Raw genomic sequence first — 72,089 nt, forward strand, 5'->3', positions numbered from 1 at the left:
ATTTGCCAAGTTGCTGCCAAGAAACCTAAATGATTTAGAGAGTTTCTGTAATGAGGAGTGGGCCAAACCCCTTTCTGAGGTGTGTGCAACTACAAGAAATGTCCTACTGTTGCAATTTCCAACAAGGGTTTCTCCACCAAGTACAAAGTCATTCTGCTTAAAGATCAAACACTTGTGCTATATGTTGGTTCAAAACAACTAGGTCTAGCTAGCTAGCTGCATGTCAGCATGCTTCCTTTTCCTTCATATGACAGAAAAACCTTTGCAGTTTGAGAAATGTGCTTCAGAAATGTGTCCAGATACACTCTTATACACATTTTCTGAAGAGAGGCGTGCATGTGGCTTCGCAAATACCATTCAAAGCAACTGACATGTAATTAACTATTAATATATAAAGGGTAAAACAGAAATTTATAAACAAATAAAACAAGTTTTATCACTAGTTATATAATTAGTTGGTAATAGTTGGCATGTCTGTGCAGCTTTCCTTTTAACCTATGCTAGCTGCAATAGACTCGAATGCCTAGACGGGTGAATGGATAATAAACAAGCAGCAGTCCAGTAGATTGCAATTTAAAAACAGTTAATGCATTACTGTTGAGAGTACTATTTATGACACTGCATGCAATATAAAACATTAAGTAAACATTTATATGCAGAAAAGTACATTATATTTTATATTAGTATATAAATACACTGACCTGAACTTCTCGTTACCACACAACAGAAAATCTTTTAGACTCGCACATTGTTGGTCAGTTACATCAATGCAGAATTTAAAGCAGTTCACAAAGTAAAGACCAAAGCCTTTACTTTATTTTAATATCATTGTCACCTTTTACCACACATAAAAGTGAAGAACGATTTACTGCTAATTTGACTGAAAACACATTTACAGCCTGTGCTCTATTTCTGAGTAGTTTTCTTGTGTTAACTAACCTCAAAAGAGAGGTCACCCCCAAGGGTCATCACTCCCCTCCTCTCACTCCCTGCTGCTCTTCTAGTCTCTACTCTCTCTTCTCACCATTTAAGAGAGGCCATTGAGGTTAAACTGCGCCTTTTATTTTCCTGCTTCATCTCACACATTTCTCTCTCCCTCTTTCCCTTGCCGCCAAAACTAAACCTGGCTTTCTGCTCGCTTTTGCTTCCTCATGTCCCCCTCATGTCTTTTCAGGGGTCATCTGTGAACTTGTCCCTTTCACCCTTACTGATCCCCAAACTGATTGTTCTGCAGCCAGTCCCTTTGTCAGCAGGCTCCTCTAAAGATTTCATTTATTCCACTAACTAGAACACAGGAAAACAGGCCTTAGTCTGGGTTCGGCACTTCACTCGCACATTGTTACAAGTTAATGTGGTCACTTGAATGATCTGTGACCTCTTTTCACTTGCTTCGCTCTGGTGCTTCTGACCATGGGTGGTAGCTGCACAGAACACACACATAAAGATCATGAAAGGATCTGGAGTAGTTCAAAATAAGGAGCAATGCAATGCAGACAGAAGAGAGCAGACCGTTGGGGGGCAAACAAGAACTTTAATAAACCCTGAAACAAAACACTAATTGATATAAAAAAAATACTTTGAGCCAAAATCGAATTCTTTTTTGGTTACTTTTGGTATGTGAAATAGCAGTAGTAGTCAGTCTGCTATCAGTCTGCAATTGAAATGGGTCAAGTATACATTTACATGCAAACTGGGATCATATGGTGATTAACTATGATAAATAGTTGAGCACTGCAAATCCGTTGCAGTCCATATACACAGAAATTCACAATAACTACGTACAATTAGAGTCAAGACAGAACCTCATAGACCTGAAGGACATACTGAGAAGTTCCTTCATAAATAGTGAGGTATTTTCTGCAGAACAGTGATTTAACATGCTTGTTTTTATATATGAATATAACCAGAATCAAACCAGTTGGGAATCAGCTGAATTGAGTCCAAAGAGACACGTTGGTAAATGGTAAATGGTCTGCATTTGTATAGCGCTTTTTCTAGTCCCTAAGGACCCCAAAGCGCTTCACACTACATTCAGTCATTCACCCATTCACACACACATTCACACACTGTTGTTTGCAACATATTTGCAATCTGTCTGCAATTAAAAATAAGACTGTAATTATCTGCAAAAGTATTTGCCAATCTGTCTGAGAGTCTCTGCAGTCTGAGTCTTCAATTGACCGGCTCCATTCGGCGACCAGTTCTATCACCTTGGGTGAGACTTAGGGTGTTGCTCTGTCAGCCTCTTGGTGACCAGTTGGTTGCCTATCTGCATCCAATTGGTCACAGGAAGGGAAAAAAAATAACCATGCAGTGTTTTCCCTAGTCACAAGGAGGGTGCCATCCTAGTTTTATTTTAATATACTTAAGCCATTAAAGGGAGGGACAAAATGGCTCGTTTGAGACATTAAATAAACCTGGGGGATGCAACAAGGCGCGGTATAAGAGAAATTATTATTATTTAGATTGGTGCATAATGCAAAGGTACTCCAGTAGAGTCAAACTTAAAATTATGGGGAAAATGAAAATAAAATTTCCACTTAATTTGAGATTTTTTTTAAAAGTTTGCTTTATATACAAGTATGTTTGCTGCCTACAAGACATGACCAGCTCAAAAATAAAAGCATTTAAATCTTCAGCAATTATAGATGACTGATTGATTAATGTTACATTACAATCCATGACCCCAAACAAAGAAATTCATTTCCTTACGTGAGGTCTTGGATTGCTGGACTTTGCATATAAAAGGTTTCTACATTTGTAATTTATCAATCAGTTAATGCAAACAAATGCAAATAATCACTCATTGCTATCCACTGTATACATGACACGTATTTCTCATGATGAAAGCCTCACAACTTTTTCTTCTTGGGTTGTAGAGCTCTGCAAAAAGAATGTCAGGAATTTCATCTGGTGCAGTCAGGTGTAAAACCATCATGTTGGTACTTTTCTGAAATACATTAGGTTTCACACAGAATAACTCACAATTGATTCCTTTTCCACCTGCAGCATTTAACTATCCTGTGGGAATGAGGTTGAGCTGTATGCAATCCACTGACATGCTTGAGAACATTTTGGTAAGACACCTCGTCAATATTCACACACATGATGGCTTTTTTTTCCACACTAAGAGATTTGACTGACAGGGAAGCGCTTCATTCCAGGGTTCACATATAAATAAAACATCTACTTCAATCTTCACTCGTGCTTCCAACATCCAGAACATGCCATCCTGGCATACTTATATATATTATCTATTCTCAAGAAGCAACTTCTCCTCCCATTCCCAAATCTGACCTCACCCCCCTTTTCCTCTTCCTCCAAGTCTGCCCACACACCCCGTCCGTTGTCATTGAGATTCAGTTAGCGTGAAACAAGATTGTAGTGAAGTGGCGGGAATCTTGTGATTCAAAGCAGGGCTGGCTATGAGGGAGAGGGAGTGAAACTGACAGATGCAGAGGAATGGTAGAAAGACAGTCAGTTTACATTTCATTTTATTCTTTTTATATTACAACCACACACACGCAGTACGGTCATAGAGACTTATTAAATTGCTAAAATATCTATCTTAGATTGCAGAGGCAAAGCAGGAGATAAAGAGGGGGCACATTTTCTCTGGGTGCAGAAGTGGATCAGTGAACTCATCACACATAAGGACAGCTGACTGTGAGCTCACACTAACCTCAACACATTACCGTCTGTTTTGCAATGTTTCAGTAAGGTCATGCTTTATAACTAGCTGCACAAGCTGGTGAATGACCTCTTTTTAGTTTCAAAGATTCATGAGGGGTACTTCCCAAAGTGTGACCTGCACAGGCCCATCCACTCAGTGTCCTCCTCGGTCACGCTGGTTACCACGATTGCTGCAAAAGCACAAAACTACTATCAGCTGAATAATTAAACTCAGCTTACATTGCATTAAGTTATTAGTGGTGTGGTGTTTTATTTATTTTATTTATTTATTTATTTATTTATTACCAAACTGTAGGAATTAATGCAATTTATAGCTGTGGTATGTCATTACACATCAGCTAAAAGGGCCACGGGGATTTATCCAGTTGGTGCAGGACACCTGAGCTGAAGCTGGTACAGGGTCACCTGAACCAGCTAATCTTAAATGGTTATCTTCAGAAGATCGCTGGTACACTTCTACAGTGAACATTTTTTTGCGTATGCACCAAGTGACTGTTTCTTTTAAATGAGTTAATGCTGTCTTTGAATTTTAATACCCAGTTGTTGATACACCGATATTTGGCTTCTTAACAGGAATCAAGTGCAGTAAGAATTAAACATCCAACAGATACAAAAAGGTAAGAAAGTTTAGCAACACAATCTAGTGCTTGAAAATAAGGAGCAAAACAACATTACTACATTAACCCTTTGAAGTGCATGAAATAAATGTATACAAGGCTGAAATTCTGGCACTCAGTGCATCCTTCAAAAGGCCATTAACAAAATGGTCTCTCAATCTTTACAGCTTCAGGAAGAGAGAGGTGCTTTAGATCCAACGCCAACCATCACCGACAGAAAAGGGTTTGATCCAATGATTGATGAGGGCCTTAATGGAGCACTGTGCAGACAAAAAGCCAAAGAGGAAATGCCTTCCATCCCACAACCACTTATTAGTAACGAGTTTCGGACAAAGCGGCCCCCAAACATCGTAGTGGCGATGGTGCTCATGCACACAAGCCCTCTGAAACGTCTATGTAGGTGCATGTGTTTTGGTCCATGCACAAATGTGCGTGCAGCATTAGTGTTGCAAAGTGTGCACATTCATGTGAGAGTATATGCATTAATGTGTATGTGAAGCTATCAAACTGGCTTGCACTAACCCCCTAATGGGATCATATTCGATAAGAAACACCACTCAGTCAGGAAAAAATGCAAACACATCCTCTTGATGTTTCTATTCCAAGATGGCCTGCTTTCTTGGAAAGCTAAATGGAGCATTAGCAGATGGTCTCTGGATTCTGGTGAAGTTTTTTTTCCCACAGTGGGAAGCAGTTATTTATTCTCAGTGTAACTAGATCTCAGCAAGGTAGGAACAATTATTTTAAAGCAAAAATGATCTGTATCTCCATAAATAACATGATTTAAAAGTTGTCTGTGATTTCTCGCCTAAAATGAGCTGCTACTCTGCACACACTTTATCACACTGTTCCATTAAGTTCGTTGCAGGAATTTCACGAGTGTTGCATCTCAGTCTGCATCTTCTTTTAATCTTCTCATCATGTCTTGCAAAGCTAAGTATGTGTGACAGAAAAGACCAGGCTTTTTCCAAATTGCCTGAAAGTGAATCATGACGGCCATTCAAGTGCTGTAGAGTAGCCTTTGAAGTCAAGAAAAGAAAGAAGAGTTGAGGAGAAAGGGTGAAAAAAAAAACTGTCCGCCCTCACTTTCCCTCCTTTTTCCACTCTCTTTGTGCCTCTGTGAACTTGCTGTCCTTGGATGAGACACAAAGGCTCCGGAGGAGAAAGGCCTAAGAATCGCTGCGAACGCCACACACAAATCCTTTTCACTGAGCCAGCCGCTGAACCCAATGCCCACTCCCTGCTATGTGTGTGTATGTGCATATATATTCAACTCCCACCTTAGTTAATAAATGGTTATGTCTTCCCACATTAAATCAGAAAGTAATATGACCACCAAATGAAGCAAAATGTCATTCATATGGAAATTCTATCATCTGTAAATAAATGAGTCTTATTAGGGTTAATAACCTAAAGTTATGTTAAATGTGCGACAAAACATGCCCTTTCTTACAATTCTATAGAAGGGTCAGAAGGACTATATGGGTGTCCACATGGTGCTAAAAAAAACAAAGAAAAATATTAATTAATTTTTTAAAAATTTGAGGGAAGGTAATGTGTACTACTGGATATTACACAGTGCATGCATGTTTCTTTAAATGCAATTTAGAATGTTTAGCTATGTCACTAGCAAAGGCTATACACACGCTAATCCCAAATAAAATATTCAGATTGTTTTGTTTTTGGGGAAGGTTTGTCAGTGCGGAAAGGTTTCACAGTGGCTCTTTTTAAAATAAAGGGCTACAAAAAGAAACTTGAACATTACCAAATTTAAGCAACACTAAAACTAGCATTTAATGTCAGCAATAGAGCGTATATGAAAAAAGGAAATAGCTATCAGCTAATTGTAACTTGAATTCTTTAAGGGAGTGAATCCTCTTGTTAAAATAAATAAACAAATAATGCTACTTTTGAGTTGATTTATGACCTGAGTAAAGATCTGAAGAGTTATGCTTATGATCTGAATTTCTATTTTGAAGTCTTTTTTTTTTTTAAATATGCTTATTAGTGTGAAAATTATATTCCCATTGAAAGTAAAATGGACAAAAAAGCCGGTTATCATCTAGAGGATGGTTAGCTTGTTATCAACAGTCCACTACTATAGGAATGTGTAGTGTCCTCAAATTCTCAAATCCAACCCAGGTCTTGTTTAAAAAAGCAAGATGACAGTAAAATGCCAAATTGGAGGCAAAACTAATGGATATAGTCCCTGTGAATATTTTATATATTGTATAATATCAGCATGCTTATAAATTTTGCTTCAAAGATATATAAAATTGCAACTTTTTTAAATTGATGGAACATGAAAGGCCTCAAAATTAGGCCAGTACGGTAAAAACACTGCAACGCATTCATTTTAGGGTTTCCATCCTGTTCTACTTTCAAAGTATCCAATTACACCAGTAAGTATTCTAAAGCATAGCATCCTGTGGTGTTGCCTAGCTGGGTTTAAAAGTAGCTCGGTTCTAAAAGTATCACTGAAGGACAGTATTTCCTCGCTGAAATTAATCCTTAGGTGTCAGAAAAGGGCCCAAGCAAAGACTTCCTAGTTCATTTCCTTGCCTGTGACCCTCACTCATTCAGTCCCACCCACAGTGACCCGGCTTAGGAATTCCAGGGGAGGAGGTGGGACAAAGCTGCCAAGGCACATTCCATGGCTTCGACTTGACAGATCCATGAAACAAAAGCAAAGACAAGGGGAGATGAAGGCATGAGTGAAGACGAGGGAGAAGCGGAGAACGTGGGTCACATTGTTCTCTCATTTTAAATGCATCAAGGCTAGGAAAATCAAAGGTAAAATATGTGAAAAATTAAAGGATGGGAGAGCTTGGGCTGCAGTCTTTTGCATTTCAACTGTGCTAGTGTAGCATCTACTCTAAATCCAATGTAGTCCTTCAAGGCCAAGACCAACATAATGTAATCTGTCCTTCTTTTTGGGGTACACCAATCAGGCATAACATTATGACTACTGACAGGTGAAATGAATTACACTGATTATCTCTTTATTATGACATGTGTTGGTGAGTGTGATGTTTTGGGGAGAAAGTGGACATTTTGTCCTCAAAGTTGTTCCGTTAGAATCAGGGGAAAATGGACAGGTGTAAGGAATTCAGCAAGTTTAACAAGCGCCAAATTGCAGCATCTCCAAAAACTGCAGCTCTGGTGGGCTGTTCCCAGTCCAAGAAAGGAACAGTGGTGAACCAGCGACAGGGTCATAGGTGACCAGTTCCAGACTACCACTGATGCACGTTGGAAGCGAAGGCTGGCCCATGCGGTCTGATCCAACAGACAAGCTACTGTAGCTTAAATTGCCAAACAATTTAATGTTGATTCTGATAGAAAGTGTCAGAATACACAGTGTGGTGTTCATCACCAAAAGCACCAGCAATAGGTGAGTATTCGAGATGGACAATGAAGCCATGGAAGAAGGTGGCACGGTCTAATGAATCATGTTCTCTTTAACATCACACGGATGGTCAGGTGCATTTGTGTCACATACCAGGGGAACACTTACCAGGATGCTCTATGGGAAGAAGGCAATTTGACAGACCCAATGTGATACTTTGGGCAATGCTGTGCCAGAAAACCTTGGGTCCTTCTGTACATGTATGTGTTAGTTTGGCACATATCACCTACATAATTCAGAACCTGTGGCACCTTTCAGCAGGGTCCTGCCACAAAGCAAAAATGATTCAGAAATGGTTTGAGGAGCACAACAATGAGTATGAGGTGTTGAATTCAAATTCCCCAGATCTCAATCCAATTGAGCATCTTTGGGATGTGCTGGATAAACAAGTCTAATCCATGAAGGCCCCACCTCGCAGCTTACAGGATTAAAGGATCTGTTGCTAAAGATCTTGCTGCCAGATACCACAGCACACCTGCAGGGGTCTAATAGAGTCTATGCCTCAATGGCTCAGGACTGTTTTGCCAGCAAAAGGGGGACCAACACAATATTAGGCAGGAATACTGTATGAGTGTGGATAACCCATGAAAATTTTCTGAACGTTTTCAAGTTGCAACAACTTTAAACCGACTCTAGCACCCAGCTGGCGTGGAAGGACTAGGCACCACAACCAAACTTACTTGGTAAACTACCTCTTACAAGCTACACTATAACTAACCAGAAATATAGCAGTTTGTGTATATATGGATGTAGAACACATACCATTTTGTATAATACAGGTTTAATCCCTCCATATTGTACAATTCTAAGCAGTTAAAGACAAAACCAAGCACCAGGAAATGATAATTTTACAGGTAAGGAATTGTTTTAGATTATTTTGCTGCTCCAAATCAGTTGAATTTGATATGTCACAATAATCCTTCACTAAAGCTAACAGAAAACACTGTATGCTATGCTAAATCAAATCGGTCCATCTTACAAAACAGTCATCACTAACATACATGCATTTGGAAAGAGCATCAAATTTCAGTGAACAATTTGTATATTTTCATGAATTCAACTAAAACAGCTGTAGTAACTAAATGATAACAAGCATGTCTGTTGTTTGCTAACACGTTCATATGAATTTTTCCATTTACTGCCTGCAAATGCTAGTTTGGAGAAGTTTATTCTTTTGAGGAAAATATTCATTTAATAAAAATGTTTAATAGTGCAGTTCAGTTACTCTGATATTTGGAACTTCAACATCTCAAAAGGAGAAAATGAAGTCAAGTTTATTCACTTTGTTTGGTTATTTGAGTAGGCCTTCAAAGAAAAACTGTTAGGAAATAATTATCATTCCTTATGGATTCTAAACATGCTCCTGCTATACCTTTTAGCAATATTTGCTCACACTGAAAAAAAAAAGAAATCCACGTGCTAGCTCCTGAGCTGAAGCGCCTCTGGGACAACAGTTCTCTGTGGACACCACCATGTGCTTATTGTTGATGTTGAAACTGGGAGCCTCACTGTGCACGTGGGCTTGACCATGTGGTCCTCTTTGTCACAGTTTCTTCTCCTGTTTTCCCCTTACCCAACCATTTTTGTTGCTCTTCCCCTCATCCACAGAAAGGATGACCGCAGGAGGTTGACTTCAAGAAGCTTAGACAGACAAAGCATCTGACTGAAAAGATGGATATCTGAAAAGCCACCACAACAGCAGGGTGTTTTTCTCTCTGACAACTATTAACAGAAAAAAAGCACCTTGGTTTTCAGGTGGTTTTACAGTAGCTATTGGGCTAGCATTTCTTGTAAAATGGAGAAAATGACTTTATGTGGCTTTGTGATCCATGACTTTAAGACAATATTAAGAGTTGATTGATTGTTTATTAATAAATACAAACTTATACTACTGTATATGACACCAGAGAAAATGTGAAAATATAGTCATACTGCAAATGGTTACATATTTTATATGGTGAAACATAGATTTTTTTGATGTAAACATTTTACTCCCACGCTCCTCTAAATATCACCCAAGACTCTAGCAAGATAGAGCACATGGCCCTCGAGCAAGGGCCATGTGCTCTATTTATTATTTGCTTTAATAAAATTGTTAATGTCATATCATAATATTCCTCCACAACTTAGGTGTATTTTTCTTATTTTGTCAGGTCTTTGAAAAGGACTTTGAAATTTGTTACGCTTTCATTACCTGATTTCAAAGAACATGAAAGTCTTCTTTTTGTGTCGTTGGAAATGGATCTTGGCTGCAAACAAAGTGAAGCTGATATCCTTATATGGCAGTCAGGGTTGGCCAAGTATTATTTGACAGGTTTACCAAGTCCAGAATCACTAGAATTACTTGGAACAATTTTACTAATAAGCTTCAAAGAAAAAACTTAGGATAACAGTACAGAAATGTGGCATGATGGCAGGCAAAAGAGCTAAGTCAATGTGTAAACCTGCATTTTTACTAATGTCCACCATGGGATAACTAATCTGATTTCAACATATTTGATATATATATGATGTGATAGCAGTCCTAGAGATAGCAGCAGGAGATTGGCTTTCCCCTGTTCATGTCTTTTTGGGTGTATTTTTCAATGTTATTTTGCTAACAAAAGTACCAACATCAGCAAAGATTACTTATCACAGCTTGTCACAGCTTTCTGCTCATTGGTCAACATTACAACATCAGTTCAATTTTATTTATATAGTGCCAAATCACGAAAGCAGTGGCCTCAAAGTGCTTTCTATTTTTAAGGTAAAAACCCTACAGTAATATGGAAAAAACAAATAAACAAGCAGTCAAAGTACTTAGCGACAGTGAGAAGGAAGAACTCCTTTTAACAACAAGAAACTACCAGCAGAACCAGGCTCAGGAAGGGGCAGCCATCTGCTGTGACTAAGTCGTGTCATGACTGATTACCATTTCTGACTTTTATTTCTTTAAATTGGTCACAAAGGTTTTGGCACCACGTCTGCAATGCTGTGAAGCAGATCCTGCAAAATAATGTTGATGCTGTTGGTGGAATATTGGCATGTGCATGGTGCTGGATGTGACACACCACATGCCAAGTCATCTATGAACACATTGAAATTGTTTAGTAATTGTTAGATGATATAGTTCATGATTACATTTGCTATGGAAAATAACAACAAATAAAATGGATTTTTTTGGAAGGCCTCTAAAAGTGGATCGTTATCGCTAAGAGGACAATAAGTACAACCTGTTTGTAACTGAAAACGTGACACGATTGCCATTAAAAACATCATCCTTTGTATGAGAACATGTTAGATTTACACCTTACTCCCCTTCTTTTTCTCATTTGTTTGCTATTGTCTCACATGAAAGAGCAAATTTGGTGTCTGCCATGAAAATTTCCTAATTCAGTTTCTTCTTGAATAGTTTCTCTGAACTGACACAATTTGAATGCATTACCTGTTGCTCCCACCATTTCAAGTATCTGCCAGCACAAGTTGTATACATGTGTGCATCTGCTATATCATTTACAGGCCTAAATGTGCGCATGCCTAAACGCTAAATTCATGTACAATTGAGTATCCATTTCTGCAGTCAAGTGAGTCTGCTTGCATAATGGAGAGTGTTGTGAGAGAAATGGGTGTATATTTAGGTTGGCTTCGATGCAGTGGGACTCTACACTGCAGGGCCTGGCTGCCAGCCAAACTCCTCTGTTACCGTGGAAACGTGCTGCAGCCTGGCATCCAAGGGGAGCAACCCAGTTTAACCGTTTTTGGCCTTTTTCTGTCGCTGGGGCCAGCTCTCTGTGTTTGAACTGCAGTACTTTACAGCCCAAAATGCAGGCACAGAGGACACACACACAGACATATGCAGGTATGTATTCATACTCAGTGAGGTAAATAAAACTGTAATGCATTTAAAGGGATGACCCTTTTAAGTAAGATGTGGCATAAAAATAATCATCCATAATCAGAGCATGATCCTTCCTGATCTGTGCTATTATTAGCCACGTCATCAACACTGTGAGAATCTTAAAAAAACAGCCACAAGCTTCAGCGCCATCTTATCAGTTTTCTACCTTTTTTAAATCCTCTCCTGTAAGCCCCATGCTGACAGAACCAACCAGGCTTTGCAGGCTGCAGTGTGCATGGTCCTAAATGTAGGTGCACAACGTTATCATTGCATTGCATACTCAAATATCTCTCTAGTCTCAATATGTCTAATGCAATAACAAGCAGATAAAATGAGGAAAAAACTAACTTTAATTCAAATATGTTGGATTTATTTTTATCACCAATATGTGATGACAAATATATGCAAAAATGACCCATTTCAGGAACCAGAAACACATACTGAGGCTTTGTCATTTCAAATAGTCGTACATTTTTGGAGGGAAGCTGTGGTCAGACAGCACTGAATGAGTTCTTAGAAACCAGCCAAAAAAGGAAAGAAGGTGCCACAAGACCGAGACACAGCAGCAACCACACTAATCGATAAATTTAAGAGATAATAATGTTTTTTAGTCTTTTTCAATTGTTCTTCCGCAATACTTTAAAATAAAGCTATTTTGATTTGTGCTCCAGGATTCTCCCCATGTAGGCATACAGGGACACACACACACACACACACACACACACACACACACACACACACACACACACACACACACACACACACACACACACACACACACCACCATGGAGAGTTTTGACAGGCCCATATATAGAGATCACAGCCCAGTGTAGCATTGCTGCTTGCAAGAATAAATTAAAAGGCATTTCGGAGCTTGAGCAAAAGGTTTACAGGTGCAACAGAGAGGGGAGGCTTCTGCAGACAATTATTCATGCTTGAAAATGTTTAATGCGCAAATGAGATTATTGTAAACACCCAGGGAAGCACTGAAAGCCATGGGGTAGCAGTGGCATCTTTATTTATGTAAGAGCGCCATCTGCTGATATGAGAATTAGACTCACTGACTTCACTAACCAGCTATGTGTACGCATACAAGCAACTGAGCTCTGACTATTTCTTTGCTCTCAATATACACAACAGACTAGACAACAGACAATTCCAACAATAGCAACATGAGACAGGCCATAACCACCTGTACATATTTATATTTAGATAGTGCAAATAGGTTGGAATAAACAAGGTTAAGTCAATAAACAAAGTTTTATCCATTCTTTCTTGAGGCATGCAATTAAGAAAAATAGTCTTTCTTTTGTCCAGCAGGACAGTACTGTTTGATTCTTTAGCACAACATCTCTCTATAACTCATGCCTGAAGAAGATCCCATAGATCGACATGCTGCCTTTGGAACAATGCATAGATATATCCATTTTAAAATTGGAGCCAAATAGCCAAATCGAAACAGTTTTCCTCTATACATTCATATGCACACATTAATTTGATATTTTCCGATTGCAAATGCATAACACTTTTTAATACACATAGGCACTTTGACACTGTGCGAATGTTTGATTCGACAGAAAAAGAGCCTAAAATGGTCAATGAAAGGAACACAGCTAACAAAATATGCGGAACATGCATGTGTTTTCACACCATCAGTGCGAATGCTCAGAAAGGCCTTTATGTCTTACAGCTTACACTCACTATACCTAAAAAAGGCAGTACTGAGTTAGTTTCCTGAAAGGGGTGCAACCTTTCAGTGAAAACCTTCTGTCGTTACATGAAAAGTGAACCTGCTGCTAAAAACAACAGAGAAAAAAATAGGGAAGATGCATTAAAGAGGTGGTCCGTTTCCTGTAAGTCCTCACGGTTCCTCATTTTGTTGAAGCCAAACTTTGTCGTGTTTCACTTTCAAAACATTCCTCTTCTTGTTTTGGTGTCATTCAGTACACATATTAGCACACACAACACACACACATACATGACCGTCAGCAGAGTGTGCACTCACTCTGCTGCACACACTGCTGAAACACTAAGCCCTGGTGGATTTGGAGACCTGACATGCTGCAGAAGTGACAGTGCACTCTGTGTTTTGTTGTGTGCAGCTGTCACTCCTCAGGTTCACCTCTGTCTGTGCCTGTTAACAGAGGTGACACTGTGATGTTGCCCTCAGCATCCCACAGTCCTTACTCACCCCCACCCCAGTAAGCATAAAAACAGGAGCACTGAGGTTTGTTGGAGGGCTGTATGTGCTTTTACAAGTGCTGCACAAACACCTCATAAAATGGGTTTAAAGTGATGAATGCATTCATATGCATTTTTTGATTTTTTGATTAGTCTCACATTAAAGTGTGCAGTGTAAACCAGGAGCAGTGATAAGGGAATCAAATGGCAGGGAAGCAGGCCCTGTCACTTTAGTGTCTCTGCTCTACTGGCCTTTCTTCATATTATTAAACAAAGTCCCAGAGCAGCAATTTAGCAGCGTGAGTTCTGGCCCTGCAAACAGAGCATCTTTCACGGGTGGATGCTGGTGAGCACAGCCACATCAGCAACATCAGCACTAAGAAGCTGACCAGTGGAAACAGTGGAGGACAGACTCCTGAAGCTGGACTCATCTTCTTAAAAGCCAGAGACTACTAAATACTAAATAATACCTAAAGTAAAAACTAAAACTTGCTGTGGACAAAACATTTTAGTTAACTAAAATAATACGCCAGACCACCAACCTCTGACTCCCTCCCCCACCGATGTAGGAGCGGTGCTAAGCAGGATCAATGTCCACAAGGCTGCAGGTCCTGATGGCATCCCCGGGCGTGTTCTCAGAGCGTGTTCTGGGGAGCTTGCAGGAGTGCTCACAGACATATTCAATCTGTCCTTGGCCCACGCTGTGGTACCGGCCTGCTTCAAATCCACCTCCATCGTCCCGATACCCAAAAACTCCAACCCATCTTGCCTCAATGACTACCGCCCAGTAGCACTCACCCCCATCATCACTAAGTGCAGCTGGTCCTAGCATACTTCAAATCCTGTCTCCCCCCCACCCTGGACCCCCACCAATTCGCATACCGCCAGAACAGGAGCACAGAGGATGCAGTCTCCATCGCACTGCACTCTGTCCTCTCACACCTGGACAACAACAACACCTACGCCAGAATGCTGTTTATAGACTTCAGTTCAGCATTCAATACAATCCACCCCTCACAACTCATCAAGAAACTGACAGACCTGGGCATCAGTTCCCTCATCTGCAAATGGTTACTGGACTTCCTGACCAACCGCCCCCAACATGTCCGGCTGGATAACCACTGCTCATCTACCATCACAATGAACACCGGTGTACCACAAGGCTGTGTGATGAGCCCTTTCCTCTACTCCCTCTTCACCCACGACTGCAGACCTGCTGATGGTTCCAACACCATCATTAAGTTTGCAGATGACACCACGGTGATTGACCTCATCAGTGACAACGATGAGGCCGCCTACAGGGAGGAAGTGGATCGTCTGGCTGAGTGGTGCGACAGAAACAACCTGCTGCTTAACACCGAGAAGACCAAGGAGCTCATCGTGGACTACAGGAGGAATGCTGACCCACATCCACCCATCCACATTAAGGGGACGGCTGTGGAGCGTGTGAGCAGCTTCAAGTTCCTGGGAGTCCACATCTCCGAGGATCTCACCTGGACGACCAACTGCTCCAAGCTGGTCAAGAAGGCTCATCAGCGCCTCTTCTTCTTGAGGACTCTGAGGAAGAACCACCTGTCCTCAGACATCCTGGTGAACTTCTATCGTTGCACCATCGAGAGCATCCTGACCAACTGTATAACAGTCTGGTACGGGAACTGCTCTGCCTCGGACCGGAAGGCGTTGCAGAGGGTCGTGAAAACTGCCCAGCGCATCGCCGGAGCACCACTTCCTGCCATAAAAGACATCTACAGGAAGCGGTGTCTGAAAAGGGCTGGGAAAATCATCAAAGACCCCAGTCACCCATCACATGGACTCTTCACCCTCCTGCCCTCTGGGAGGCGCTACAGGAGCCTCCGGACTAAGACCACCAGGTACCGGAACAGCTTCTTCCCCACAGCTGTCAGACTCCTGAACTCTGCCTCCTGACATCTGACCCACGTTAACATATGGACTGAACATACACACACCCACAATGGACAACTGTACCCTCAAACACACAATAATAACATGGACTGAACCACCACTCACAACCACTAGCACTTTATATAGCCTCTGTAGAAACTATCTACACCCTCACTTATCTTAACTGCACTACTGTATAGCTCTGTGTAAATAATCATTCTGTACATTCGATAATCTTTAATTCTACAACTGTTTACAACTTCCATAGTTCACATTTCTGTATAGCTGTATATCTCAGATTTCTGTAAAGTTATTTATTTCATATTCTGTATAGTTTTTCATATTTATATCCTGTTCATAGCCTGTACATAGCTTGTACTCACTACAGCCTGTACATACTTATAGTTATAGCATATTCACAACATACTTCATACCATGTACATTATAACATACCATAATAGACCCATTTCTGTAATATACTTACATATCTATACTATTGCTAATATATATTGTAATATATCTATATCACTAAAGCACTTCTGGATGGATGCAAACTGCATTTCGTTGCCCTGTACCTGTGCATGTGCAATGACAATAAAGTTGAATTCTATTCTATTCTATTCTAATAAAATAATAACTACAGCAAATGATCAACAAAAACTGAACTGAAGCATGAAACATGTGAAACACCCACCCTGGGAACTAACTAAGAGTGATTAAATTGAAAAGTGGAAAAGTAATGGGAAGCACTGTATGCATGCAGCTTGCTGACCAAGCTACATAGCTAATAATTCACCATGTCACTTTTTCATTCACGTAAGTCATTTCTAGCTCTATTAAAAACACAGCAGCATTCAAAATGCTAATACTGAGGCTTCAGAGTGAAAAGTACTAAAGAAATGAATGACATCATAGTAGCTACATTCATACACAAATGTTGGGACTCTTTGTAACAACCCACAGCAGAACAATCTTAGTTTTATGAGATCGATCTGTAAATGAGTCTCCTGGCGTACACTAATGCCTTTAACTTATATCTTGCTCAATCTTTTTTATGCATATATTTCATACATTTTTCACAAAGACTTCAGTGTTATTTTTGTGAAATGTTCCACGTTTTTAGCGACAGTTGTCTATACGTTCTTTACTTTCTGCCATGTTGATTGTTTATAATAAAACAAACAGTATTTAAACCTTCTGGTGCAATATCGGTAAAACTATAGATACTGTGGTGCTTTTTAGCAAACCACATAATCAATTAGCTTGTCTGCAGTTCAGGGTTTAGACCGGTGAGTCCTGCGTGGGTCATATGATCACTTTAATTGCAGAGTAGGAGGTTTAAACTTCACCTTTGAAGTTTAACCCACATCCTCATAGGTCCTGTAGGGGGCACTGTTTCTGAATTTTAGCTGTATAAAATAAAACCGATTAAAAAAACCAAGTCAATGTGTTATGCTTTCTTTAAATTTGATTAGATTTATATTATTATTATTATTTTTACCACAGTTATTGTTTCTTGCCGTGATTTTGCTGAGTCATCACACAACAGACTAGATGTTGCTGTGGTGTAAACTTAAAAATAATGAAAATCTTTAAGGATATTGAACATATGTATGAAAAAAAAAACAATTCAATCAAAATGAGAGATTAGTGGCTCTGAACATAGCAGCACCTTTGAACAAAAGGTTTGATTATTTAATTAATCTTCCATTAGAGGTCATTAAATAATAATTTAAAATGGGGGCATCTACTTGGACATCATCCTCTATTACCCGAGTCAAGGAGGCAATATTTTTGGTAGTGTTTGGATATGAGCAAGTCAGTCTCTCTGTCTGTAAAAACATGTTTTTGAAACTTTTGTAGGGGTGTTAAAATCCAAAATTTAAACCCACCAAGTTCTTCAAGATCAACATAATGATTGAATCAACTTTATTAATGCCTGAACAAATTATCTACTGATAGACAAAAAGCCTCATAACTTAAGGCTTTTTAGGAATTAGGATTCTTACAAGTGTGTTGTGCATTGTTGACATATAGAAAGTATCTTATTAAGATCATGCCAGATGCCACATTTGACCTCTGACCTGTCCTTCAAGGTCAACACACTGATCTGAAGATCAAAGTGATAATAAAGCTATATAGAGCTATTTAAGACTGTGTTTCTTCCTGCCATTCTTTGTATTGACAACATATAGGGAATGATGTATGAGGATTATAAATATCACATCACTTTGAATTTTTTTCAAGGTCAAACTTTCATAAATTATGAAATGATACTGTGATAGATTCTAAATATCACATTATATTTTGCATCTAAATGTCACATGACACGTTTGAGCTCTGACTTTTACATGTCACATCTGCCCGTCTTTCAAGTTGACCCCAAAAATGTGTTATATGTTTAATTTTATCAAGCAAAAGCACGAGCTGCTAATTAATTAGAAACATACTTTAGTATAATATTATATATTAATCTCAAGTTATTCATATGTAGTCATGTACAATTCAGTACCTATTATCTACTCCTACATAATGTTTGTGTAATCAAAGTAAACCTCTGTCATTCTGCCCTAAAGTGAATACTGCGCAGAGAGTGAGCTGCATTGATTTGTGGCTCAGAGTGCTTCTTGAGGAAATGACTGAACTAATTTAATCTAATCTTGCAGAGCATTTTGTAAAAACCACAAAGACATCAGACACAAAGTTACATAAACAACTGTCCAGGACTTTTTATATTCAGTTACGACATTTTTTCAACTTTTTTCCTTTTTTTAATGTAATGTAATGAAACTTGACACACATGAAGCATTGTGTTAGAATGACACTTTCACATCAACTTGAGCTTGAAATAAGTGTAAATTGTCACCATGCTTTGGATTTACACAATCTGGCTTCTTAAACTGGAACAAAAATAATCAGGAGTGACATCGGCTCTCAGGTTCCATTCAGGCAAACTGTTTCACAAGGTGAGATGTTAATGTGCACAGACTGAGAGGAATCCTGACTGAGTGTCAAGTTAACTATCCAGTTTCTTGTCTCCGTGTTCAGCACATAAGACAGACCCAGAATAGCCCTGCTGACTGAAGTCTCTACAAACAGGTGAAAAGTTCATCTGCATGTTTCTGAAAGATCATCTTTTTCATACACTCATACAAGTGAGCCTGCAGGCATTTGAGAGTTCACTTTAGCAGATGTTAGTAATGTGCCTAAGGTCACTAGATGGCAGCATTTGACTCATTTCCACTTCAGGATTTCTATTTCTATTCGATTTGGGGAGAAAATGTAAAACTTGGACGAGCCATAGGTTGTTTTGTTATTTAAAAATCCAATTTATATTGACATATTTGACTGAAGGTAGCCTGTTTTTCTCCAGCATTTAACAAAGGAGATACAGCTCTGTGTCCTCTCAATGAAACCCAGTAAATTCCTTAGCCATCAACATGTCATCATGACATAGGTCAGTGCTCTTTACACTTCATTACCAGAGCACATAAGCCAGACGCCACTTTCTATAAATATTCACTGTAGCTACTCACACCTCTTTGGGGCTGGGAAAAAAAATGTACTCGCGCTATAGATGCTTGTAAAGTTCCACAGCAGATTCCCATCATAAAGTTCACCTTTTTACTTACATTGATCCTTAGAATATGTAGCGCTGAAGCCGCCTCACTACACCCCCAATAAGGGCGTCTACAAATCATACCTGATGAATTTTAAGGTATTTTCTTTAGCAGTTTGCTCTGTTACAGATGCTTGAACTGTATTTATGATAAAGGATACATGTATGATATAGTTAAGCTTTAAATGCAGATGTTCATACCTATTGTTCATAGGAAAACAGCAGTTTTTAAAATATATATTTTTAAATGATTATAGTTAAATAAGTTACAGTTGTGCTTAATGTGATGCTCCACTGAAAAAAACAAGCACTAAAATGAGAAAAAAACAGTGGAAAAATTACCTCAGTGCTGCTGTTGAAGACTGTTGCTTTAGTCAGTGTCAACAAAGCTCAGCTAGAGTAGAAAAGCACTGTATAAGTTATTTACTTCCCTGCTTGTTTGTTGTTTTGATCGCATAGTATTTATTAGCAGATAGAAATTACTCGTCATAAGAAATCATTGGACTGTTGATCTTTTATAACAAAATGTGAATCTGATTATTAAGACACACACTGTAAAAAAAATCGTAATATAAAAGTATTTTACTGTGTATTTTATAGTTTTGTACTGTTCTTCTACAATATCATTAAATTAACGTAAAATCACTGTAAATGTAATAAAACATAATTTTCTTGTTTTTTAAATGTATTTGTCTGTAAATATGCATATTTAAATTGTTAAAATACATTCACAAATGCATCATAATTTCACAAATATTTGTCCGTTATTTGAAAGATTGAACTGTTAAATTCAAATGTAATGCTATGGAAAAATATATAAAATGATTCGTAGAAACTTTTTGTACATCAAATAATAATAATAATTATTGTTATTTAGGGCGTGGCTCAAGAGTTGGCAGTTCGCCTTGTAATCAGAAGGTTGCCGGTTCGATCCCTGGCTCTGACACTCTCGGTCGTTGTGTCCTTGGGCAAGACACTTCACCTACTGGTGATGGCCAGAGGGGAATTATAAAGTGGAATTGTAAAGCGCTTTGAGGGTCTCATAAAGCGCTACATGAATGCAATCCATTATTACTTAAACCAATTGTTAACTGTATATTTAAGTATTATTATTCATATTGCCGCATTCATTGACCTTGTTTATAGGTAATTTCATTGTTTAATCACATTAAATTGTTCCTAATTTAATGTTTAAAAGCACGTGAAAAAGGCAAAATCCCATGTGAAATTTGGGCAACAAACTGTATTGTCATTACTGAAAATAACCGTATTTTCATGGGAAAGTTATTTTCTGGTATTTTCTGGTATTATTTTGGCGCCCCAGCTGCCGGATTATTACTGTTTTTTTAGTTGTTGTTTTTTTACGGTGCACTTAAAAACTCCAGAAATTGAGTTGAGACTCTGATCTATGAAATTTATGTTGCAAAGCCACCAGTTATGGGCTATTAGCCAAAATGTGGGTAGTTTCGATCAATTTTCAACCTATGAGGAAGTATTAACAAAGTTCAATTTCATGTGTAACAAAAGAGAGATGATTCATGTGAACACCTTGAAGTAAAATTTGAAAGCATATGCTTTGTGCTCGACATACGGAATTACTCATTCTAGTGTTAGATCAGAGTAAAATAAACTAACAAAAAAAAAAATCACAGAATAAACTAAAATAATCATGTTAGTAAGCCAACCTTGAACTAAGACAGTCATGTTTAACAACTTCAGATGGTTTTCTCTACATATTTTCAGTATCAGTTTCGGATTTGTTATCATGTTATCTTGTAAAAGAGTCATCCAGTAAGACCTTTGCTTAAATTGCCACCTCCCTCAGAGTATTTCCACACTCTTGCCAGCCAAGTTGACAGCATATCAGCTACCATCAGGCTATTCTTAGAGATCCACCACACCAGATAAGACAGAACTCTACTATAACAGTAGTTGTTGACAAAACACAACACACCGTATCCAGCAACTTGTAAGTCTTGAGGGGATTACAGCCTCTGTGCTGTTCCGGGATACATTTCCAACACTCTGCTCTCTGTAAAATATCCATGGAATCCCTGTGCCACCCTGTTACCCCATGATAGGAATAACTGGACGAGCATAGTGGTGGCTCAGCCTCATACCACGCAATTATCTCAATTAACACCAGTGCAGGACCTGCTGTAAGCCTTGAGAGAACAGCATTGCGAGGGTGCTGTATTGAATTCATGAGATGGAAAAAGGTTGAAGAGGAGAGGTAGGAAGGCGAGGGAAGCGAACGAGTTCACATTGTAACATGACTCTAGAGTGACGCCATTGGTTGTTGCTCCTCATTCCATTGTTTGATACTTGCCTTGGCAGGAACATGAGGTGTTATAAAATATGCATCCTGAACATAACTTCTATAAACCCAGCGGGAGACCTCCAAGTCTATCCATCATCATATCGTTCTCCCATCAACCACCTGTGCTGATATCACAGCTCAATTTGTCATCTGTCACTTGTCAGATTTTTGGAGAGATTTTGTTGTAGAAGTAGCAAAGTTAGAAAAGACTCAGATCACCACAGAGCAGCAGGAATAACAGTCAAAGTCAAACAGAAGCTTTTAAAATGCTGGCATTTAAGTCAAAGTGGGTAAGACTAAATTTTGTCTGTTAACTTTTGTGAAGGGTCTGAGAAACTGCCTTTATTAAAATAAAATTATTTTAATGTACAATGGTCTCTCATTTATCGTGGGAGTTACATTCCTAAAATAAAAAATTTAAAGATGTTTTAAGGCTGTAAAACCCCTCACTACACACTTTATACACCTTTCTCAGACAGCCATGAACATTTTCACTTTTCTCTCTTGTTTAAACAAGCTCAAAGATACGTAGCAAAATAAGTCAAGTATTATAAAATGAAACCAAAGATCAAACCCTGTTTTCAGGTCCAGGACATGGGAATAGAGCAGCTGTGAAAGAATTCATTAATGACTCAATGGTGCGGAAGTAGAGGAAGCAAGTAGAAGAAGCTGAGTAAAGTTTGACTTATCTGACTGTTTTGTTTTGCTTAATGCGCCTTATAATCCGAAAAATGCAGTAACTTCTACCTTCCATTAGCATCTCAACTTTTTGTTTGTTTCGTCGACATTGTTGTGTTTGTTGGGGAGAAAACAAACATACAGTACAGCACTTCAGAGTCACACTGCTAGCAATCGAAGATTTATGTAAATTTGACAAGCTAAATGCATTCTGAAAGCACAGAGGAGATTGATTGACAAAGGTCTACGTGTACATCCAATCAGGACATAGAATACAATGTGCTGTTAAAAAAAAAAAAAAGCCTGCAAAATTGCACACAAAAAAAAATCTGCGAAACAGCGAGGCTGCGAAAGGTGAACAGTGTTATAGCGAGGGACTACTGTATACAGTTTGGGTTTTTTTTTTGTTTTTTTTACAAATTTGTTATGAATTTTGGAATTTCGTTTTTTTCATTCGTTGAATGAAAATTCTATTTTTATTTCATTCATTTCTACATTGAATGAAAATTCTATTTTCATTCAACTTTTATTGATAGGAGAACATATCACAAGCTGCACCACAGAAACAAACATATCAGTACATAGTCTAAACTTTATCCTGCTCATCAAACAGGTTGATATTTCATGCAATGGATTATAATCTAAAATGTAAGTCTTTGTAAATGGTCATGGAACACAAAGTGCAGTGGCAAAAGAGATGCCATTACTTTGTAGACCATAAAGATGACTGTACTATATATTTAGGTTTTTAGAACCAATGCCTATTGGAAACCAATAGATATCAAGATATATCACTGAAACATACAGTATGTTGCACAAATGTCAACCATGGTGTCACACAAGACAGGGATCATTAAAGTCAGTATGAATGGTTCTGTTGATTTGGGAAAACTTGCTCAAAGCTTCAGAGGTGAACAACCAGTGCTCTTGGCAGCATTAGTTTAGTCAGCACCAATAGTTATTCACAGTACATGACTTGGTCCATTGTCTTTTATTTTGCAGGGGACGTGGACTTTCATCTTTGAAAACAACTTTCATCACATACAAACAGCCCATTTGTTATTCCGTCTCATCTGTTTCTGTATTTAGAACTGACTGGGAGATCCAGATTCAGATGTCACAGATCTAGTGACTAGTCACAGATGTCAGACTACTTTCTCATGTTCATGACCATCCAAAACACTCGAGTCTATGACCAAAAGACTTACCAACTCTCTATACATCATCAGGAGAAGATAGGTCCTAAAAGTGTTGCTGGCAGTCAAACACACATGAGGGAGAGTGTTCACATGTTTCAAAAGTTGGAGCAAGAGGGAATGACAGCATGAATATTATGCTAGTTATTAATCTTTTAATCTTATTTTTTTTAATGAGAATTACTTGTTACTTTATTTTAATGAATTGATCTAAAACTATACCTTAAATGCAACGTGGTACATTAAACAAATCTAAATGTATCAATTTTCATGAATAAAGCAGTAAATATTTTTTTGTACTTGACTAATTTCATAATATAATCAATGAAAACAATTACAATGGTTACAGTAAATATATACATCTGCTCCCCCCAATGTTCCCAATGAATTTTGTGCAAAAAAAAGCTTTTGACTTTAAATACAGCTGAGGTAAACGCTACAACTGCTTTTGAGTGAATGCTCTAACCATGAGGAGGCTTGTCAATCTGAAACCATATCTTAGGAGCCTGTCTTCACCCACTCTGTCAACACTAGCCCTGCTGTCTACCCCGTTCCTCCGCTCCATCCATTTACTAAGCTTTCTATATTAAGGCCCAGATGCCTCCTCCCCTTCCCATCAAATTGCTGTACATACAAATTTCATCAGTGGAATTCTGTAGTACATTACACACACACTACTTGGTATTCTCCTGTTACACTCTATTATGATTTCAGTTTTAATGCACATATGATCAACTGCAACTGCTTGGATTGGAGTAACTTTAAGGGGTTTTATGTGTTTCACACCCCTGAAGAGCTGCTGACAGCATATAAAATTACAGTGATGCCTGCTTTAAATAGTACCTCTCCAGTATATACTTTTCAAAATAAAGTTTTCTGTGTTTGTCAAGCTTTAAATATTACTGTATGTCTTCCAAGAATCCCATATTTGTAATATATCCATATCTTTATCAGTTCCTTAACTAATCAGTACTTCTCTCTAACATTTAAAATTTTAACAAACATGCAGATTAATCTGTACGAAATAAGTATGCACTGAATATTCCTTTATATTATTCTTGATTTGTGTTTTTTTTGTCATTTATATTAAAAAAAGAAGACAAATACTTTTTTTTCTTCTTTTTTTTTCTTTTTTCTTTTTGCTCTTTTTTGATGTTGACATTTTTTATCCATCATCCGTAAAAGGCTGGTGGGGAGTTGTCATCACCCTACCAGGTGGGCGGACACATAAGTTTGTGAACATGATAGCTTAAGAAAAGGGTGACAAAGATTATGAAGTTCATACCATAGGAGCAGCTACTAAAAATATTGCACAATTTCCATTTCAGTAAGCTCAAGGGTAAGGTCGGTCAAGTTTCCTAAAAATCTTGAATGTGATAACTGTCACTTAGGATGTTTTACTGATGCCATAGTTGCATCAACTAAAAATCTCTGACAGGGTAAAATCTTAGGGTTTAGAGGTCAAGTTCTATATAAGTCTTGTCAATTGATAACTATGTTCATGAGCAGGACTGGGATCAAAAAATTGACGCTGGCATTTTTGGTCCATTATTAATAATCCGATTCCCCTCTCGCCCCTGCCGGTGGTCTATCCTTCAAGCTCGGGTCCTCTACTAAAGGCTGTTTTTAGGACTGCACTCTTCTGGCCAGAGATATTGGATGTTGTTCCTGGGATCTGCTGGAGCAACTCCCCTAGCTTTGGGGGGGTCACTGCACCAAGTGCAGATTGCGGGATCGACTCCTGACCAGGGTGTCTGTATCTAGTAAGGGTCCCTAGGCTAGTAGTGATGGGATTTCCGGCTCTTTTTAGAGATCTGGCTCTTTCGGATCGGCTCACTAAAAAAAGCCGGCTCTTTCGGCTCCGAACTGGCTCTTCAGGTTGTTTTGTTGCTTTAATTAATTTATTATTAACAATAATATAAAATTACGCACAAAAAGAATTACTAACGTAAAAAAAACAGTGGTTTTATTTATATATGTTTATATATAAATATATGCAGTGGCCCCTAGAGACAAAACACGTACAAACTCCAAAACACATTTCTAGCATGAACTGAACTTCCAAAGCAGAGCTACTAGATCACTTAAATTACATTAAATTAAATTAAAAGCATGTGTGTATTGTTTGTGTATTTATACACAGGCACTCATATATATTCAAATAATAAAATTTTTTTTAAAAAAAAAGTTCATTTACCTGTTACTACCACACACCAAATCCGGTCGTTGGTACTTGCTGGCTTGTGTAGCCACAAGATAGCAAAAGCTCAACACTGCGCCCAGCATCCTGGAGCACTTCTGTTGTCTTGTCAGGGTCCTGGGTCTGAGCGACCCAGGATCCCTGAGCAGTTATGAATTATATTATTAGTATTATTATATGTATTTTGGTGTTGCTTCCCTTCTCTGTGCTTGTGTATACATGTGTGTGTGTGTGTGGCTGAGCACCTGTTTATAGGCGGCGTCAGGCCTGGAGGGTGTGGTCCTGCAAGGGGACTGGCCACACCCGAAGCCACACACCTGCTGCTGATCAGGCCTCGTCGGGGGAGCTACTTAAGAGAGTCTTGGAGCTCCCACCGACGCGGGATCATTGCATGAGACTCCACGTTAGTCACCCTGTCTAAGTTTAGTCAGAAAGTGTATGCCTGCCATTTCTGAGTGTCCTGACAGCTGCGCTATTGTTTCCCGCAGGAAGAGCATGGAAGGCTAGTCACTCCTGGGAAGCTCACCACTGTTCCAGGTTTTCCCTATTTGTGTATAATGACCCTGACTGTGGATCGGTGGAGTCCCAAAGCCTTAGAAATGGCTTGTAACCCTTTCCAGACTAACAGATGTCAGTGATTTTGTTTCTCAGGTGTTATTTTAGATCGTGGCATGATGTGTTGATTTTTGAGGTCTTCTAGCCTGTTTCACTTTGTCAGTCAGGTTCTATTTAACTGATTACTTGATTCACCAATTCTACCAGTAATCAGGCCAGAGTGTCAAACTGAACTGAGCTTTCCAAAAAATGTAGTTATTCACAGTTAATTCATCTGTGAATAACTCTTTAACAAGAGGGGCAATAATTTTTTCACACAGGACCAGGGAGGTTTGGATAACCTTTCTGCATTAATCTATGAAATCGTCATTTAAAAACTGCATTTTATATTTACTTTGGTTATGTTTGTCTAATCTTAAATTTTTTTGCTGATCTGAAACATGTGACTGTGATAAATATTCAAAACTTAAGGTAATATGAAAGGAGGCTTACACTTTTTCACATGTATGTGCTGCTTCTCACATACATGAAAAGAAGATTAAAATAATAATTTCATGTGTGTTCTATGTAACAAGGCATCACACCAAGTTCGTGATTCTGCAGACTTCAGAACTTGCAGTAAACTTTTTATTATGTTTATTGTTCTTTCTACATATTAGATTTTTAGAGTGGAAATTTTATGAGAAGTTACATTTGGTTTATCTATTTTTAAAAACATTGATTCCAATAAGTGTGTGTGTGCATGTGTGTGTGTGTGGACAGCATCTACAATAAGCATGATTTGGAGGTAACAAGTGTGTAAACCAAACAACAATAATAAAAACAAACAAACAAACAGGCTGTGGACAGACATGATTTCTATTGTTAAGAAACATGATTTCTCATTTTATATTTCCAAATAAACAACACTGTGTATATGGCTTCTAAGTCCCAACTGGTTCCTTCTCTGGACATATGACACTTGAGACTCTGTACGGTAATTGTCATCGGGATCACTTGAGGACCACTATGTCTCTGCTGTATCTATTTCAGCTTCAGCTACACAGCAGACTTAATCCTACACCATGATCCCTCAGCAAGGCCTCTAACAGCAATGCTGGCTGTGATGTTTACATATGACATGAGGGTCACTGCTTACAAATTAGTCCCTTTGGGTGTATCGTTGGCTCTCTTCTCAGTGGCCCTTGGCTAACTCCTAACCAAGCATCCGAGGCCTTAGTAGGTCTGTCAGTCTTATAAAAGCTGCACTAGCCGGTCTGTCAGTGCCTCAACGATGGCCTGACTCGGGTTAACATTTGTAGTAAGCACCTGCTCTAATTTTGACCATCAGTTTCAGAACTCCAGTGACTCTCAAAACGTCTTGTTGATGAAACAGCTTATCTCTCAGGCATTAGATGTACTCAGAGGAGCAAACCTAAAAATGTCACTCATTTTATGTCAGTGGTATTCATCTATCCAGTTTCCCATGGTAAGAACAAAATGTAATGTCAGCTCAACAGTAATATTGGCTAGTAAGTTTTAGTCAGCAATACACCCATAATTCATCCTGATTTCAAATGGCATGCTAATGCTGACTAGCCTGTTATTCACCAAGTGGCTTTCTGAGCCTGTATTTTTCTGCAATTACAAACTCTGTTTAAACAATCTTGGTATCAAAATAAAGCTAATATTTGTGAGATTTCATCAGAGGTGTAAATATTGGCAATATATGTCAGTTGAAATTTATTGAACAGCAGAAATGATTTAACTTTATTTACATGCCTAAAATGTTTGTTTTTTGAACAAACTTTTTTTTTTTTTTTTTTTTTTTTTTGGCCTGTCCCGTTTGGCTCTTTTGCCATCAGAATTGTTGTCTAAAGGCAAAGAAAGATGCCCAACGGATTTACTTTACCAAATTGATCATCCCAGCCTTGCCGTAATGGTCCATTTGATTCACCTTTTATTGTTCATTTTATTTTCACTTACTGAATACGGGACAGACTTGACTGGGGGAAAGAAGGGGAGAAAGAAAGAGGGAAAGAGAAACAGCTGAGAAGAGGGACGGGGGAGAAGGGCAAAAGACAAAAACCAACAGAACGGGCAGAGAAAAAAAAAATGCATATATCAATCACCTGGGTCACCTGCTGAGAAAGAAAAAAGAAAACAAGCAGAAGAGAAAAAGAGTAATAGAATAAACAACATCACAATGATATATGGGAATATGACAGTAAATACTAAATATTAAACATTATTGTGCAGCACATAAGATCAACAGAACACAGTGTGCTTTGAGGTAGGAGCCAAAAAGGGTGTAGTTTGTGGGTGTGATCAACCGTGTGTACACCTGTGAGCATGGACGCGCTTGTTTTTTGTTTTTTAAAAGGTTCCTTCATGTAATAATCTGCTAGAGGGTGTGGGGGGGCCACAGCCCCGTCCTCCAGGGCATGAAGCAGGTATGGAGGAGATCAAAACTCCAGACATCCAGAGGCCCCCAGAACACAAGAGACCAAGGAAAACCAACAGAGGGGCAGCCGCGCCACTGTCCCAGAAAGAGCTGAGGAGAGTCCCAGATGAGGGCTCACTCAGCAGCCGCGGAGCAGAAGCCAGGGGGAGTTGCAGTGACGCGCCCGTGAGCTCCGCCGGCAGCCAGCTGCGCCTGAGTGACCGAGCCCCAGGCCGAGAGGCCGGGGGCACCCCACCTCCGAAGTGGCCCGAGCGAGCCCCAGGCTCCAGGCCCCGATAAGCGGCCGCCAAGGAGTGAGCCGGTGTGTACCTGGATGCCCATCCCCGGACACAAAGAACCACCAACGCACCGATGTCTGAGGGGGTCCGCCACTGGCAGGGGAAGTGGTGGTGGGGGGAGATAGACCTCCAAACCTTGGAGGGCCTGAGATGTCCCCAGAGAGGTGGCGCCTGACACCCAACCTGACATATAGACACAGACATACAGGCACACACAGATACAAACATCCATTCCCACCCTCATGCTCTCATATGCACTTACTCCACACTCAACCAACGTGGAGACAGACATAAAGAGACGCTGTACTAGAGCTGGGCGATATAACGATAACGATATGTATCGCGATATAACTTTTACTCGATAGAGAAATTAAACTATCGCGATAGACCTCGCCGCTCTTGTCCTCTTAAAAAAAAAAAAAAAGAAAAAAAAAAGTCAGCCAATCCAAATTAAGTAGCGCAGAGCCGAACCAATCACAGCCGCAGCGTCACGTCACGTGACTTGTTACGTACAGCACAAGTGCCAAGGCGCACGTGCGTATTTGTTTGTGAAGCAGCTAGCAGCTAACCGCCGTGTCGACTGGGTGATGGAGAAAATGAGTGCACCAAGTAGAGAAAAATCAACCGAGAGAACGGAAGAGAACACAGATGACAGCTCGAATGCCGAAGAGATTGTCGAAAGGAAGGGCCGGAAAAGTTCCGTAGTGTGGAGATATTTCGGCTATTTGAAGTCCGACAAAAAACAGAGTAGCACGCACTGTAAGTTGTGCCGACAGCATGTTCCCACCAAGTCTGGAAATACAACTAACCTGTTTCATCACCTGAAGCAGTGCCACCCACAAGAGCACGCTCAATCTCTGACTGAAAGTGCTAATTTGTCATCGAAAACAACCGGGGGAATCCCTGCGAAGCAGCAACAGTCAATTGAGTCGGCTTTCTCCAGCGTCTTACCATATGACAAAAAAGCTAAGAGACATAGCGACATAACGAATGCCATAGCCTACTGTCTTGCTAAAGACATGCTACCAATAAACACGGTCGAAAATGAAGGATTCAAGCAGCTAATTAAGGTACTGGATCCTCGTTACCAACTCCCTGGACGTAAACATTTCTCTCAGATAGCGCTTCCAACGCTATATAGAGAGTGCCGTGAGGCTGTTGAGAAGGAGCTACAAACTGTATCGTTCTTCGCTACTACATCCGACATGTGGTCAAGTCGCACGTCAGAACCTTACCTTAGCCTTACTGCCCACTATATCGACCAAGACTGGAATCTGAAAAGCAAATGTCTTCAAGCTGCCTACCTTCCCGACGACCACACGGGTGAAGTAATTGCATTAGGACTGTCAGAAGCGCTTGCATCCTGGGGACTGAGTGAAGACAAACAAGTCTGCATCACAACCGATAGTGGGACAAATATAGTGAAGGCCACATCCCTGAATAACTGGACCCGGCTGCAGTGCTTCGGACATCGACTTCACTCAGCTATCGGTAAGTTGGGAAGCAGAATAAAATTAAAAATGCCTCTTTTAATTGTGTTTTTGAGCCCATGTAAACATATTAAAAGCTAGAGATCTAAATCACTTCAATGGTTATTGTTAAAAAATAAACATCAGAAAGAATATTCTTCATGTCAGCCTATTTATTTGAGGTAATAGTTGCTGTTGGCATGCATAATAGGCAAATATTCAGTCACTCTTCAGTGTAAATCAAGTTGACAAAATGTGCCAAATAAAATTTAGAATTTTGGGGTTCTATCAGGATCCCAATTGGCTAATACAGAACCTCAGCTCTTTAAGAACAAGTGATGAAAACGTCAAACAATGATGTTGATAACACCAGCCTCTGTCACCTTTTTAAATATAAGAAAAAAAAATTTGGTCAGTCTGTCAGCAAAATTTAAAAAAGTAAAAGTACAATCATAGCAAGTAAATGTGTTTTCAGGGCAGTGAAATTTATTTGTGACTGGAAAAAAAAAATCAAAAATCTTAAATTAAATTCTGAGGTTAATATGTGCTATTATTTACCTTTTTATCCACAGAAAAAGCCGGCAAAGACAAGAGGATGGAGCGAGCTGTGGCCGTGTGTAAGAGAGTGGTGGCCACCTTCAGTTTCTCTTGGAAGAAGAAAAGGGAATTGGCTGCTGCTCAGGAGGAGCTTCACCTACCCCAGCACAAGTTAGTGACAGAGTCGCCCACCAGGTGGGGCTCACGCCAAAAAATGGTTAGGAGGGTTCTGGAGCAACATAAAGCTATCTCTCAGGTCCTCAGTGCAGATAAGAAGACCAGGCACTTGGTTCCCTCCTGGCAAGATCTAGATGTTCTGGAGTCTGTGCATGTGGCCCTGAACCCACTACTGGAATTCACAGATTCACTTTCTGGAGAGTGTTACGTGAGTGTGTCCTACCTCAAGCCGATGCTTCACCTTTTCAGAACACAGATTCTGAAACCATCTGAGGTTGAAACACAACTTACAAAAGACCTTAAGATGACAGTCATGACATACCTTGATGAAAAGTACAATGACCAGATTACAAATGAACTGCTTGATGTTGCAACCCTGCTAGATCCGCGCTTCAAAGTACAATACATTAATGCAGAACACGTTGATGCCATCAAAATGAGAGCAGTGTATGAGATGTTGGGGCAAATTGAGCACCCATCCACTTCAGCTGGAACGGAGGAAACAGAAGATGGTGGAGCTGCTGCAGTACTACCAACCCAGAAGAAACAGAGAAAGTCACTGGGCAGTTTCTTTAAGAAATCCCACCCCACCAGCACAGGGCTCACTGAGAAAGAGACAGTTGAAAAGGAGCTTGAAAAGTACTTGCTGGCACCTGATGCAGACAGTGAAATGGACCCACTTGAGTGGTGGAAAATCAACAACAGAAGCTTCCCAAGAGTTAGCTGCCTGGCAAAGCGCTACCTGTGCATCCCCGCAACCAGCAGCCCCTCTGAGAGGGTATTTAGTACAGGGGGTAATATTGTGACTTGCCACAGGGCCGCTTTAAAGCCTGAAGCAGTGGATAGACTTGTCTTCCTGTCCCACAACCTGTAGGCTTTTTTCAGACTAAAGTTATATATATATATATATATATATATATATATATATATATATATATATATATATATATATATATATATATATATATATATATATGTGTGTGTGTGTGTGTGTGTGTTGCACCTTGGATGTGTACCTAGGATTTAAAGAATGTTCTGTTAGCATCTTTATTTTAAAACTGTTGGAAAAGCTCAGCTATACAACAAGGAGAGTGAGAATTTCCTTTTAGTTCTCAGTTCATTTGATATTGACATTGACAAAAGTTAGTCAATTTTGTCTGTTCTTCTGTAAAAAAAAAAACTAAGATTTATTTTTAGAATTAATATTTTGTTTCTAAGTGGAAGTGACAATTTAGTAGTCTGTTTTGTTTGTTCTATTTTCAAACTTAAACGCTTTAGCGGCTGCTTTTTGTTTAGTTTGCAATATTTGCCTTTATTTATTTGAAACTGAAGTCTCATTTTCCTTAAGTACATCTGCCCTGTTTAACTTATTATGGGAAATAAATATTTAAATCAAAACAAGCGGCTGATTATTTCACATTTTACTTGTGAGCAACGGCACATTTAAATCTTACAAATTTAGTTATTTGGCTTATATCGTGATATATATCGTTATCGCCTGAAATGAAAAAAACATATCGTGATATGGAAAAATCTCATATCGCCCAGCTCTACGCTGTACACACGATCACACTCCCCAAGCGTACTCTACAAACCGGGTCTAGGTACCCTTGCCCCTGGAGGGGGGAACTGCACCCAGACCCAGGTGGTGTTACCCTTTTCCCTGCGGTGGGGGGAGGCAGACCGCCCCGACTCCGCAGCAGCAGGAAGGCCCCACACTCCAGACCGCAGTCGGACGGCCAACTCCTCCTCCTAGCCCCCCCGCTCCAGCAGGCCGCAGAGAATGGGGGTGAGAGAAGACTCCAAACCTCCCTCCACCTGCTCATTGTAGTGTTGATGCATGTGTGTTCTAAGGTGCATTTAAAACCCAGGAGGGCATGGAGCTACCTGCCAGAGAGCAGCAGGTAAGCACATGGTCCCTCCTGCTAGCCCTCAATGTCTACGTGTATTTAAAATTGAGAGGTGGGCAACGACGCCAGGGGTGGGGTGTACACCCTGATGGTACTTTGGATTCCGTGTATCGTGCCCACCCCCAAGATCCTATATGTATGTGTAATGAGAGTGTGAGTAATGTGAATGTCTAAGTTGTGGGATAAAATTGAGGCAGAGGCAGCCAGAAGGGGACAGAGGGGGGGGGGGGGGGGGTAGCCTCCTCTGCACCCTGGTGACATACCCCTACTCCAAGGTCCTGCATGTGTGGGTGGTTGTGGTGGAGCGGGAAGAGGGAGGCAGCTGGAGATGGGGAGGGAAGGAAGGGAGGGGCAAGTGACCCCTCCCTGGGGTCAGCTCCCCCGCTGACCCCAGTAGGCACCCCCATACTCCGCGACCCGCCAGGGAAAGGGGGCCCAGGCCCATCCAGACCGGGGCCCAGTGCAGCAGCGCCTCCCGGCCCCACAGAGCCCGGGACAGTCCACCCAACCCCACCACAGAGAAAACTGCACCCACCCCACCATCCACTCTTCTTCCAGACTACATAAGACAATAAACACCCAGGCTGAGATCTTCCTCCACCTCTCCTGTATCTCCCCCTCCTGCAGAGGGAGCTCCTGAGGAGAGGAAAGCTCCTGCAAGATGTGACAATCTCCCCCACCAGTTGAAGAGCCCCCCAGGTGGCTCGATGCACCGGCGGCACCCTGCTCCAGGGCTGGGCCCCCATGCACCCACCCGCCCACAACCCCGGCAACACACCAACCAGGACCCAAGCCCCCGAGGCCCGGTCCGGGTCCCAGCCCAGAGACGGAGCGCCCCCAGAACCTCACGCTCATCCCGGACCCACCCAGGGGCAGCCAGGCTACCAGGTCAGTAACCCACGTCCGTCAGCACAGACCCTCCCCTAGCCCCGCTGCACGCAGCCGCGAGGAAACAGTCACCTGAGAGCCAACAGAGCCCCTAACCGGACATGACCGCTACCCAGGGTTGAGCCCCCCAAGGAAGATGCCTCCGGGGAACCCCCCGACGCCCTAAGCCTGTCCCTACCCCCACACCAATCACAACAGTGAAGGCGGGACCAAACTAAGACCCCCCCCCCACCCCCACTAGGTGATGGAGCTGATCAAAGGAGCCCAGAGCAATTGATCTGATGTGGTGGCAGAGGCTGTATCAAGACTAATGTAATCTAATAGATAATTTCTATATTGGTTAGAATTAAGATTATTTGTATTTTTCCAGTTCATGAGGACTGTTTTCTTGGCTATGCATAGGGCAGTGAAAACCATATGGGCGATATTCTTTTCTGAAGTGACATTATCTAAGCTGCCCAACAAACACACTAAGAGGGAAGTTGGAATGTTACATTTCAGACACTTTGATAAGTCTTCACATATCTCGCGCCAAAACTTCTGAACTGGTGGACAGAACCAAAGAGCGTGGATATAATTGTCCGGTGAATTGGTTTGGCAGTGTGAGCAGTTGTTGGTAGACGTAAAGCCCATCTTGAACATCCGATGACCTGTATAGTGCACTCAATTCAATACAAAATATTACATAAATTGAAGACTGGGATTTCTAATTAGATGAAAGGTTTTTAAGCAAATCTGAGACCAGAAGTTTAGGTCTAAGTTGATAAATCCGCTTCCCATTTTGCAATAGGAAGTGATATTGATTCATCTGTTTTAGAAAGCATTCTGTATATTTTGGATAGTAATTTGGGGGTTTTAAGAGTAAGAAATTGAACCACACTTGGTGGTGTTTGTAGTTCAACTTGACCCGGTTTAAATTTCTTTTTTACTATGGATTTAATTTGTTGATATTCTAAAAATCTTTTCTTGTTGATCCCATATTGTGTAACTAGTCCGTCAAATGAAATAAATTCTGTTCCTTCTAGTATATGTTCTAAATATTTGATTCCTTTACCACTCCAATCTGAAAAGTTTATCATATTATTGTTTTGTAATATGTCAGGGTTGTTCCAGATAGGTGTACGTTTGCATGGGATTAATGAAGACGCTGTCAATTTTAGAAACTCCCACCATGCTGTCAGAGAAGAGCTGATGTTGATGCTTTTAAAGCATTCATGTCGTTGGATGTTTGAGCTGATAAATGGTAGGTCTGAGATCTCTAGATTATTGCAGAGTGCTTGTTCTACATCTAGCCAAGGTTCATCTAAGAGGGTATGTTTTAGCCATCCTGAGATAAACTGAAGCCTGTTGGCTAAGAAGTAGTGCTGAAAGTTAGGCAGTTCTAGTCCTCCTTTATCCTTGGTCTTTTGTAGTGTTTTTAAGCTTATACGTGGGGGTTTATTTTTCCAAAGGAATTTGGACATACATGAATCTAGAGATCTGAACCAATCTTGTGGCAGTTTAGTTGGGATCATTGAGAATAAATAATTTATTTTTGGTAAGACCATCATTTTTATAGCGGCAACCCTTCCCATGAATGATATGGGTAGACATTTCCATCTAGCCAGATCATCTTCTACCTTCTTTAAAAGTGGGATATGGTTTAATTTAGTTAGATCTGCAAGCTTGGGAGAAACATTAATACCTAAATATTTTATATTTCCCGATTGCAGTGGTGTAGAAGAGGAATTATGGAAGGAGCAATTAATCGGTAGGACTGTAGATTTTGACCAGTTAATTGAGTAATCTGATATTCTTGCAAAAGAGTTTATCAATTCAATCACCCCAGAGATATTGGTTTGTGAATTTTGGAGAAAGAGTAACACATCATCCGCATAAAGGCTGATTTTATGTTCCACGTTCTTGCATTTTATGCCCTTAATTACTGAATTCTGTCTAATTGCTGCTGCTAGTGGTTCAATAAAAATTGCAAACAGTGAAGGGGAGAGTGGGCATCCCTGCCTGGTGCCCCTCAAGAGACAGAAGCTGGAGGATGTCTGGTCATTTGTTCTAACACAAGCTGTTGGGGAATTATATAATATTTTTAACCAGTTTATGAAAGAGGATCCAAAACCAAATTTGTGTAACGTTGCAAACAGAAATTTCCAGTTAACTCTGTCAAATGCTTTTTCTGCGTCTAAAGAGAATATTGTAGTTTCTAGGTTTTTACTGTATGAGTAGTCTATCAAATTAAGTAATCTACGTGTATTTGTTGATGAGTGCCTACCTTTTATGAAACCAGTTTGGTCAGGATGAATTAAGAGGGGGGTTATTTTCTCCAGTCTCTTTGAGAGAGCTTTGCAGATTATTTTAAGGTCTACATTTATAAGGGATATTGGACGATAGCTTGAGGGATATACAGGGTCTTTGCCTGGTTTTAGCAGGAGATTAATGTTTGCAGAATTCATATTTGATGGAAGTCTGCCCTTTTCTTTAATTTCCAACAACGTTCTGTAGAAAACTGGTGCTAGAATCGACCAGAATTCTTTGTAGAATTCTGCAGGAAAGCCGTCTGGACCTGGAGCCTTATTATTGGGCATACTTATCAGGGCTTCCTGGAGTTCACCTGGTGTCAGTGGTGAATGCTTGAGTGTCCAATAATTTTGGAAGAGTTATGTTGTCCAAAAACTGATCAATTTCTTTTTTAGATGGGTTTATTTGTGGTGAATACAACGTTTTATAAAAATCCCTGAAAATGTTGTTTATTTGTATCGGTTCATATATTGTGTTCCCAGATGAATCTTGAACAGCACATATAGTTGTTTTTTCTTTATTTATTTTTAGCTGGTTTGCTAGAAATTGACCGGATTTATTACCATGTTCATAATTTTGTAGGCGTAGTCTTTGTACTAAGAATTTTGTTTTTTTATCAATTATCTCATTTAATTCTAGTTTTGTTTTGCGTATTTTGTTCAATGTTTCCTGATCTTGGTGGGACGCGTAGGCTTCTTCTAGTGATTTGATGTTTTTTTCTAATTCCTGAATATTTTTGTTTTCTTTTTTCTTTTTATGTGATGAGAAATAAATTATTTTACCTCTCATCACAGCTTTCCCTGCTTCCCATAGAACAGAAGCTGATGTTTCGGGAGTGTCATTATAGTCCAAATATGAAGTCCACTCTTTTTAAAAATATTTAATAAAGCCTTCATCTTTAAGTAGTGATATATTAAATCTCCAGTTTTTTCTTGGCGTAGTATTATTCTTGTGCATTAGTGTTAAAGATACAGGACCATGATCGCTGACAGCTATAGGGTGAATCTCAGTGTCTGAAATGTCGTTCAGCAGTGAGCTGCTGACCAAAAAATAATCCAGACAAGAGTAGGAGTGATGGACATGTGAGAAAAAAGTATATTCCTTACTGGTGGGGTGAAGGGAGCGCCATGCATCACAAAGACCAAAGTCGCTCATATACTGTTTGATTATGTTTGTGGACTGCCAATTACGCTGAGTTCCCGCTGTATTGAGCCTATCCATGTCTTCATTTAGTCCAAGGTTGAGGTCGCCTCCAAGAACAAGTGTGCCATCTAAGTGTTCAGAGAGTGCACTGAAAAAACCGTGAAAGAATGAGGGATCATCAACATTTGGACCATATACACTTGCAATACATAGCTTTTTATCAAGTATAGATAGTTTAATGATTAAGAATCTGCCCTCTGGATCTATAACTGTATCGAGTACTGTGAAATTAATATTTTTATGTATTAAAATTGCTACTCCCCTTTGTCTAGAATTATAACAAGCTGAGAACACATTGGGAAACTCAGGTGTTTTAAGTTCATTCGAACCTCTAAGAGGTCTGTGGGTCTCTTGTAATAGGACAACATCTGCCTGTAGTTTTTTGAGTTGGTTAAATATTTTTAACCTCTTTTCTCTGGAGCCAGCTCCATTTATATTCCATGTAATGAACCTCAGTGTACCCATAGATGTTTGTGTATAACTAGGGATGTATGCTGTGTGCGTCGCTTAGACAGGTGGAGAGAATACGTCACTTGTTCATAAATAAAGAGAAGGAGAGAGAGAAAAAATGTGTGGCGAGATGCTCCCTGAGTCTGACTTTGTGTATGCATAATTACTAATATGAGTAGGCTTGGCTTAAGTGTGTGTATCCTAAACGACTGTGTGCGCTGTCTGACTGAAGTAAATGTGCTGCCTTTGAGCGCATGGTGCGTATGTGTCGAAATAAAGGATGTTTGTGGATGAGTGTCGAAGCAGGTGATCGAGGCAGTGAAAGGAATAAAGAAAGAAACCAAGGACAGGGGTGAGCAGCATAAAACCAAGAGGGGGAAAAGAGGAAAAAAAAACGAGAAGAAAAAAAACAAAACGTAAACATTCCAATTAAATCACTGACGGAGAGTGACGGTGTTAATTCTGCTATGAAATCACACTTTAAGATGCGATTTGATACTGGTAAGTTAAACAGATGTTAATGCAAGTTAGTGTGAGTGGATAGGGAAAGGGTGTAGCTGATTCTTATCTGGTGTGAGGTTAATACAGCCACGGAGTGATGTTGGGGTCGCGGTGGAGCTGTCCGTCCATGTACAGCCGGTCCACAGCGTTGACAGCGCGGGAGCCCTTCTGGATGAAGCCGCGTCGGATTGGGAAGAGGACCCTGCGTCGTTCCAAGATCTCTTTGGGGAACTGGTCGTTCACGCTGAAGTCCGTTCCTTTTAATTCCCTGCCACGGCTTTTCACATGTTGCTTTTGTTTGAAGTGGCCGAATTTGGCCACGATAGGATGTGGTCTCCCGGCCGTAGCCCGAATGGGGCCGAGGCGATGTACCCGATCGAAGACGATGTTCTTCACAGTGTCCTCCGGCAGCTTCAGGTGGGTTTTGATGAAGCTTTTTACCGTGGTCTCCGCGTCCTCTCCAGCGGCTTCTGGAATACCAGAAAATACCAGATTATCACGCATGCTACGAGCTTGTAGATCGATAACTGTTTCCTTTATTTTTTTATTTTCTCTATTGAGCTGGGTAACATTATCTGTGAGACATTTTACCGACTCCCTTAGCGTGGCATTTTCAGCAGCAAGCGTTTCCACCTGCTGCTGGCTGTACTCCAGGGATTCTCGCAAGCATTTAAATTCTCGGTGAAGAATCTCGGTGAAGAAACTGGACAATCGCTTGTCGATTGACTCCAGTATGTCGGCAATATCTTTGCCGGCTGGCGATGTTGAGCCGGGGGAATCTGCCGGGCGTTGTCTTTTCGACGACGGCGTCTCAGGTTTGGCCGGGGAAGCTGCACACTGGGTCTTCTTCATCACGAGATCCTGAAAGCACTGATCAATATAATCTTGGAGAGCCTCTAAACTCTCCTCGTTGTTCTCCAGGGTGTTGGAGATTATTTAGACAAATAGTGTTAGTTATAAGACAATTGATAAGTGTATTTGGTAATACTGAAGCTTAAATGAATTTGTTCAAATCTAAACTACCATTTGCTTTAATTTTCCGCCAAAATCTCCGGCATCTGACGTCAGTTACAACATGAGTCGCTTACCTTGTCCGTCACTTCCGTCACTTACCTCTCCCTAATACAAAAATCAACTATTCACATTTCAACTTTTAACTATTTAAATTTTCAGCTTTCTCCTTTTACAAATTTAAAGTAAGAAAATAAGAACAACCCCAGGTTTCTCTTCAGCACTGTAGCCAGGCTGACAAAAAGTCAGAGCTCTTTTGAGCCAACCATCCCTTTAACGTTAATTAGTAATGACTTCATGAACTTCTTCACAAATAAAATTTTTATCATTAGAGAAAAAATTACCAGTAATCATCCCACAGATGTAATATTATCTACAGCTACTCTTAGTACCATTGATGTTAAGTTAGACTCTTTTTCTCCAATTGATCTTTCTGAGTTAACTTCAATAATTACTTCCTCCAAACCTTCAACGTGTCTTTTAGACCCCATTCCTACAAAACTGCTCAAAGAAGTCCTGCCATTAATTAATTCTTCGATCTTAAATATGATCAACCTATCTCTAATAATCGGCTATGTACCACAGGCCTTCAAGCTGGCTGTAGTTAAACCTTTACTCAAAAAGCCATCTCTAGACCCAGCAGTCTTAGCTAATTATAGGCCAATCTCCAACCTTCCTTTTATATCAAAAATCCTTGAAAGAGTAGTTGTCAAACAGCTAACAGATCATCTGCAGAGGAATGGTTTATTTGAAGAGTTTCAGTCAGGTTTCAGAGCTCATCACAGCACAGAAACAGCTTTAGTGAAGGTTACAAATGATCTTCTTATGGCCTCTGACAGTGGACTCATCTCTGTGCTTGTCCTGCTAGACCTCAGTGCAGCGTTCGATACTGTTGACCATAATATCCTATTAGAGCGATTAGAACATGCTGTAGGTATTACAGGTACTGCACTGCAGTGGTTTGTATCATATCTATCTAATAGACTCCAATTTGTGCATGTAAATGGAGAGTCCTCTTCACACACTGAGGTTAATTATGGAGTTCCACAGGGTTCAGTGCTAGGACCAATTCTGTTTACATTATACATGCTTCCCTTAGGCAGCATCATTAGAAGACATAGCATACATTTTCACTGTTATGCCGATGACACCCAGCTCTATCTGTCCATGAAGCCAGATAACACACACCAATTAGTTAGACTGCAGGAATGTCTTAAAGACATAAAGACCTGGATGGCCGCTAACTTTCTGCTTCTTAATTCAGATAAAACTGAGGTTATTGTACTCGGCCCTGAAAATCTTAGAAATATGGTATCTAACCAGATTCTTACTCTGGATGGCATTACCTTGGCCTCCAGTAACACTGTGAGGAACCTTGGAGTCATTTTTGACCAGGACATGTCCTTCAATGCACATATTAAACAAATATGTAAGACTGCGTTCTTCCATTTGCGCAACATCTCTAAAATTAGAAATATCCTGTCTCAGAGTGACGCTGAAAAACTAGTTCATGCATTTATTACTTCCAGGCTGGACTACTGTAACTCATTATTATCAGGATGTCCAAAAAACTCGCTGAAAAGCCTTCAACTAATCCAAAATGCTGCAGCAAGAGTCCTGACAGGGACTAGAAAGAGAGAGCATATTTCTCCTGTTTTGGCTTCCCTTCATTGGCTTCCTGTTAAATCCAGAATTGAATTCAAAATCCTGCTCCTCACATACAAGGTCTTAAATAATCAGGCCCCATCTTATCTTAATGACCTTGTAGTACCATATCACCCTATTAGAGCACTTCGCTCTCGCTCTGCAGGCCTACTTGTTGTTCCTAGAGTATTTAAAAGTAGAATGGGAGGGAGAGCCTTCAGTTTTCAGGCCCCTCTTCTGTGGAACCAGCTTCCAGTTTGGATTCGGGAGACAGACACTATCTCTACTTTCAAGATTAGGCTTAAAACTTTCCTTTTTGCTAAAGCATATAGTTAGGGCTGGACCAGGTGATCCTGAATCCTCCCTTAGTTATGCTGCAATAGACTTAGGCTGCCGGGGGATTCCCATGATGCATTGAGTTTTTCCTTTCCAGTCACCTTTCTCACTCACTATGTATTAATAGACCTCTCTGCATTGAATCATATCTGTTATTAACCTCTGTCTCTCTTCCACAGCATGTCTTTTATCCTGTCTTCCTTCTCTCACCCCAACCGGTCGCAGCAGATGGCCGCCCCTCCCTGAGCCTGGTTCTGCCGGAGGTTTCTTCCTGTTAAAAGGGAGTTTTTCCTTCCCACTGTCGCCAAAGTGCTTGCTCATAGGGGGTCATATGATTGTTGGGTTTTTCTCTGTATCTATGAAGCGCCTTGAGGCGACTTTTGTTGTGATTTGGCGCTATATAAATAAAATTGAATTGAATTGAATTGAAAGTGAAAACAACACAAAACACTGCAAACCATAACACAATTTAATATAAATTATAATATGAAAACAAAAAGAACATGCATATTCTCTGTCATATGGGCCCGCATGAATAAACTTTCTGAATCCTTTATCATCTGCAACCAAAAATAGTTGTGGATGATTACTATTAGGGATGGGTATCGTTTAGGTTTTATCCGATACCGGTGCCAAACCGGTACTTTTGAAACGGTGCCGGTGCTTAAACGGTGCTCAAACCGGTGCTTAAAGAATGGAAAACACAAAATTGGTCCAACAACCTCTCATGTTCAGCTGTTTTTTTGTAAAAAGATAACAATGTTAGCCTTTTCTGCAGCTAGAGGGCATATATGGTATCACTCTTGGCTGGAAGCAGTGCTTAATCAATGGAAAAAACACCAACTTTGTCTAAAAACGTCTCATGTTTAACTGTTTTCCACTTTTTCTTTGGTCATTTTAGCCTTTTTGGCCAGGGTGAAGGGAGTATCTGTCATCAAACAAGAAGACAGCCGCATGTAACTACGACGGTGTTTGCTAGTTCACCTTACATGCATTAATGTAATAACGTGGTTAGCCTACTCAACGTAAATTACACACGAACAACATTAAGCTACTCACGCAGAGAAGAACGGCTGCTGCTGCCATCATCATCCATCATCATTTCTGCTACACTGGCAGGGCTAGGGGCCAGGACTCTCCTCTTTGGGTTTTTGGGGGATGTTGGTGACTCCAGGTCCAATAACAGGCAACCCACCCGCAGTAGATGTGCTCGTTGTGAGGTCTCGCAGCAAGCTATCAAATACGGCGCATTTTTTGGCTTTTAAAAAAAACACTATGCGTCGCCAGGTGTTTCATCGGATTCGAGGTGTTACCTCCTTTGACAGTATCACAGTATCAGCTTAAAGCACTTATTGCAGGCTGCTGTGTTTGCATATTTTGCTGTGAAGTACAGCCAGACTTTTGACCGCTTCGCCTTGGGCATTTTTAATCTGTAGCTCTGCTCTAAAAGAACGTACGTACCTGGACCCGCCTACTATCCTCGGAAACGTAAAATGATTGGCTAGAATTCAAAGTGTATGACATCTCAGGAAAAAAAGCACCGAAATAAAGCACCGAAATGTGCGCTCCTTTTCGGTCTGGTTACTACCGTTTATGTCAGAACCGGTGCCATCATGGCACCGGATACTGGTACCCATCCCTAATTACTATACCTTTCTAATGTGACGTTGATGTCCCTTTCTCTCTCTCTCCCTCTGGCTCTGTTCCTGTGCTACTGAGCGTAACTACCGCCTCTCCCCCCCTCTGCCCAGCGTAAAGCACAAAGCTCGCGTGCAGAGTGAAGCGGAAAAAAAAAAAACCCACGTGACGGCTCGAGGAGCCGGCTCGCGTCGTTCACGTCAAAGATCCGGCTCTAAGAGCCATTTCGTTCGCGAACGACCCATCACTATAGGCTAGACCCTCAATGTAAACCAAGCCTACTTTGGATATGGACGAGAGACAGATAACTGAAGCCATAACAGGTTGGTGCCAGTTATGGTGCATGTCTGATGCAGGGGCGTCAACACCTTTCTTATATCACCACTCTGAAGACCGATGAGCATTGTCAACAGGTTTACTTACATTCAAAAGGGTAAAACTAAAAACAAGACAAAAAATACAGTCATGACATACATATGTGCAGCATAATATGCATTTTTATACCACCTTGCTACTACATAGCATATGTCATGTAAACTTTTTAAACTACTACTGATGCTATCCCAGATGACCTCCAAAATCACAGGTAACTAGCTTAACAAAAGATATAGCTTTACAGCCAAATACTGCATTAGCGGGCAACATATTGTACAAAAAACAAAGTTGCAACTTATACTTTAAGTACATACCGGTGATACAACCATAAACAGAAGATGTGGACAGTATTTTTTCCAACAGGACACCATAAACTGTGTGCCGATATGTTTCCCTTCTTCTTGCTCACTTGCTTTGCTTGACTGAGCGGACTTCCTGTTCAATAAAGTTTCTTCCAAAATAAAGCCGTTTCTAAAGTGCATTACTTGGAGCAATCACAGATGGCGCTGTAAACACATAAAAAATAACAACTGACAGAGAATGATATTTTAGTGATACTGTCATGGTCCTGCGACCATGACTCAGTGACTTTGTGTTTGTGTTCTTTATTGTTATTATTCTCTTTATTATTCATGGGCTGTTTTGGGATGGTTTGTGTTTGGGATTTTAGATACTGGGTTCTGGGTTTGTGCTCCCTCTATTGGTCCCTGGTGTTTGTGTTCCCCTGTCTCGTCAGGTTAATCAGGTCCAGCTGTTTCCCCCACCTGTGTGCGATTTCCCAGTGTCTCTCTGTGTACTTATAGTGTGTGTTTTCCTCTGCTCCTCGTCGCGTCGTCTGTGTTCATACCCGGTGAATCCCCTGCGTGCTCTCCCTGCTGTTCTCCCTTCATGTTCAGGTTTGCCACTCCCTTTGTGTAGTTTCTCCCAGTTTAGTTCGTCCTTAGTTCTGTTTGCCATCTCCACTTTATGTTCAGTATTGTCAATAAATCACCTTCACATCTAAGGAAGCGCTGCGTTTGAGTCCTCCTTTCCACTCTTGAAGCAGGCTGTAGTCCCAGCCTGCTTCAAAATGGCCACCATCGTCCCTGTACCAGACTGAGAGACAGCTTTTTCCATCAGGCCATCAGACTGCTGAACACGTCATAGACACCTCAGCTTCACTACTGGAACTTCAACATTATGCACTCCACACTGTATATAAATGCCACTTGTTCTGCACATATTCAACTCTGTATATTTTATATATTTTATTATTATTATTATTTTTTTTTTTTTTACTATTTAATTTGTAAAAATGTGTATACACACACACACACAGGAAAATATTTAGTATACACATCCAGAAATGCATACACTATTATATATTGTACATATTTATTAGTTTCAGGTTGGCCATTCTTGTATTTTGCTCGTTTGTGTTGTTGTGTTTGCACATCTCTGTTGCTTGTGGGGCTCGCACACAAGAATTTCACTCGCATGTGCTGTGCCAGTGTGCCTGCACATGTGATGTGACAATAAAAGTGATTTGATTTGATCCCCATAAGGAGAATCATGTGCTAACGGCTGTCTAAATGACTCGGGTAAAGTTTGTAGCATGCGTGCTTGTTGTTTTTGTCTGCTTCCACTTATCTTTGCACTAGGGTGATGTCGGCGTAAATGTGCAGTCATATTGATTTTGTTCCCACTAGTGCTGTCAGCGTTCATCTGAAATGACGTTAACGCCACAACACTGCAAATCTCCGTTAACGAGCTACCGCAGATTGGCCAGTGCGTGGGGCTGGACGATGTCAACACGTTAACGAGCTAACTGCGCTAACACAGTAGTTCCCACCCATGTAATTGAGCATTGCGTGGCACATCCGACATACTGTTTTACTTTTGTCCATGACGCGCTTACCTTCACTGTCAGGGCTCTGTGTGCGGGCAGGCAGAGAGGAGGATCCAAATGCAGGACTCAGAAAACGGAATGCAACTCAAAAACCTCAGCTTTATTGCTGGCCAGAAAACAAAACATGAAGTGAGGACTGAACACTGAAACCAAAAACACACAGGCATAATCTGAGGGTACAACGCGACACTGAGCATGGGAAAACACAGGGCTTAAATACACAGGGTAGTAATGAGGAAATGGGCCACAGAAGGGAGACACAGCTGGGAGAGATCAGGGCTAACGAGACATGGGGAACAAAGCTGCACACACTAACATAAGACAAAGACTTTCACAATAAAACAGGAAACATGAATCACAACTCAGAGACATGGACTCAACACAGAGACAGAAAATGAAACATGGAACTGAACTATACATGAAACCACCATTCCTAAAACATGGATAATAGAAACATGAAACTCTAATAATGATAATAATAATAATAATAAACATCACAACAAGAGAATGAGAAACAATCCAAAACACCAAGATAACTGAAACACAAAGTACCAGAGAAATAAAGAATAATCCATGATGCAAAAGTGAACCAAAACATAATAAACTCAAAATACTGGGTCCAACGGACCCAGAACCGTGACAGTACTCAAAGGGCTGGCTCCCGACAGCCCCAAACAAAAAAAGCACAAAGCACCAGGCCAGGGCGGGCGGAGGGGGTCCAGGACGGAGGGACAGAGACCAAACAAAAAAACAAGGAGCTCTAGAGTCCACGACGAGTTCAGGGGGCCGACCGTGCACACAGCAACGGTGGCGACGGACGAACAGGTCCGGAGGCCGACCACTTGGAAGGCAGTGGCGGCCACTGAGCAGGTCCGGAGGGCGGCCGCGATGCCAGCGGCGGCGACCAACCCTTTCCGGAGGCCGTCCTCGAAGGCCATGATGCCACCTAATAGGCCCGGAAAAAGGCCGGCAGAGGCGAGGCGGAACGGGTCGAGCTGGCTCTGACGGCGGTGTGGCAACCGCAGGACCAGACGAAGATGAAGGCAGAGCCGAAGCCGGACCAGACGAAGGCGTGGATGAAGACACGGAGGCCGGACCAGGCGTGGATGAAGACACGGAGGCCGGACCAGGCGTGGATGGAGACACGGAGGCCAGACCAGGCGTGGATGGAGACACGGAGGCCGGACCAGGCGTGGATGGAGACACGGAGGCCGGACCAGGCGTGGATGAAGGGACGGCTGCGGAACCTGACGGCAGCGGGACGGCTGCGGAACCTGACAGCAGCGGGACGGCTGCGGAACCTGACAGCAGCGGGACGGCTGCGGATGATGATGTAAAAGTCGCGGGGGACGATTCAGCAGGTGATGGCTGAACCAATTTCCCCGGACCATCAGCAGGTGTGAGGATGTGCTGGCTGGGTCCCCCAGGACCCTCAGCTAACGAGGCGTGGTGCTGGGTGGGCTCCTCGGGCCCTCCAGCGGACGTGGCTTGAGGCTGGACGGGCTCCTCGGGCCCTCCAGCGGACGTGGCTTGAGGCTGGCTGGGTTCTCCCGAACCCCCAGCGGACGAAACATGAGGCCGGCTGGGTTCTCCCGAACCCCCAGCGGACGAAACATGAGGCTGGCTGGGTTCTCCCAAACCCCCAGCAGACGAAACATGAGGCTGGCTGGGTTCCTCGGGCCCTCCAGCTGGAGCGGATGCAGGGCCATAGGCAATAGGGACCCCTGACTGAGGGTGGAGATGAGTGGCTGATTTAGCGGATGACAACGCCAATGATTCCTTCACTAACTGAGCTACTGACTGGGTTATGGACTGTAACAAAGCGTGTAGAAAATCCGATTGCGGTAACGACTGAGCTATGGATGACTGAACTTGAGGTGAAAGTGATAGTGGAGTAGGTGACAGGGCTACAGGTAGCTGCTGATCAGCTAACTGAGCTGAAGGTGGCTGCTGATCAGGAGACACTGTAAACTGAGCTGAAGGTGGCTGCTGATCAGGGGACACTGTAAACTGAGCTGAAGGTGACTGCTGATCAGCTGACTGAACTGAAGGTGGCTGCTGATCAGCTGACTGAACTGAAGGTGGCTGCTGATCAGCTGACTGAACTGAAGGTGGCTGCTGATCAGAAAACTGAGCTGGGAACTGCCATAAAGGTTGTAGTGATGGTGGTTGTGATGGTGACTGAGCTAATCCTCCTGAGCCTTCTGAACACGACAAAAACTGCTGGAAGGGCTCACCTGAGCCTCCAGCTGGCACAGGAACGGGTTCCGGCACCAGCTGAACCCCAAACCCTTCCAACCGAGGAACTGAAACGGGTGGAGGGGAACGCTGGGCCTGAGCTACCCTAGGAGCAGAAACAGGAGGAGCGAGAAGCTCAGGAATGGTCTCAAAATGCCCAATATTGCCAACTGGGTCTGGGCATATAGTCTTAGCAGAGGGGGCAACCTCAGAAACATTCAACCGGAACACAGAACAGTCCCTGGGAAGAGCCACAGTCTTAATAGATTGTAGAGAGGTGCAACTAGAGTCCTTAAATGTCCTTGGGGAACAGACAGCCCCTTCCTTCAGAGAGCCTGAGTTACAGCCTGCAATTTCTGTCCCTACCAACTGCCTGCGCCCTTGCTGAAAAGTACATGGCTGAAAGGCTGGCTTAGAAACATTAACCACCCCCCTTTCAGCTGACTTGAAAACAGAACTTGAAGCCTCCGGAAATTTCACAGCAGTTCGAACATTTCTCCCCCCAGATTTAAGTGGAGTAGTCTTATTCATTTTAACACTAGGTTCAGATTGGGCAGAATGAAAACAGGTTCTTAAATCCTCAGAGCAGGGGTTCACAGGGTTAACAAACACAGACTCAACTACCTTTAAGTTAGTAGATTTAGATTCACTTGAATGGCAGGTAGTCTTCAGAATCTTAGGAGTGGATTTATTGTTTGTTATGTTCATGAGTTCAGGAGGAGCATGAGAAAGACAGTCTTTGTTGCTCACCACTGCTGACTGTCCAGAGGAAGCGGAGCGACGGCTGCGTGAGCGTCGCTCACTCTGGGAAGAGGGAGGTAAGCCAGACTGCGAATCCTCCTGCAGACCGGGCCGAAAGTCTTTCGGTGGGCCGGGCTGGGACGAAGAGGCGGGAAGTTTGTGTAGCTCCGAACGTGGAAGTCCCAAAAACAAAGCAAAGGATTGCAGTGGAGTAAGCCCAGTGTCTTCCACCACATAATCCTTCTTTCGTCGCTGCTTGCCCCTCCTGCAGGGCCTGAATTCTGAGAGCAGCGGTGGAGTGACAACAGAAAACGGAGGAGCCACTGCCGTCGAGGGAGAGCGCTTGGCACCTCGCATCCCTGACGGAACAGCTGATGGAACGGCGGTAGCCATCGCAGTTTGGAAGCTGCGGGGCCCACCCAGAGCCAAACGAGACCCATCGAATGGTGACTCGTGCTCCCAGGCACACCTAGCCCCCTGCCTCTCCCTCTCCTTGAGGAAGGTGGAGACTGCGGGTCGCCGATACCATACGGAGTCTGCTGGATCCATTACTGGTCGCGTCGTTCTGTCAGGGCTCTGTGTGCGGGCAGGCAGAGAGGAGGATCCAAATGCAGGACTCAGAAAACGGAATGCAACTCAAAAACCTCAGCTTTATTGCTGGCCAGAAAACAAAACATGAAGTGAGGACTGAACACTGAAACCAAAAACACACAGGCATAATCTGAGGGTACGACGCGACACTGAGCATGGGAAAACACAGGGCTTAAATACACAGGGTAGTAATGAGGAAATGGGCCACAGAAGGGAGACACAGCTGGGAGAGATCAGGGCTAACGAGACATGGGGAACAAAGCTGCACACACTAACTGAAAGAAATCTCCGTCCCGGGTTTCTCCATGGATCGGGTTTCCTCCAAGGCGTGAGCACCGATAAGCAGAGTTCTGTATAAAATTAATTATTCAAAGTAAGCTCAGGTATGCCGTTCAGCAGGTTAGTTACAGCGCCGGGAGTAGCTTGGGAGAACAAAATGACACAGAAACTGCTTCAGGTTGCTCTTCCAAAATCAACTCAAAGGTTTATTCAGTATACAACAGTTTATATAGAGGAAAAAAAAGGTTCATGTGTCAGCAGATTCTCAGTTCAAACCGGTACAGACCACATAAGGAAACGTCTTCCTGCCTTCTGAGCAAAGAAGTATCCTTTGTGTAGTTTATCAGTTCAGCTACAATTTATGATCATTCCAGCAAAATACACTCCTAGACATAGAATACAGAGTTCTTTCATTAGTGAATTCTGAAACAAACCACCTGGCCTTTAACAAGCTCTTTTCTAAAAGATAAGGAAGGGAGGATGGGAGTAAGGAAGTGATCTCTGTGGTGTTTTCGACCTTGAGGTACCATCCTGTGATTCTTACACATTAATTCTTGGGTCACAGAGAAAGAGAAAAACAACTAGTAAATGGGCCTTATTGAGTAACAGTTTTCCTGTATAATATCACTATAAAACAATATCCTGTAAATGCTACCATGGTATCAAAATATCACAACAGTTCCCTCCTTTTATCATGAAATGATAACATAGTATAAAGACAGAATGTAATAACATAATATAAAGACAAATCATAAATGTGAAACAAATCATAAATGTAACTGGTCCTTCGAGTAAGCTTAATATCAAAAATTCTGAGAGCGTATACATGGTATCACACAACAGACAATAATTATCGAAAACATGCGGCAACGGTTACAAAGGCTACAATTAGTTCCTTCCATTTTCCAAACGTGTCCTGTAGCCACTTATCTAGCCACTGACCGTGGCCTGTATTGGCAATTAGTTCTATCTTCAATGCTTCAAGTCTATTCATAGCTTGTGTGAATGAACCGTTAGGGGCGGTATTATTGGGAATGAAAGTACAGCATACATCAACGGTCACTAGACCACAGGTACCGGTCCAATTAACAGGTAAGGCTAGTCTAAGAGTATTGTTGCACAACCAATAACCGTTAGGGATTGCTCTAGTTAGACGCGTGACCATGTGTGATTTAACTAACTCCCCCCAGTCAGTATCATTTAATACACCTTCTGGGGGAACAATGATCGATTCTCCGCTCAAACTTGAACTGTGTGTGTGTTCCTCCAGATATGATAAAGCTTCAGCCACAGAGACAGCTAGCCATGTCTCATTACAGCGTGCACCTGGGGAGTCAGAGAAAAATGTATAGTTATCCTTTGTATAATCTATGTGAGTGTCTGGGCCAGTTAACTTTAGTCTGCGCAGACATATCATACTAGTATTAAAATGGAAAGGGATCTGTCCTAGGGGTAGTGAGGGCTTTAACCTAGTCTTAGGGCGTTTCATTGGGGCGCAGGTCCCTGCCGTGTCATTAGATAACTTCAATAATTCGCCTAATGGAGTCTCAGGGTTAGTTGGTGTGTGTGTGTGTCTAAGTAAGCAGTCGAGAGGGCTCAGAGTCAACTGTAAAGTGTCTTTAAGGAGAGCATTATCTCCGCCGATTTTCTCTAGTCCCTCAGTGAGGGGGAAACCGGATATGGGGTATCCTACTATTACCTGTTCTGGATTACCCTTTGAACAGACATAACAGTTACTGTTTCCTAAATCACGAGCGGCTGTTCTGGCATTTTCATACCAGGAGTTGACTCCTGCTCTAGAGGGCGCATAAAATGGTTTATTAGTGGCGTCTATGTTGCCATTTACTGATTTTAGGGAACGTAAGGAGCGTACTAGGTTGGTGTCTTGCCAAATGGAGCATGAGGTATTGTCAGCAAAATACGACCTGCAGAAATGTGAACATGGTTGCAGTCTACAATACAAAATAGCAAAGAAAAATCCTAAAGTTAATGCGATAGATATGATAAATAACCTAAATATATAAGAAAAACAGTTCTTCAGTCGTCTTCTGGCCTGGTCCCAGGTTCGAGAGACATAGAATAAGCGTCGTATGATGACAATGGGCATTTCATTTTCTCCATTATCAGGATGGAATGAGTCTAGCTTTATCAGGTTAGACATCATGTGGTACTTTTGGCTTTCTATTCCTGCTGGATGTTCGAGTACCTTGCTGTGGCTCTTTCAGACGTTGTGTGTTAATCAGTGATTGCGTGTGTGTAGGTGGATTGGATCCGGGCGCTGGCTCGCCGGAGATGTCATCTACCCGTTGTGTGTTTATTTGTTTTGGTTCCGGGCGTTGGCTCGCCGGAGACGTCGTCTGCTTGATCCGACGCCTGAGATGGTCTGGTTGGGCTGGTCTTAACCCTGCTGGCATGAATCCACTGAGGTTGTCCGTCTGTGAGGATGCTGGTTCTTCGTCACTGCCAGTACAGTCTGGGGGCTGGAAAACGCGCGGCCTCCCTGAGTGTCCTTGGTTTTAGCGACTTCACCAACACCGCATCTCCTTGTCTCCACTGGTGGAACTGTGGAGGGGAAAGGCTGAGAGAGACAAACTTTCTGATAGTTATTATTCAGTGTTTCTACCAGGTTGTGAACATAGTCGGACAATGCAATATACATCACCTTCTACTAGCGGTGCCCCTCTGGAAGCTGACCATGGTGTTGGAAATAGTCTTATTTCAAATGGAGATAATTTGGTTACTGCAGATGGAGTCATAATGTATGAAATGGAAAATCTGGTTGTGGTAAATGCTGATGTTTTGCTTTTGGTTTTCCTACATTAGTTCGTGCACATGTTAGACAGGTTGCTAATATGCTTTTTACTGCATGTGATGTTTTCTCAATTACAAATCTTGATTTTATTGCCCCTATTACCCCTCTTTGTCCGACATGACTCACACAGTGAAAATGTGTGAGTCACAAGGACTGGCATCAGGGAATATGGGAGGGCAATCAAACCCTCAAAATTTTGTATAGGCCATCTCTGTCATCTAAGGTACAGTCATTATCCTCCCAATAGGTGTAATCAGATGCAGAGGCCTGCTCTTGTATAAAGTTTAAATCAACATTTGTTTCTAAATAGTCTGGGAGTGTAACAAGTGGCAACTGTAGGGGCACAGATAATACTTCCTGTGGAGGTGGGAGCTGTGATGCAGCTGCAGCCTTGGCAGTCACGTCTACTAGAGCATTACCTGCTGCTTCGTCTGTGTCAGCTGTACTGTGTCCTTTCGTTTTAACGACTGCAACGGCCGATGGTAGCTGTATAGCCTGAAAAAGTCTTTGAACAAAATCAGAATTTAGCAATTGATTTTCCGTCAGCAGATCTAAATCCTCTTTGTCTCCACAATGTGCCAAAGTCATGTACGACGCCAAACGCATAGCGGCTGTCTGTGTAAATTGTCACACGCCTATCCACATGGAGCTCACAGGCGCGTATTAAAGCCATGAGCTCTGCTTTTTGTGCTGAGTGAAATGGTAATGAGTGAGCCTCTAGTATGATGTCAGGCAATGTTACCACTGAATAGCCACAAAGAAATGAGTTGTCATTCGGCCTTGAACAGGACCCGTCCACATAAACCGTGGCTGAGTCTGGGATAGGTGTTTGCTCTAAGTCTGGACGTGGTGCTGTGGATTCCTGTATACGTGTCATGCAGTCATGAACATCAAGCCTGTCTGAGCCATCCTGTCGGTCAGAAGAACACAGCATATGGATCAATAAATGTGCTGGCGAATTGGGTGTGCTGCTCGCTTTTATGGTGAGGTTTGCTGTGGAGGTCAGTGTAGCTTCATAACCTGAGCGACGTTGTGCAGTCATATGTTGTCTAGTTATGTTTGCTAGAATGGTCGTGACCTGGTGATTGGTGTGTAGAATAGTGTCATGTGAGAGTGTGAGCTTCTCGCAGTCCCTTATCATGATAGAGCAAGCTGCTACCGCCCTCAGGCAGGCCGGCATCCCCTGAACAATCCACAGGCAGCACCTTTGAGTGGCGGAGGTCAGCACTCCCTTTAATTGAAAGAGGCAGTCATTTCTGTGGACCACAGTATTCGAGGAGGCTTGTCTTTTTTACAACATTCACGCAGAATGTGGTCATGAAAAGAACAGTCTGGTATCCACTGTCTGCAATAGTTCACCATGCCTAAGAAGGACAACATTTCCTTCTGTGTAGTGGGCCGAAGGACGGAGGTCACAGCTTTGACCCTGTCTGCAGTCATGGAACGTTTTCCGTGAGACAGTGTGAATCCCAAATATTGAACAGAAGTCTGACAGTACTGCATTTTCTTTGCCGATGCTTTGTGGCCAGTCTGTTGGAGGTGCTGGAGAAGCATGTGTGTAGCAGTTTGACATAGTTCCTCACTCGGAGCACAGAGGAGGAGGTCATCCAGTACAGCCCTCCGGAGGAGTGAAGCTGTCCAGGGTAGCACGGACCACCATTGAGAAAGCCGCAGGGCTGTCTATCATGCCTTGGGGCAAACGAGTCCAAGTGTAATGCTTATTTCTATGTGTGAATGCAAATAACGGCTGTGTGTCTTCATGCACAGGTACTGAGAAAAAGGCGGAACACAGGTCCACCACGGTAAAATGTATAGCTGTGGATGGAATAGATGTCAATATGCTGGGAACGTCTGAGAGGTGGCAGAGGCATAATGACTGCATTAATTTGCCTTAAATCTTGTATGAAACGCCATACGCCAGGTTTGTTAGGCTTTGGCACAGGATTGACAGGAGTGTTATATGGAGATACTGTGGGCTTTATTACTCCTGTAGTCAATAAATCTCCTATGATGACATCTCGGACTGAGGCTTTTTCGGCAGAAATGGGACATTGCTTGACATATACTGGCTTGTTGTTTTTCAGCTGTGCGTGATAAGGTGTGCAGTCAATAAATCACTGGTGTGAGCAGTTATCATGTTGTTGAACAGTGTGAGAGAGACAAAAGTGTGGCTCCCAGGCATGGGATTACCTGGTAGTGGCGTCTGTACACGTTTTTTTTGGCACAGTGTGTGACATAGAGTACCGGACAAAAAGGATGTTGAGTTCATTCTCTGCTGAGGCGTCCAGCTGACACAGAGGCTGTTCCTTCTCCATCATGTCGGTGCATAGCAAAGAAAAAACATAAGCTGTTATCAGTGTCAGCAAACATTTCACCCTTTGTGTTAAATGAAATACACAAATTCATTTTTGCTCTGGGTGTCTGCGGCTGCTGGAAAACTGAGCTAAATTTGCACCTCTAGCTTGTCTACCTTGTGGGTTAAAATTCGGGTTGTAAGGCTGCCAAGATGTGGAGCCATTATTGCGTGCTTCTTGTGGTTGCCAGTTACCTTGACTGGAAGAGCTCCGCTGACGCCTAGTGGCAGGAACTTGTACTGCGTTCTGTGGTCGAGGCGCGTGTGCCCTGTTGGAAGCTGCAAATCGACACTCCCTAGACCAATGTCCTATCTTCCCACAGCAAAAAACACATATCTCTACTCTTATCTTTCCGTCCTCTGAAACTTCCTGGCTGTGCTGGAGCGGATGATCCTGCATACATTAGTTTCTCACTTTCCTCTGAGCCTTCAACATCAAAATTCAACATCATCTTAACACTTTTAGCTTTTGTGGTAGTAGGGAAAAGATCTGCACTAGCCTTCAGTTTTACTGACCTGTTTTCTGGCGATAATCGTTCGGGATAGGGTTCCGGAAATAAATTAGAATGCATTGAACTTACAGTTCTTAAGTTGTAAACAAAGTCAGTCACGTAAGTACTTCCGCATGTTCTGGATACGTAATCATGGAAGTCTTCACCGATTCGCGGACGTAGGTTACACGTCACCGGAAGTGGGAGTTGTACTGAGCCGTTATTTGTGATTTTATATTTTATTTTATTATTTTTTGGTTTTACAGGTAATTTCGATTTTTTTATCGGACCTGTCTGTGGTCTTTGAATTATTCTGACCCATGTTCAGTGATTTCCAGAGGGGTTTACACGCTTGAAGGATTTATGTTAGTATTTTGCTGCGGCACAGCTGAGGTTACTTTAAATCTTATCGCTAGCTAGCAATTTTTGTTTGGGTGAGCAATTTCTCACTTAACGAGCAACTTCTCGCAATACAACAGGCAATCTCCTGTGTCTTTCTGCTTTTAATTTACTTTATTCGGGGACTAAGGAAGTCGTCAGTGTATCTCTCTGGATCACTAAGTGAAACTTCGTCAGCATATCCCGTTTCATTATAGATCAATCACTGAGAGAGGTATAATACAGTCCCATATAAATATTAAAGACGTGTATTTACCTTCGTCAGCGGATCCCACTTCTGACACCAAATTGAAAGAAATCTCCGTCCCGGGTTTCTCCATGGATCGGGTTTCCTCCAAGGCGTGAGCACCGATAAGCAGAGTTCTGTATAAAATTAATTATTCAAAGTAAGCTCAGGTATGCCGTTCAGCAGGTTAGTTACAGCGCCGGGAGTAGCTTGGGAGAACAAAATGACACAGAAACTGCTTCAGGTTGCTCTTCCAAAATCAACTCAAAGGTTTATTCAGTATACAACAGTTTATATAGAGGAAAAAAAAGGTTCATGTGTCAGCAGATTCTCAGTTCAAACCGGTACAGACCAAATAAGGAAACGTCTTCCTGCCTTCTGAGCAAAGAAGTATCCTTTGTGTAGTTTATCAGTTCAGCTACAATTTATGATCATTCCAGCAAAATACACTCCTAGACATAGAATACAGAGTTCTTTCATTAGTGAATTCTGAAACAAACCACCTGGCCTTTAACAAGCTCTTTTCTAAAAGATAAGGAAGGGAGGATGGGAGTAAGGAAGTGATCTCTGTGGTGTTTTCGACCTTGAGGTACCATCCTGTGATTCTTACACATTAATTCTTGGGTCACAGAGAAAGAGAAAAACAACTAGTAAATGGGCCTTATTGAGTAACAGTTTTCCTGTATAATATCACTATAAAACATTATCCTGTAAATGCTACCATGGTATCAAAATATCACAACACTAACATAAGACAAAGACTTTCACAATAAAACAGGAAACATGAATCAAGACTCAGAGACATGGACTCAACACAGAGACAGAAAATGAAACACGGAACTGAATTATACATGAAACCACCATTCCTAAAACATGGATAATAGAAACATGAAACTCTAATAATGATAATAATAATAATAAACATCACAACAAGAGAATGAGAAACAATCCAAAACACCAAGATAACTGAAACACAAAGTACCAGAGAAACAAAGAATAATCCATGATGCAAAAGTGAACCAAAACATAATAAACTCAAAATACTGGGTCCAACGGACCCAGAACCGTGACATTCACGGTCATACTTCACATGAAGACCAAGATAGTTCCAAAGGCCAGATCTGAATGAGTGTGGGGGAGGTTCAATTTGCCATGTTGCAACGAGCTGAGCTTCTGTCTCACTAGCTTGCCCTGCTGTCAGTGAATCTGCGTTTGACTACTCCGCCTAGGCTGCACTGTCGAGCGCAGATCCACTGAGCGCTCAACACAGACAGAATCGTCAGAAGAAAAGTTGATAAAATTAATTATAAATTTTGTATTGTTCGATACATATGTGTACCGAACCAAAAGCACTGTATCGAACGGTTCAATATCGATACGAGTATCGTTCCACCCCTAGTGCTGAACCTGGCACCACTGATGTTTCTAGAGGTCTGATGCTGTGAATTTTTCAGCTGGAGCCTGAAGGGGTGCTACCTTTTGAGTCAGGAGAACAGCTGGAGTCAAGATAAAGGGGTCCCTCGGGTCTGATGAAACCGGGACAAGGGGTCTAGAGTTTATGATAGCAGCCACCTCTGCCATGAAGGTGACGAGAACCTCATGAGTGAGTTTAGTGGTCTTAAGCTGAAAAAACATAGAGTCCAATATTCTCCGTGCTAAACCTTTCATTCTCTCCCATGATCCGCCGAAATGGGAGGCATGAGGTGGGTTAAAAGTCCATTTACATCCATGTTCTTTTAAGAAGGTGTGCACAACTGTGTTGTCCAAGTTTGAAGGGATTTTCAGTTCTTTACATGCACTTACAAAATTGGTGCCTCGATCAGAGCGAACAGTTTTCACTGGTCCCCTCACGGCCAGGAATCGTCGGAATGCATTAATGAAGCTAGATGTATCAAGTGACTCTACCACTTCAATGTGAACTGCTCTAATACTCAAACAAGTGAATATGACAGCCCATCTTTTTTTCTGATTGACGCTTCCTCTTGTGCGTCGTGAAGACACAAACCATGGACCAAACACATCTAAGCCCACATTCGTGAACGGGGGATCTGTTGTGAGACGGTCTGGAGGGAGGTTTGACATTTTTTGTGTGCTCAAAGGGGCACGAAGTCTTGCAGGTAACGCAATGATGGATGATTGTGCTCACTTTTCTTTTACTGCCCACTATCCACCATCCTGCGGAGCGAACGGCTCCTTCTGTGAAAACTAATGCTGCGTCTGCTCGTGGTAGTGCATTATGAGAAGAGCTGCAACATGGTGGTGGCCAGGAACTATGAGAGGGTTTTTCTCACCTTGGCTAATGTTTGAGTCTCTGATGCGACCACCTACTCTAAGGAGTCCTTCTTTATCCAGACAGGGGTCTAAGGTTTTGAGAGGACTGGTTTTGGGTAGTTTTTCATGTTTTTGCACACACTTGATTTCTTCAGCGTACACGCCTTGCTGTACTGCTCGAATGATAAGGTTCTGAGCTTGGTTTAACTCATCCACAGTAAGTCCTGTTTCACAGTAATGCCAGCCATTACAGTGATTGGCTTTGCTTGGTGGGGATTTGAAGTTGTGGATGACATGTATTAGTCTAGAAAGAGCACGTGCGAGGGATGTCCAGGTGGAAAACTTTGTGAATCTGCCCAGTTCTTTAGTTGAGGCTGTTGTTTTGAGTGCAGTTACCTGAGGTCTTACATCTGAGTCCATGCTGGGCTCTAGAAGGTCATAGGAGTCATTTAGAGAACTCTGAATCTGATGCAAAAGGTCAGGGCCAGTGAGCCAGTTACTAAGCGGCAGCTGGTATGCAGGTACTAGTGATGGGATTTCCGGCTCTTTTTAGAGAACCGGCTCTTTCGGCTCCGAACTGGCTCTTCAGGTTGTTTTGTTGCGTTAATTAATTTATTATTACCAATAATATAAAATTATGCACAAAAGGAATTACTAATGTAAAAAAAAGTGGTTTTATTTATATATGTTTATTAGGGGTGCAACAATATTCGTATCGATATTGAACCGTTCGATACAGTGCTTTCGGTTCGGTACGCATATGTATCAAACAATACAAAATTTGTAATTTATTTTATCAACTTTCCTTCTGACGATGCTGTCTGTGTTGAGCGCTCAGTGAATCTGCGTTCGCAGAAGGAAGAGCGCAGGGCAAGCTAGCGAGACAGAAGTTAAGCTCTCCTTGCAACATGGACCTCCCCCACCCTCATTCAGATCTGGCGTTTGGAATTATTTTGGTTTTCATGTGACGTATGACCCTGAAGGTAAGCGAGTCATGGACTAAAGTAAAACAGTATGTTGGATGTGTCATGCAATGCTCAATTACATGGGTGGGAACTAGTGTGTTAGCGCAGTTAGCTCGTTAACGTGTTTGGCCGTCTAGCCCCATGCACGGGGCGATCGGCGGTAGCTCGTTAACGGAGATTTGCCGTGTTGTGGCTTTAAGGTCATTTCAACGAGATTAACCTGAAAGCACTAGTGGCAACACAGCGAATATGACTGCACATTTACGCCGACATCATCCTAGTGCAAAGACAAGTGGAAGCAGAAAAAAAACAAGCAAGCATGCTACTAACTTTAGCCGAGTCATTTAGACAGCTGTTAGCACATGATTCTCCTTATATGTTTAATATGCTGCTGAGAATATAGCCCAGAAGAAGCGGATAGTATAGCTTTTATTTTGGAAAGAGACATTTCTCTGTAATAAACTCTCTTTTCCAAAGATGAGTGATTCCTCAATCAGATACAGGGCTCGCAATATCGCTAGCCCGACGTTCCGGGGCTAGCGATTTTTTCAGTCGGGCTACCAAAATCTATCTCTGCCCTGCCCGTCGGGCTATTGTAGGAAGGAAAAATATATGTCAATGCTTTTGCATTCTTTCAGAAATGTAGCTGGGTAATTATGTCATTGGCATCGGTGAGCCACTGTCAATATGTGACATATTGAAATCGCGTTTGAATTTGCGCTTGTTTTTTTGCTTTCACTTTGCAATCGCGCGAACTGTGTATAGAGAGCGACAGCACTGATCTGTGAGTGATGATAATTTGTGCACCAATTCCTGTGACATCGTCTTATTAATTGTTAGCTTACTATGCAAACATGACAAGTGAAATCTCCCGCAGCAAGCTTAAACATGTGAGAGGTTGATCGCGCAGAGAATCGCTGAGCTTATGTGAGTGCGTGTGTAAAAGCAGCAGGATATATATTTGACTACGATGACCTGGATGACTGAGAACCTTCACAGACAGATATATATTTTAGTTCTGCTGAGCCAAATAAGACAGGTCAGGGTGAAGAAGTGACAGCCAAAGAAAAGCTTACCACAGTTATGACAAATCAGACTATAAGGCAAAAAGAAAGTGCAGCTTTATGGTTTCAAATCAAATCAAATCAAATCACTTTTATTGTCACATCACATGTGCAGGTACATTGGTACAGCACATGTGAGTGAAATTCTTGTGTGCGAGCTTCACAAGCAACAGAGTTGTGCAAAATACAATAATGTAAACAAGCAAAATACAAGAATGGCTACATCTGAAACTAATAAATATATGTACAATATATAATAGTATATGCATTTCTGGATGTGTATACTAAATATTTTTCTACGTGTGTGTGTGTGTGTGTGTGTGTGTACACATATTTTACAAATTAAATAGAGTAAACAATAAATAAAATATATAAAATAAAATATACAGAGTGAGACATGTGCAAAACAGTGGCGTTACTGTACAGTATGGAGTGCATAATGTTAAAGTTCCAGTAGTGAAGGTGAGGTGTCTATGACGTGTTCAGCAGTCTGATGGCCTGATGGAAAAAGCTGTCTCTCAGTCTGCTGGTACGGGACCGGATGCTGCAGAACCTCCTTCCTGATGGAAGCAGTTTGAACAGTTTATGGCTGGGGTGACTGGAGTCCTTGATGATCCTCCCCGCTTTCCTCAGGCACCGCTTCCTGTAGATGTCTTGGAGGGAGGGAAGCTCACCTCCAATTATCCGTTCAGAGCACCGCACTACTCGCTGGAGAGCTTTGCAGTTGTAGGCGGTGCTGTTGCCATACCAGGTGGTGATGCATCCAGTGAGGATGCTCTCAATGGCACAGTGATAGAAGGTCCTGAGGATGCGGGGGCTCATGCCGAATCTTTTCAGTCTCCTGAGAAAGAAGAGGCGTTGCTGCGCCGCCTTCACTGTTTTGTTTGTGTGTACTGACCACGTAAGATCCTCAGCCAGATGTACACCAAGGAACCGGAAGCTGCTCACTCTCTCCACAGCAGCGCCGTTGATGGTGATGGGGGTGTGTACTTCTCTGCACCTCCGGAAGTCCACTATCAACTCCTTTGTCTTTGCAACGTTGAGGGTGAGATGGTTGTCTTGACACCAGTGGGTCAGGGCGCTGACCTCCTCCCTGTAAGCTGTCTCATCACTGTTGGTGATAAGACCCACCACTGTAGTGTCGTCCGCAAACTTCACAATGATGTTGGAGTTGTTAGTGGCCGTGCAGTCGTAGGTGTAGAGTGAGTACAGGAGAGGGCTCAGTACACACCCCTGTGGAGCACCAGTGTTCAGTGTGACGGGGGATGAGGTGATGCTGCCCAGTCTGACCACTTGGCGTCTGTCAGACAGGAAGCTAAGGATCCAGCTGCAGAGGGAGCTGCTCAGTCCTAGATCCTGCAGTTTCCTGTCCAGCTTCGAGGGAACGATGGTATTGAATGCTGAGCTGTAATCTACAAACAGCATTCTCACATACGTGTCTCTCTTCTCCAGGTGTGACAGGGCAGTATGTAGTGTCAGGGCTATGGCATCATCAGTGGACCTGTTGTGGCGGTATGCGAACTGTAGAGGGTCCAGTGAGTCGGGTAGTGCAGAGCAGATGAAGTCCCTGACCAGCTTCTCGAAGCATTTGCTTACGATGGGGGTCAGGGCTACAGGTCGCCAGTCGTTCAATGAGGAGATGGTGGAGGATTTGGGTACAGGGACGATGGTGGCCATTTTGAAGCAGGCTGGGACTACAGACAGAGAGAGGGAAAGGTTGAAGATGTGCGTGAACACTCCAGCCAGCTGAGCCGCGCATGACTTGAGGACGCGGCCGGGAATCCCGTCCGGACCAGTAGCTTTGCGTGCGTTCACCTTCCTGAAGCACCTCCGCACATCCTCCTCAGACACAGTGTGCGCACTGACGTCATCCGCGGTGCGCACACTGTCCGGTCTCATGGTGTTCGCTGTGTCGAATCTAGCGTAGAATACGTTTAGATCCTCACACAGAGAGGCCGTGGTCTGCGGTGTGCTGGTTTTCCCTCTAAAGTCTGTGATCGTGTTTAGTCCCTGCCACATACTCCGAGGGTTGTCAAACTGTTGCTCCACCCTGTCCCTATACTCACGTTTGGCTGCTTTGATCGTCTTCCGGAGTTGGTAATGTGCGTGTTTGTAGTCCGATGTGTTCGCGGAGGCAAAGGCGGTGCTCCGTGCCGCGCGAACATCTCCGTTAATCCAGGGTTTTTGATTTGGGAAGGATTTAACTGTTCTGGATGGGACGACATCTTCCACGCATTTCCTGATAAATCCGCAGACTGAGTCTGTGTATTCATCAATGTCCCTAGCAGCCACGTGAAACATTTCCCAGTCCGCGTGATCAAAACAGTCCCGCAGCGCTGACTCCGATTGGTCCGTCCAACAGTGCACCGCCCTCCGGGTTGGAGCTTCCTGTTTCAGCTTCTGCCTGTAGGCGGGCAGGAGCAGGATGGAGCGGTGATCTGATTGGCCGAATGGGGCGCGGGGGAGGGCTTTGTACGCATCCCGGAAAGAGGTGTAGCAGTGGTCGAGTAGCCGATCTCCACGAGTGTTAAAATGGATGTGTTGGTGGAGTTTGGGTGAGACTTTCTTCAGGTTTCCCTTATTAAAGTCTCCGGCTGTGATAAACGCTGCCTCTGGGTGTGCGGTTTCCTCGCTGCTGATCGCGCTGTACAGTTCCCTGAGTGCTCGGTCAGTGTCGGCTTGTGGGGGAATGTAAACAGCCGTAATAATCACTGCTGTAAATTCCCTCGGTAGCCAGAATGGCCGGCACTTAATCATCAGGTACTCCAGGTCCGGTGAGCAGAAGGATTTGACCGGGTGCACGTTCGCATAATCACACCAGCTGTTGTTGATCATGAAACATACACCACCGCCTCTGCTTTTCCCAGTAAGATCCTGTGACCTGTCCGCGCGATGCACGGAGAACCCCGATAGTTGTATTGCGGAGTCCGGTACCTTGTCCGATAGCCAGGTTTCTGTGAGGCAGATCACGCAGCAGTCCCGCATCTCTCGCTGGAATGAGATCTGTGCCCGAAGCTCGCACAGCTTGTTCTCCAGAGACTGCACATTAGCCAGTAATAAACTGGGTAACGGTGGTCTGTTAGTGCGCCGTCTCAGTCGAACCAGAACGCCAGATCTTCTCCCTCTGCGTCGGCGTTTGCGGCCTCCAGGGCCAGAGAACAAAGGCGTCTCAGGTGAGATGAATGGGGGGTCTGCAAACGGAGCGTCCGTGTTGCAAAATTTGAACTCCGGAAAGTTATAAGAAAGACCGTCTTTTATGTCCAGTAAGGTTTGTCGGTCGTACACAAGGAGACATGTGCTACTCGCGAAAAAATGAAGGAAAAGTAAAATTAAACACAGAAAAAAGCTGTTGCTTGGGGGAGCTCGCGACAAGGCTGCCATACTCGGCGCCATCTTTGGCGTTTCATGGCCAAAAGAATTTCTGTGGCTGCAATATGACGAGCTAAATAACCAGGGCTGCACATAAGTGGTCCGCAGGTGCGCATTCGCTGTCAAAATAAAAAACACGCACAAGGGTTAGGGTTAAATTTAAAAACTGTACTTTTGAGTTAAAATATATATTTATAATTTTAATAAATGACAAATTAAAAAGGCATGAACATTTTTTTTGTATCGAAAAAATATCGAACCGTGACACCAAAGTATCGAACCGAACCGTGAATTTTGTGTATCGTTGCACCCCTAATGTTTATATAAATATATAAGGTGGCCCCTAGAGACAAAACACGTACAAACTCCAAAACACATTTCTAGCGTTAACTGAACTTCAAAACAGAGCTACCTACATCACTTAAATTACACAATTGAAAGCATATGTGTATTATTTGTGTATTTATACACAAGCACTCATATATATTCAAAAATTTTTTAAAAAAAGTTCATTTACCTGTTACTACCACACACCAAATCCGGTCGTTGGTACTTGCTGGCTAGGTAACAAACGCTTAACACTGCGCCTAGCATCCTGGAGCACTTCTGTTGCGTTTTGTACGTGTTTTGGAGTTTTTACGTGCTTCAGGGTTCATACGTGTTTTGAAGTTTGTACGTGCTGCTTTGTCTCTAGGGGCCACCGTAAATACAGTTTTATTTATTCACTCCACATAAAATGTAATAAATAAATCATATAATACTGTCATGCACCGCGGCGCGCGTACACAAAAGGATCAGGACCATGGGAGGCTGCAATAGAAAGGGGAGATGATTACTAGGGAGCCGGGAAGCGGGGAAAACACATCAGGACTGAGTTAGAGTAGGGGGCTTACGATAGAACGGGACCGTGGGAGCTCGGGAGGGAAGTGTGGCAGTCCGTGAGCAGGAAGTCTGAAGGGGATAGCGAATGGGCCAGATGATGCACCGAGTGATCCAGTTGAGCCGGAGGACAGGCAGGTGGCAGACGCCGAGTCGAAACCTGGACACAAGTAGGCGGATTAAACACAGTTCCAACCAGGAGTGAATGCACGCTTTCGTGGAAGTCTAGTTACCACTGTGAGGTGACTAACGGACTGGCGTGGAGCATCCGTCAGCGCCGGGTTAAGTAGATCTTCATGTAATCACCGCGATGGAGAGCAGGTGTGCCGGTGATGGCCCAGCCCGGGGGTGTGGCTACCCGAGCATCACGCATTCCACAGACACAGGACCACGGACCATGACAAATACAAAAACCAACTAGTCACATTTCAACTTTTAACTATTTAAATTTTCAGCTTTTTCCTTTTAAACAAATTTAAAATGAAGCAACACAAAACACTGCAAGCCACTACACAATTAAATATAAATTAAAATATGAAAACAAAAAGAACATGCATATTCTCTGTCATATAGATCTGCATGAATAAACCTGAATCCTTTATCATCCGCAACTGAAAATAGTTGTGGATTATTACTATACCTTTCTAATGTGATGTTGTTGTCCCTGGCTCTCTTTCTCTCTCTCTCCCTCCTGCTCTGTTCCTGTGCTAATGCAAGTGTAACTACCGCCTCTCCCCCCTCTGCCCAGCGCAAAGCACAAGGCTTGCATGCGGAGTGAAGCGGAAAAAAAGAGCGAGAGAGAGGGTGAGAGAAAGAAAAAAAAAAACCCCACGGCTCACAATAAGGAGCCGGCTCGCGTCGTTCACGTCAAAGCTCCGGCTCTAAGCGCCATTTTGTTCGCGACCGACACATCACTAGCAGGAACAGAACGAGTGGTGTGATCTGCAGGGTTCTGACTGCTAGCTACATAGTGCCACTGGCATGGCTGAGAAGATCTGCGGATCCTAGTCACACGATTACTGACATAGACATAAAATCTTCTAGACTCGTTGTAGATGTAACCTAGGACTACTTTACTGTCTGTGTAGAAGGTAGTGTGAGCTAGTTTATAGTCAAGTTCATCTGAGATAAGATCTGCGAGCTCAACCGCTAAAACGGCAGCACTAAGCTCTAATCTTGGAATAGTCTGATCTGGGCGTTGTGCTAGCTAGCCTTACCCATTACGAAGCCTACTTGACTGTGTCCTTCTGCATCTGCCACTTTTAAGTAGGCCACTGCAGCTATGGCTTTGGTAGATGCGTCTGAAAAAACACAACTCTTTTTTCACGGCTGTTGAAGGGGAAATGTCTGTGTATGCTCTGGGAATGGTCATGTTAGGCAGGTCTTTGAGTGAGTCTTTCCACTGTGTCCAGGACTCTTCCATTTCGGGAGGCAGTGGAGCATCCCAGTCCCCATTTTCAGCTGTAAGTTCACGTAGAATTGACTTTCCCTGTATGGTGACTGGTGCTACAAAGCCCAGCGGATCATAGAGGCTGTTTATTGTTGATAGAACACCTTGTCTAATAAAGGGCTTTGACTCAGACCTAGGCTACGCTGCATGGGCACTGAATCAGCTTCAAAGTCTAGGTTTTTTAGATTTTTGGCATGATCTTGAGTCGGGAATGCCTCTAGTACTTCCTTTCTGTTTGCTGCTACTTTATGCAGTCTTAAATTTGAGTTTGCAAGTGCATCTCGGGTTCTTTGGAGTAGAGATATGGCCTTTTTAAGGTAGAGATTTTAGTCCGTCATCAACGTAGAAGTCGCGCATGACAAACTGCTTCACATCTGCATCGCAGTCTGGTTCGACGCGTAGGCCAGACTGGTGCAGGCCATATATGGCCACTGCTGGCGATGGGCTGTTTCCAAAGACGTGGACCGTCATTCTATACTCCACAATTTCTTTGGAAATGTCATTGTCGCGGAATCACAAGAAGCGTAAGTAATTCCTGTCTTGCTCTCGCACGTTGAAACAGTAGAACATCTGTTCGATGTCTGCTGTGAAGGCAACGGCTTCTTTTCTGAAGCGTATTAGGACCCCAAGCAATGAGTTATTAAAATCTGGTCCTGTTAACAGAACATCATTCAGGGATACGCCTTCATACTTGGCGCTGCTGTCGAAGACGACCCTGATCTGCGTGGGTTTACGGGGATGGTAGACACCAAATAGTGGCAGATACCAACATTCCTCGTCCTCTTTTCAATCTTTTCAATCTCTGCATGTTTGAATGAATATTTTGTCCATGAAAGTGATGAAATGTTCCTTCATCTCTTTTTTCTTTTCAAAGGTGCGAAGAAGAGACATTAGGCAATTCAGGGCCTGTGGTTATCTGTATCTTTTGTTAGTCCTTCCTCCATTATTTTTAAGAAGGCATTGTCCTGGATGGAAGGTGAGATGTAGTTGTCGTTTCTGGTTTGTTTGAACACATTACATCCTAAATGATCAGGTTCACAAGCACTGTCTGCCAGCTGGGAGCTGAAGTTGAGTGGAACTTGTATCCCACAATGTTTCTCTTTTACGTTGAAAACATTAGGACATGGCTCGAACGCTGTGGGACGTCCCCTTTCAGTTGCATTTGTGAACAGAGTCCTTACTGCAGGAGTTTTGTGGACGTCACCTAAACACACGTTTCCTACTATGACCCATCCTAGGTCCAATTTTTGAGCATAGGGTGCGTTGTTAGGGCCACTTATCTGTTTGCGGACTTTGTGAACTCTAATGATATCCCGTCCAAGAAGCATTAGTATGGGGGCGTTAGAGTCCAAGGCAGGAATGAGGTGAGCCACTGACTTTAGATGGCTGTGGTGTCTAGCTGCACTGGGTGTGGGGATCTCGTCTCTGTCATTTGGGATATTTTTGCACTCAATTAGGCTAGGCAGTGGGATGTGGACTGAACCATCTAAAGCTGCCACTACATAACCTGTAGCTCTTCTACCCATTGTCTCTTTGGTACCTGCATATGTCTTAAGCGAGTAAGGGGAACTAGGGCCGCAGTCATTAAACAACTCGAAGAACTCAGGACGTACTAGTGATCTATTACTTACTTTGTTCATCATGGATGGCATAAAGCCTTACTACTTGATGTGGGTGGCCTGCTGGGTAGACATTAACGAGACAGATTTTAGAACATGAACTGCCTGCTTCATTCACACCACAAACCTGAGTGCATTTAGAAGTTATCTCCTCTGATTCAATGGTGTCAGGCTCCCTGCCACCATTGAATCTGCTGCCGGTTCGGTTTCTTTTAGCCAGGGAGCTGGTCCTGGGTGGACAGCCATGAAGTGCTTCTCATCGTTGCACTCAGAACACTGTACCTTGGCTTTACAGTTCTTTGCTATGTGTGAAGATGAGGTACAGCATCTGAAGCAAAAGTCGTTTTCTTTTAAGAACGTTTTCCTATCTAACAGTGTTTTCATGCGAAATGCTCTGGACACTGAGAGAGGATGGGCTTTCTTGTGAATTGGACAAAGCTTTTCACCATCTACAGTTTTGTTTGGGGACCTCTGTGTGTCTGAACTAGTGCGAGAGATGACATCAGTTTTGGGCACAGAAATCTGTTTTTGTCTGTTTGCCTTTTAGTGATAATAGAACACAGATATTAGCAGTGGCTCATTGGTCAAAGTAGCCATTCATTTTAGTTTAATCCTTGCATCTCTTCCTTCATTCTTATGTTCCTGCATCTATTTTCTTACCACGTTAATTTCAGCTTCCTCCATCTCTTTCTCACTTCTCCACAGTTGGTACTAGCAGCAGCATCCTGTGACTGTGACCTGGTTACTAGTTGTTGCAGGTACTACTGTTCATGGTGCAACAGCCCCGACAGCTAACATGTCGGTTAATTTGACACATTTTGCTGTATATATTTTTAGTTTCTTTCTATTGTTTTGTCTCAGCTTCTCAGCTCTATCTTTTCGCCACTTCTTCCACACCAAACGTTTCCTACACAGTGCACAAGTGCACAGTAAAGGTAGGGGAGGGGCTGGTAGCATTAGCAGATTTGATTGGACAATCCAGTGTCAATAATGAAAATTACTGAATGGGCTGCTGGTGCACAGCGGCCATTCAAGCTGGCCTGTCGGCCCAAAAGTGCATCAGCCCACTGGGAAAATTCCCAGTATGCCAGATTACCAATCGAGACCTGTTAATGAGGCATGTACAATTTTGGTAAAATTTCCTTTTTAACACTATACTTCAAAGAGTTAGACAGACAGTTAACCATCCAATTACACAATAAATAGAATGTATGAACAAAGCACTACCACTCCCACCCACTATAAAAGCCAAAGCACTGTGGATATGACTGGTGCTATCTTGGGCTGCTGATTTGCAGCCACCATTTGTGCAATGAGGACAAATTTGTTTCAATTTCCATTGACATCCATCCATGAAATAAAATGGATGGATGGATGAAGCCTATCCTAGGTGTTTAGGGCGAGAAGTAGGGCACACCAGTTTCCCATCTATTATAGACTGGAGACTGAATTGCCAGTTAACCTACCAATACATGTTGTTGAACTGTGGGATGAAGCTGGAGTGTCTGGAGAGAACTGAGGCAAGCATGGGGAGACCATGCAAGCTCCACACAGAAACATTGCACCACTGCTCTGTGCTGCTTGTTATATAATTTGTATGTTTTGAAAAACAGTATAAGTAGTATTTCTTGAATGATCATTCTGGCAGGTGTAATGTTCAGGACTTAAAAGCAGCAGCTGGAAATGTTAAAGCCGCATTTAAAAACGTGTTTGTGGATGTTCTTAATGTCTTGTGTAGTTGTGTGTCTCTGTGTGTGGGTGTATGTGCATGTTTGTGATCTAAAGAGAGCGATAAACAACTGTGTTACAACACGAACCATCTGTCACCAAGAGTTGGACTGCAGAGTCGCAGTTTCTCACGCCTAAAAGTCCTACGCCCAAAGTCATTGCTGTTTATTAGTGAATCTCTTCTTCCACAGCAGGTGCTTACCAAACATGTCTGTACTTTAATGTATGTTATATGCAGTGTGTGTGAAACCACCATGCATGCACAGAAAGGCTAAGCCACAAAAGAAAGTCTAAACTAGCCAAATGACGAAAACATCATGTACGCACGCAAAGTCGTGCATGCAGGAAGATTGTAGTCACAGCCACACATTACTGGCCAAGCCACAGTTGAGAACAGCTGTGAGATTTGGTCTGCGATAAGAGTGACACATTTGGGAGTGATGACACATTAATGTAATTTTACACAGGGATAAATTTCTAGATTGTAACACTGAGGCCTTGTACTAAATGTCACTGGTAGTCTGTTTGGCTATTGTTCAGAACAGCTATGTAGGATATGCAAAACACCTGACATTTATTTATATACCAGAGGACCAACTCTGACCTAAAAGTGACAATAGATTTAAGGAAGAAATTTATTTTTATTCAATTCAGTTCAACTTTATTTATATAGCGCCAGATCACAACAAAAGTCGCCTCAAGGCGCTTCATAGATACAGAGAAAAACCCAACAATCATATGACCCTCTGTGAGCAAGCACTTTGGCGACAGTGGGAAGGAAAAACTCCCTTTTAACAGGAAGAAACCTCCGGCAGAACCAGGCTCAGGGAGGGGCGGGGCCATCTGCTGCGACCGGTTGGGGTGAGAGAAGGAAGACAGGATAAAAGACATGCTGTGGAAGAGAGACAGAGATTAATAACAGATATGATTCAATGCAGAGAGGTCTATTAATACATAGTGAGTGAGAAAGGTGACTGGAAAGGAAAAACTCAATGCATCATGGGAATCCCCCGGCAGCCTACGTCTATTGCAGCATAACTAAGGGAGGATTCAGGGTCACCTGGTCCAGCCCTAACTATATGCTTTAGCAAAAAGGAAAGTTTTAAGCCTAATCTTGAAAGTAGAGATAGTGTCTGTCTCCTGAATCCAAACTGGAAGTTGGTTCCACAGAAAAGAGGCCTGAAAACTGAAGGCTCTCCCTCCCATTCTACTTTTAAATACTCTAGGAACAACAAGTAGGCCTGCAGAGCGAGAGCGAAGTGCTCTAATAGGGTGATATGGTACTACAAGGTCATTAAGATAAGATGGGGCCTGATTATTTAAGACCTTGTATGTGAGGAGCAGGATTTTGAATTCAATTCTGGATTTAACAGGAAGCCAATGAAGGGAAGCCAAAACAGGAGAAATATGCTCTCTCTTTCTAGTCCCTGTCAGTACTCTTGCTGCAGCATTTTGGATTAGCTGAAGGCTTTTCAGTGAGTTTTTTGGACATCCTGATAATAATGAATTACAGTCGTCCAGCTTGGAAGTAATAAATGCATGAACTAGTTTTTCAGTGTCACTCTGAGACATTTTAAAAAATGTCACTCATTTAAAAAACACAGTTTTTGCAGGGTTTTCAAAGTTACAATATAGATTAAATTACTGATTCATTAAAGCTTCTCTAAATTATATTTGCCTCAGAATATTTGGAAGCTCTTGAACCCACAGAGAGTTATCAGAAATATCCATTTCTGTAGCTACCTTCAGGTTTATGATGTTTATCCGGTCATATTATTACTGCATTGGTTCTGGCAAGGTAGAGAAGTGAAATGTCACTCATGATACTGATGAGCCCTTTATTGTGTGTCTTTCTGTCTATCTTCACTGCTCCACTATCCAATAAAGGAAATAATGCTCAAAAAGTAATGAAAAAAAAAAAACAAATGTTCTAATAACACTGATTTGGGTTTAACATCTTCAACTTCAACAAGTTTTCAACTTAGGTCCATATATGTTTAGACTCTGACAGTTTTTTGTTTTTTTACCTGTTAACTGATACATATTCCAGTTATAGTTATATAATGGAATGAAGCAAATAAAAGACCTGAAATTGATTTGAGGTGTGGTGTCTGCAATATGCAATTTGCAGTTTAGAAGATTTTGCTGTGAACAGACAAAATGCTGTCAAATTGCTGGTGAAATTAGCCATACTTAAGCTGTGAAAACCCATTGCTACAATAAATAAATTGCTACAATATTGGATGTCCATGAGAGACAAAAAAGCCTGCACACTGCTGGAAAAAACATTCTTTGAACAGAGACCCAGATCAACCTCTACCAGAATGATGGAAAGAAAAATGTATGGCGATGGTGTGGAACAGCTAATGATCCAAAGAATATCACATCATCTGTAAAATATGGCAGAGACAGTGTGATGGCTTCGACACGCATGACTTAGTAATGATGTGTTTATTGATGATGTGACACAAGGCAGAAGCAGCCGAATGAATCCTCAGGTGTTCAGAGACATACTGTCTGGCAATCAAAATACAGTCAGATGGGGTACCGCTTCATAATACAGATAGACAATGACCCAAAACATAAAGCCAAAGCAACCCAGGAATTTATTAAAGCAAAGCAGTGGAATATAAAGCATGCATTTCACTTGTTTAAGACTAAACTTCAGACAGAAAGTCCCACAAACAAACAGCAGAGCATTAAGAAGAAGGAAACCCAGCATCTGGTGATGTCCATGAGTTCAAGAATTAAGGCTGTCATTGCCAACAAAGAGATTTTAACTAAGTATTAGAAATGAATTTTTTTTCCAGTTAATTTCTCCAATTACTTCTGACCCCCTGAAATGAAGGGGTTGTGTTAAAATTCTTTAGTTCCTCACATTTTTATGCATTCTAATTGTTCAACCCACTGAATTAAAGCTGAAAGTCTGCACCTCAACTGCATCTGAGTTGTTTCATTTAAAATTCATTGTGGTAATGTACAGAACAAACATTTTTAAAAAAAGTTGTCTCTGTCCAAATATTTATGGAGCTAATTGTATTTATATCACAAAAACAGTCAACTCAACATACTTTATACTGTAAGGTAAAGATCATACAATGATAACCAACATCAGGAACCTTCACTGCCAATGATGTCTGGGAGCTCACAGGATTAAATAAGGGTACTTTCAGGCCTACAGTCTTTCGTCCCTTTAAATCAAACTCTGGTTTGTTTTCCCTATTGGTGTAGTTTGTTTGTGCAGATGTATACACAGTAATCACACTCGGAAGCAATTTGGTTCACTTGGAGTTTACTTGGATTTTTCCTATGTGTGAAATGAAACCTTTC

The 72,089-nt window shown here is 42.2% G+C and overlaps 1 protein-coding gene across 1 annotated transcript; it reads left to right on the forward strand.

The window, feature by feature from the left end:
- Positions 1-30,170: 30,170 nt before the first annotated feature.
- On the forward strand, positions 30,171-32,022 carry LOC308406654 (E3 SUMO-protein ligase ZBED1-like; the record flags this gene model as incomplete). The annotated part of the gene is made up of 2 exons (XM_080897783.1): positions 30,171-30,456; positions 31,007-32,022. 2 exons carry the CDS (start codon positions 30,171-30,173, stop codon positions 32,020-32,022), a joined length of 1,302 nt encoding a protein of 433 aa, XP_080753909.1.
- Positions 32,023-72,089: the final 40,067 nt, after the last annotated feature.

Source organism: Rhamphochromis sp. 'chilingali', assembly GCF_963969265.1.
Source record: "Rhamphochromis sp. 'chilingali' genome assembly, chromosome: 12".
NCBI classification, from domain to species: Eukaryota; Metazoa; Chordata; class Actinopteri; order Cichliformes; family Cichlidae; genus Rhamphochromis; species Rhamphochromis sp. 'chilingali'.